This window comes from Lotus japonicus, chromosome 3 (genome assembly GCF_012489685.1).
Source record: "Lotus japonicus ecotype B-129 chromosome 3, LjGifu_v1.2".
NCBI classification, from domain to species: domain Eukaryota; kingdom Viridiplantae; phylum Streptophyta; class Magnoliopsida; order Fabales; family Fabaceae; genus Lotus; species Lotus japonicus.
The window spans coordinates 81,312,728-81,382,944 of record NC_080043.1 but is presented as its reverse complement, the minus strand read 5'-3'; the positions used below and the strand labels follow the sequence as shown (position 1 = coordinate 81,382,944).

General features: G+C 34.4%; 7 protein-coding genes and 2 long non-coding RNA genes across 13 annotated transcripts; 5 read left to right on the top strand and 4 right to left on the bottom strand.

Moving 5' to 3' along the window:
* The first annotated feature begins 2,760 nt into the window (after positions 1-2,760).
* On the top strand, positions 2,761-5,874 carry LOC130746413 (uncharacterized). 2 transcript variants are annotated; one of them, XR_009022120.1, is made up of 6 exons: positions 2,761-3,407; positions 4,192-4,252; positions 4,454-4,519; positions 4,607-4,667; positions 4,889-4,965; positions 5,625-5,874. It is a non-coding gene; the product is annotated as an uncharacterized LOC130746413 (long non-coding RNA). The 2 variants fall into 2 exon arrangements; XR_009022119.1 differs by having other exon boundaries at positions 2,762-3,407; positions 4,889-4,961.
* Positions 5,875-14,140: 8,266 nt separating this feature from the next.
* On the bottom strand, positions 14,141-14,847 carry LOC130742792 (auxin-responsive protein SAUR78). Its single transcript, XM_057594890.1, has one exon. It carries the CDS (start codon positions 14,667-14,669, stop codon positions 14,301-14,303), a length of 369 nt encoding a protein of 122 aa, XP_057450873.1. The 5' UTR covers positions 14,670-14,847; the 3' UTR covers positions 14,141-14,300.
* Positions 14,848-21,589: 6,742 nt separating this feature from the next.
* LOC130742791 (cytochrome P450 704B1) lies at positions 21,590-24,615 on the bottom strand. Its single transcript, XM_057594889.1, has 6 exons — positions 24,307-24,615; positions 23,822-24,037; positions 23,410-23,706; positions 22,859-23,236; positions 21,978-22,178; positions 21,590-21,863 (listed from the first exon to the last, which is right to left on the bottom strand). The coding sequence occupies exons 1-6, from the start codon at positions 24,598-24,600 to the stop codon at positions 21,684-21,686; spliced, it is 1,566 nt and encodes a 521-aa protein (XP_057450872.1). The 5' UTR covers positions 24,601-24,615; the 3' UTR covers positions 21,590-21,683.
* Positions 24,616-26,258: 1,643 nt separating this feature from the next.
* Positions 26,259-27,189, top strand: LOC130746412 (17.4 kDa class III heat shock protein). 2 transcript variants are annotated; one of them, XM_057599029.1, is made up of 3 exons: positions 26,259-26,363; positions 26,446-26,688; positions 26,773-27,189. In XM_057599029.1, the coding sequence occupies exons 2-3, from the start codon at positions 26,479-26,481 to the stop codon at positions 27,028-27,030; spliced, it is 468 nt and encodes a 155-aa protein (XP_057455012.1). In that variant the 5' UTR covers positions 26,259-26,363; positions 26,446-26,478; the 3' UTR covers positions 27,031-27,189. The 2 variants fall into 2 exon arrangements, with proteins under 2 accessions (XP_057455012.1, XP_057455013.1); XM_057599030.1 differs by lacking the exon at positions 26,259-26,363 and having other exon boundaries at positions 26,377-26,688.
* Positions 27,190-27,263: 74 nt separating this feature from the next.
* LOC130746411 (protein SLOW WALKER 2) lies at positions 27,264-34,921 on the bottom strand. The gene is made up of 16 exons (XM_057599028.1): positions 34,213-34,921; positions 33,286-33,361; positions 32,782-32,901; positions 32,290-32,365; positions 31,878-31,946; positions 31,606-31,686; positions 30,729-30,800; positions 30,501-30,593; positions 30,254-30,388; positions 30,028-30,111; positions 29,772-29,915; positions 29,578-29,667; positions 29,421-29,503; positions 28,903-29,274; positions 28,373-28,595; positions 27,264-28,273 (listed from the first exon to the last, which is right to left on the bottom strand). The coding sequence occupies exons 1-16, from the start codon at positions 34,877-34,879 to the stop codon at positions 27,593-27,595; spliced, it is 3,066 nt and encodes a 1,021-aa protein (XP_057455011.1). The 5' UTR covers positions 34,880-34,921; the 3' UTR covers positions 27,264-27,592.
* Positions 34,922-34,949: 28 nt separating this feature from the next.
* On the top strand, positions 34,950-36,336 carry LOC130744833 (uncharacterized). The gene is made up of 2 exons (XM_057596994.1): positions 34,950-34,981; positions 35,106-36,336. The coding sequence occupies exons 1-2, from the start codon at positions 34,950-34,952 to the stop codon at positions 36,334-36,336; spliced, it is 1,263 nt and encodes a 420-aa protein (XP_057452977.1).
* A 2,821-nt stretch (positions 36,337-39,157) lies between these two features.
* LOC130746410 (uncharacterized) lies at positions 39,158-41,950 on the top strand. 2 transcript variants are annotated; one of them, XR_009022117.1, is made up of 5 exons: positions 39,158-39,411; positions 39,505-39,543; positions 39,734-39,774; positions 40,997-41,046; positions 41,585-41,950. It is a non-coding gene; the product is annotated as an uncharacterized LOC130746410 (long non-coding RNA). The 2 variants fall into 2 exon arrangements; XR_009022118.1 differs by having other exon boundaries at positions 39,698-39,774.
* A 2,623-nt stretch (positions 41,951-44,573) lies between these two features.
* On the top strand, positions 44,574-46,486 carry LOC130746409 (40S ribosomal protein SA). Of its 2 annotated transcripts, none has more exons than XM_057599027.1 (5): positions 44,574-44,813; positions 44,895-45,157; positions 45,412-45,609; positions 45,731-45,935; positions 46,196-46,486. In XM_057599027.1, the coding sequence occupies exons 1-5, from the start codon at positions 44,660-44,662 to the stop codon at positions 46,282-46,284; spliced, it is 909 nt and encodes a 302-aa protein (XP_057455010.1). In that variant the 5' UTR covers positions 44,574-44,659; the 3' UTR covers positions 46,285-46,486. The 2 variants fall into 2 exon arrangements, with proteins under 2 accessions (XP_057455010.1, XP_057455009.1); XM_057599026.1 differs by having other exon boundaries at positions 46,190-46,486.
* A 4,751-nt stretch (positions 46,487-51,237) lies between these two features.
* On the bottom strand, positions 51,238-61,082 carry LOC130746408 (phosphoinositide phosphatase SAC2-like). Its single transcript, XM_057599025.1, has 17 exons — positions 60,506-61,082; positions 58,613-58,817; positions 58,335-58,500; positions 57,448-57,670; positions 56,834-56,910; positions 56,304-56,491; positions 56,122-56,219; positions 55,877-56,010; positions 55,659-55,787; positions 54,763-55,129; positions 54,253-54,374; positions 53,994-54,107; positions 53,545-53,718; positions 53,114-53,266; positions 52,733-52,828; positions 52,290-52,371; positions 51,238-51,689 (listed from the first exon to the last, which is right to left on the bottom strand). Exons 1-17 carry the CDS (start codon positions 60,623-60,625, stop codon positions 51,591-51,593), a joined length of 2,547 nt encoding a protein of 848 aa, XP_057455008.1. The 5' UTR covers positions 60,626-61,082; the 3' UTR covers positions 51,238-51,590.
* Between the last annotated feature and the right edge of the window lie 9,135 nt (positions 61,083-70,217).

Here is a 70,217-nt window from a genome sequence, read left to right as displayed (position 1 = left end):
GGCCTCACATTTACCGGTGGGGTATTGGGAAGGAGGTTAATGTGATGATCGTGAAAGCGGGTGGGCGGTAGGCCATGAGGGGTTGAGAAAACCGGGGCATAACTTTGGAGAAGCTCCCAAAGAGCCGGGTCAAAGTCTGGAGGTGGGGTGGATAAATTTTCAAGGGTAAGGAATTGTGGTGAAGGTGTGGATGGTGGTGACGGAAGGAAGGTTATTGTATGGCATTCAGCGATGGCATCGGTGTGAATAAGACGTTGGAAATGGTTAAATGAGGCGTGAGAAGAAGGTGGCAGCGGCTCTCCTTCAAGGGTACAAGTTTTCCCATTAACCACAAATGACATAGAAGGTATGCTGAAATCAGAAATGACTTTTCCCAAAGTTTTTAACCAGTCTAAACCCAGCACAAAATCAGCCCCTTGGAGGTCCATAACATAGAAGGGAATATGAAAGGTGTTACCAGCAAATGTGACCTCTATGTCGGGAATGTATCCAGCACAAGGAATATGAGCTCCGTTACCCACCATCACAGGAAATGTGGGTATAGGGGTCACCTTAAGGTGCAAAAAGGATACCGTGCGTGGAGGAACAAAATTATTGGAGCTGCCGGTGTCTACCAATACTACCACAGGGTGTCCATTAACTATAGCTGTAAATTTCAGAGTTCTAGGAGAAGGCCTACCATGTAAAGCTTGGTCGGAGAGTTGGAAATGCATGGCCTCTTCGTGCACTGGAACTGTCACATCCTCAACCGTGTCAGAAAGGAGAGAAATAGCAGCCTCTTGAGTCTCCTGAACCTCATCAGCCAACATCAATAAAAATAAGCGGGGTTGACACTTGTGACCTATAGTGTATTTTTCATCACAGTTGAAACAAAGTCCCAAGGCTCTACGCTCCTGCATTTGAGCAGAGTTGAGCCTCTTAATGGGCAATGAGGAGGAGGCCACGGGTTTGGGAGCTTGTGAGGAAGAAGCTAGGGGCCTCGGCTGAGATGGAACTATGGCAGTTGAGGGGGAAGTGAAATGCGACTGGTTTGGACGAAAAACCCGCTGCTGAGAACTCCTTGACTCCTTTATTTTTGCTTCGATTTGCTTTGCAATTCCAATGGCTTGAGAAACGGAATAAGGTTTAAGTATGGCTAACTCTCTTTTGATTTCAGGTACCAATCCGGAGATAAAACAGTCCAGCACCGCTTCCGGAGACAAACCCACAACCTGATTTGAAACCTTCTCAAATCGGGTTTGATATTCAGCCACTGTGGAAGTTTGTTGAAGTTTAAAGAGCTCTTGTTGGTGATTCTCATATGCAGAAGGACCGAAACGAATGGCCAAGGCACGTGTGAAAGCTTCCCAAGAAGAAAGTTGGTAGTTGTTATGCATCCAACGGTACCAACTAAGGGCATCTCCTTGCATATAGAAGGAAACCAGCTCCAGACGTTGAGCAGGAGGGGTTTGGTGTAGCTGAAAAAACTGTTCAGCATGAAATAGCCACTCCAAGGGTTTGGAACCGTCAAAGGAGGTAAGCTGCAGTTTAAGGCTCTTGGGTAGGGTTTGGGGGTTTGTTTGTGGGGGGCTGTTAAACCCTAAGGGTGGGGAAACAAAACCTGCTGGAAATGTGTTGTTGGTAGGGGGGAAGCCTGGGAAAATGGAGGAAAATATGCAGATCCAAAAGGGGGTGGTGGTGGATGTATGAAGGTGGCTGTGGGTTGAGGAATGGTGTGTGTGGGTGACGCATAAAAGAGGGATGTTGGGGGATGTGGAGGGGGAGGTGGGGGAGGGGGTGGTGGTTGTGGTTGGTGAATGGAGAGTTGAGAAACCCTTTCAAACAAACCATCCATGGCTGTTTTCATATCAGCTTGCAAGGATGAAGAAATGGCAGCGAGCTTGCCATCAATGGCAGCAAGCACCTCTGGAGAAAGGGGTGAGTCTGTAGGAGGCATGAGCAACAAGATGAAAGCACCAAAATGGTGGTAAGTTCTACTCTCTACTATTCTATTCTACTAAAACCCTAGCAGAGCAATAAAGACAAACTAGAAAAAAGATAAACTTTTCAAATATTTCCTTCTTTTCTGGAATCTTCAATACAGCTCATATATCATTGGTCACTTGAGAATAACTAGCCTTGCACTTGTCATAATCCTACTCTCTCTTAATTCTTATTATTTAGGTACTGTGTAGTTGTTCCACCACTTGGGCCGTGTGATCACTCTCTTGGGCCTGGAGCTCTCAGTTATGGGGAGCCCATCAGAATTGGAGCTATCAGACATATACAGTTTCGAATTTGAAACAAAGGATGCTACTCTTAGAACTCTTACTCTCTCTTTTTTTCTCCAATTCAGATGGAAGAGAGAGATTAGGCATAACATAATGTCAGCGTAAAAATAAGTTCAATTTTGATCCATTAGGCTCCAAGTCAAACAGGATATTTTCAGCACTGACAGAACAAATCAAACAAAGGACTTGGGAAGAAAACGTCCATGTAAAGAAGCTAAACGCATGGTCTACAATGTTTAAATTGCATATGTTAGGATTGGCTCATTATCTTATTAGTTATTTGAATTTGATGTAAGGGGATTGTAATATGGGGTTAGATGGATTCTATCTTATCTTATAGGTTTAGATAAGACTCTATCTTATCTTATAGGTTTAAATAAGACTCACTACAACATTTTGGTCCTAAGGCAACACCTCGCCCTGCTACGGACGGAAATGCGTTGCCGTAGATGACATTTGTACACAGTTTTCATATATGTTCTGTTTGTGCGTAAAAAAATTTCCAGTTCACATTGAGAACGTTTTTTTCACATTTGTTTTATGAAAACACTCCGAATGCCGTTGCTAAAGATCATTACTAAATAAAAATGAAAAACTTCGATCATCTCGTGTTGAAGGCGAACCAAAAGAAATGGGTAGGTTCAACATCATCTCGTGTTCATGGCTGTGTCGTTCCCATCGCCGAAGCCCATCCCCGCCGCGCATCGGTCATCGATCTTCACCGCCGTTTCTGAGCCACCGCGACACCACCAACCCTCGCCGGTGTTGAAGGCGAACCCAAACTCCGACTGGCAACGGTGAGAGCGACTGGAGACGGTGGCCACAAAATCGACGCTGGTCATGACCTAATCGATGCACTCACGCATCAAATCTCGAAGCTCCATTCTTCTTCTCGAAGCTCCATAATCGCTGCCTCTGCGATGATGAAATCGGAAGGATTCGGTTTCAAAGAACTTTGGTTTTCGGAAGAAGAGTGATTGATTCGTTTTGTGTCGACTTAATTTTGATTTTGTTCATTTTCAGGTTGTTCTGTATGGAGATCTCTCTCGCGCCCTTGTGATCCTCCTTCCTCTGCTCTTCATCTATGGCGGTGTCTGCTTCTACCTCCCTGGCTTAGTGCCGCAAGATTTCCAAAAGGTACATTTTCATTTCCATTTCGATTTTCTAGGTTTTCTATTCTTTGAAGTTGATTCTACCAGCTGTTTGATGAAATGCCAAGCATTTATGCAGCATTTAGTTGGGAATGTAAAAACATGTGAGCTTTAAAGATGATGCCACACCTTAGTGACTTCATGTCATTTGCTTGACAACTTGGATTCAAAGAAGATGATAAATTACTTCATTTTTTGTATTCAATTAGCAAGTACAATTCTCCAAACTCAAGAAGATGATGCTTTAGGGGTTGGTTCTGTTATTGGTGCTGGAGACTTTGGTTGTTGGTACAATCAGATAAGATATATATGTAACTGATGCTCATTCTCTTATTAGATGCTAAATATGCTAGGACTCTTATAAGTGAAATTCCAAATAAAAGTTCGTATAAGAAAGAGATAGATCTTAGGTTTGAATTTATCATTGCTTGACTATAGATTATTGAAGAAATGAACATAGTCTTTATGTTATTTGAAGTTTTGAACTAGCATGTTTGTAGGTGTGGGCCTATAAATTGCTAATTGAGAATGACAATAGTGAGAAAGGGAGCAGAAACAGAAGCAGATAAAATAGTAGATGGGTTGTAATGGGAGCAGAAGCAGACAGATATAAATTGGGGTGCCAATTCCAAAAATCAGTGGCTTTTTATTTTAATGCTCTCACTTATTCCTTTTTCCTTTTCCTTGTGAAATTACTTGAAACTTGTACTGCAAAATTGGGCTACTTAAAGAAATAAATATATAACATGTTTTAAACTTGGGGTTTGCAGGATGTGGGAACCACCTGAATCTAATGGGATGCTTTCAAAAACGCTAGCATGAACAAGAACTGTGAGTAGTCTCAGGGAATCTGTTTCCTTGGCTACATTTTCTTTCTATAAAGTTTTTTCCTCCTTCGATCAATAGTTAATAATTTTGCATAATATGTGTTAAATTCTTACCCTCCTTGCCCTGCTTATTTTATTATTTACTTTCATCTTTTCCTGTTATACATTGGTGGTTACTAATGATGCATGCTATTTTCTCTTTCAGGTAAACAGAATCATGGAACTCCCAGAAGATAGTAAGGCAGTAGCCAAGCACACAGATAGTCCCAATGTAAGGATGGGTTTTCTATACTTCATTTTCCCTGTCAAACTAGACTATGCAGAATTTGAGATTTTGAATATTTTATTTTCCCAAAAGCATCAGGCATTTGAATGAAGATGTGCTTCTTTCAGAGGCTGTGCAGGATTTGGTGTCCAAGGTTCGTTTTCATCCCTTTGCTACAATCATATGCATTCTTGAAATTCTTTTCATCACCGTTAATATATGTTAAATAACTATTATACTATTTCATGCATCCTTCGCTCTACTATGCTTTGCTGTGGTGATTAGAGTAATGTGTAGTATTTTGAGTAATTTTATATTTCATCACATGTTCTCAACCAATCATAACCTTGCTTAGTAATTCCACTATTGCTGCAGGACACTGCCAATAGTTCTTCTTAACTCTAAAAGGGCTGGAGTCAAGTTTTCCTTCTTCAAGATTGCTTGTCTGGTAGGTGATGTTCTGCTCCTAAATACTTTTCAGTTTTCGCATATAGTCTATTATTCAATTAACTAATATGTGTACATGACCATTCTATATAATATACTACATGACTCTAGTTTTGGGGTTGGTTATCTGATGTAGCAGATAGCAGAGTTTTTGGGGTTGGTTCATTTGCAATACTATCCAGGATTAAATTCTGTGTTTTCTGATAGGTACATTTAGTATAATTAGGTTGGTAACAGAACACTAGTTCAGGGTCTTTTGGCATTGGGAGGCTTGGAAGATCCTTGAAGTTCTGTTGTTGTGTTTTGTAATCAAGAGGGATTTCACTATTTTCAGCAATGAAGATGCTAGTTCCTACCATATTCTTACTTTGGTTTGCTTAGTGTTGAACAGTTGTCATGCCTGCCTAGTAGAAGCTGAAACATGACAACTAGTTTATTTTCTTATTCTAAGTCTGGTAATTGAATGTAAACTATTCATGTTCCCTTGTACAAAAGAAAGGCCACAATCATGGTGCGCCAAGACGTATTTTCCCAATACTTCGTCACATGAATTAGGATGATTTGGCCATCATTTTTCACTATGCTTCTTTATTGAATGTAATTTTTTTTATTCTTATTACACATGTTTTATGTACTCACAGTGACTGATATTTTTTTTTTGTAGCAAAATGATGATGGCAAGATGATGCTACACTTTGATGGTGGAATTTGTTGGTTTGAATGCTGTTTTAATTTGGCCAAAAATATTGTCGATCATTAGAACAATTTGCATCTTGTAGTTTGGATCTTTAGTTTATTAATTTGGATTCTAATGTATTAATGTTGATGGATTATTACGTGGATTCAAAGATGATAATGATTGACAATATCTTTTTTGTATTCTATTAGCAAGTATAATTGTTATTAACATTTAATGATTTTGGTATTTTCAAAAAAGAAACTGATTAAATACATTAGAAAAATATTTCTTATGAATCTCCTCATATCAATAAAAGACCAATTTCCTTATAAATAAAAACAGAAGACCATTTTTTATTAATTATTAACCAAAAAAAAATTATCTTATAAAATAGAACATTTCCAACCTCACTGTAAAAAACCATTCTCATAGGTACCAAAGAGAATGTTTCTGGTATAGCAAATGCTAATGCTACACTTTAAGATTTGTTCTCAAACACATAAGAGAACGCTTTTCTCTAGTCATGTACCAAAACGCCCGGGAAAGCGTTTCCGTAGGAAAATTAGAAAAGCGTTTCCGTATCACATCAAAGGCTACGTTTTGACCCCATGTGTTGCACTATGTGATGAAAAACGTTCTCTTAGGTTTTAGCAACGCCTCAGACGACCACACTTGCAGAAGCGTTTCGGAAGCCAAAGGCAACGCTTTTTTAGGATTAGGCTACGTTTTTTGGGCGTTGTTGTAGACCCAAAATGTTGTAGTGACTCTATCTTATTTAATGGGTTTAGATAAGGTTCTATCTTATCTTATGGGTTTAGATAAGATGTTTAGATTATCTTATCTTGTAATACTAGAGTTAGTAGTGTCCTATAAATAGATAAGACCTCTAACAATAAAAGTGTGCCATGTGCTAGTGTGCACCAGGTGTGTGCGGAGTGCGCCGCAATTGGGCGGTGTGCAAGTGCGCCGCAATTCAGCGGTGTGCGAGGGTACACAGCAATTGGGCAGTTGAGAGAAACTGCTATTGCAGATGTGTGAGACAATTAGACAGTTGAGAGAAATTGCTATTGCAAACACAATTGATTATTGAGAATCAATAAAGGGAGCTATAGCCACTCTATAGCCGCAGAGGTAGGCTCAATTGGCCGAACTGCGTGAACAAAGTTTCTGTGTGGTTTATTCGTGCTTTCTCGCTCTATCGTACTGTCTGAATCAAGTTGTGCCTTCTTCTTCTTCCCAACAATTGGTATCAGAGCGCTTGGTTCGCGGGACCGAGGCTGGTGTGCCGAAAGTATCCATTGACGGTGTAGTCAGGTGGAGTGTTCCGTTTCTCACGGTGGAGCGAACGGCGGTTCAAAGTTGGATATCTTCCGCTACGGATAAAGGCCATGAGGATTGCAGAAGTCACTGAGAGGAGAAACTGACGGATCTAACAGACACGGGACATGGTGTTGAGCAAGGTGGAGTTCGAGTGCCAGAGTGCAACATACATGTTGACCAAGCCAGTCACCACCAATCCCGAAAATCAAAGTCAATAAACTGAAGCAACAAATCATCACAAGGGAGTTTGGAATTCGCCAAGGTGGAGATTGTTGGGAATTGGCTCATTAGGAAAATCTTGGGCCCAAAGATTTTATTTTGAGGCCAAATGTTCAGTTTATTAGGATTTGATTTAATGGAGAACACAATCCCGGAAATCAGGATTCAGAAGCTGAGCAGTTGATCTTCACGAGGGTTCGAGAATTCGCCAAGGTGGAGATTGTTAGGATTGGCTCATTATCTTATTAGTTATTTGAATTTGATGTAAGGGGATTGTAATATAGGGTTAGATGGATTCTATCTTATCTTATAGGTTTAGATAAGACTCTATCTTATCTTATAGGTTTAAATAAGACTCTATCTTATTTAATGGGTTTAGATAAGATTCTATTATCTTATGGGTTTAGATAAGATGTTTAGATTATCTTATCTTATAATACTAGAGTTAGTAGTGTCCTATAAATAGATAAGACCTCTAACAATAAAAGTGTGTCATGTGCTAGTGTGCACCAGGTGTGTGCGGAGTGCGCCGCAATTGGGCGGTGTGCAAGTGCGCCGCAATTCAGCGGTGTGCGAGCGTACACAGCAATTGGGCAGTTGAGAGAAACTGCTATTGCAGATGTGTGAGACAATTAGACAGTTGAGAGAAATTGCTATTGTAAACACAATTGATTATTGAGAATCAATAAAGGGAGCTATAGCCACTCTATAGCCGCAGAGGTAGGCTCAATTGGCCGAACTGCGTGAACAAAGTTTCTGTGTGGTTTATTCGTACTTTCTCGCTCTATCGTACTGTCTGAATCAAGTTGTGCCTTCTTCTTCTTCCCAACAGCATATACTTTCAATAGTTTCAGAACATTATTTAGTTATTGAAAATAAAAAAAGAATGAATGACAAATACAATTGGCTAAAGAATTTCAGTTCCACATGCATTTCATTTTCATTAAAGAAACTGTTATTGCAAGACGTTTCACAATTGGCTCTTTCGATATCACATTGTATTCTGTCAACACAAATTTAATCACTGCACCGAAATTGTATTACATGTGGATGATATTATTTATTTAGAGTAGAAATCATGAAGGTATTATATGCCACAAGCAACACTTAGCTCAACACTTCCAAATCAAGGACAAAGAATAAGAAAGCTAAATCATCTAATGTTGACTTGATCCTGATACTCTTAAATTAAACACTTGTCCTCTCGGCTCTAAATAAATTATAGGCTATAGTCCATTTATTACCATGAGGAAGAGCCAAAAGGACCAAAACAAAGTCTCACTCTTATAATACATTTTAGAAGCTTTCAGATGCTAGACCATAGGATGAGAGGATATGAATTTATAAAATCCAGCACCCATGTAATGTAAACTTAGGAAAACTTCAGAAATCAATGTTTCTATCAATAACATTTACTCATTTGTATCAATTCCAAATTTGTAATAACAAGAAAGTTAGTGAAAGAAAAAATAATGTAGTAAGAATAACAAAATGATACATATATATGCTTCTATCTAATCTCCCTCTCCAGCTTATATTCCAAATGACAACTTCCCCTGTTTTGCAACTCTTTGCATGCTACTCAAATTCAATAATCACTTGTTGGTATTATCACCTAAACTCAGGATTTAAGAACAAAATTAAACATTACCACCTAATCCTTACATGCTACTACACTCTATTCAACTTCATCACCGGTTCAGCAACATTTCCACAGAAACAAAGGTAAAATACTAAAATCTAGCAGACTAAAATGGTGATAAAAATCCAATTAACACAGGAAACTAAACAATGAGTTACTGAGAAAATAATAATGAAGAAAAAAGTTACGAAAACCCTAACCCCGTTCAAGCTGAGCAATCTCTAAGTAACTGGTCTCTAAACTCAGAAGCAAAATCAGTAGAAACTCAGGCAATCTTCAACAATCATGTTAAAGCAAACAAAAAATATGCACATGGTCCAATTTGATTTATTATTCTAATTACTTTTAAATTTTTTTGGTAAAAAGATTAAAGGACCGAAAAAATCAATTCTGGAGAGTCAAATAAAGTCAATTTCCAAAAGAAAGAAAAAAGTCAAATAAAGTCATATTTAATTAAAATTTTCTTTTGTCAATGTTGTGACAAGAATATTGTTAGTTGTTACAAGTAATATTGAAGTTGTATTGGTCCACTAACGTCCTTATCTTTTTTTATTTTTGAAACAACTAACGTCCTTATCTATCCCTTATAGACAACTAGTAAAGCTCAGGTCTCCCTCAGCAAGCATGATCAATCATTCAACTAGGGGATAACACACTATTACTGTTTTCTAATTATTATTTTTAAATTTATAATAAAATGAAAACAATTTATTTTTTTTTTGTTACCAGAGGAAGTCTAACTTATCTATATTAAAACTGTTTATCTTTATTATTATATATGGACATTATATTATCTCTCGCTTGGCAATTGGCATAAAATTATACTTTCTTTTTGGTATAAAAAAAAAGTTGACAAAAAAAAGAGAGGAAACCGTGGGTGAGGCCCACGGTATATATGGCAAATTAAAAGATGAAATGATCACCCGGCCTGATGTGAAAAAAACAATGAAAAAAAACTATGTGCGATTCCTTCCTCTGTAGCTCTCTCTGTCAATGGACCATGGAAACAAAACAAGACTAGGCTGGCTGCACTGCACTTACACTTGTGAACTGTTAAAGTGCTGTTTCCTGGTGTTTAAAGACAGAAAATGAGCAACTTGACCCCCAAAAATAAGGACAGGAAATAAACAAGAATGTCAAGGATTTCTTCTGTGCCCATTTAAAAGTGAAGGGGTACAATACCTTTTTGCCTTGATTTAGAGTATTTTTTATTGAAATTAGAATAAAGTCCTATTTATTTTAAACAATACCCTGAAGGTATAATACCTTCTATTCTTTTTTTAAATTTCCAAACAGTTTTATACACATTAAAAAAAATTATCCGAGTGGCATCCATATATTTACTATAAATTTAATCAATATATACTTACCAAAAAAATCAATATATATTAGTATAATGTAAATAATTTTACACTATTACTATTTTATGTCTTTTTTAATTTAAATTCAATAATGACATCCTATAATGTGATAAAAATTAATTTGATGTATTATTAAATTTTACTTATAAATAGTTATCAATTAAACTAGTACATTATTGAAGTGAAATTTTGGACTAATTGTGTTTATCACTCTTGAGATTTGTAATTATTACACTGACATTTACTCTTTTATTTTATCAGACACTAATCACTTTTATTTTATTTGGGACATTGCCCTATCTTATGAGGTTTATACTTATTGCAATGACCTCCCCTAAAGCTTATAATTATAAAACACTATCAATTATTCTAAATTGTGCATGAAGGGAAGAGAGGTCCTCATGCATTTTGTGAAAGAGCTTTGCTAAATGTACTGAAACGAAACACACGAACAAGGGGAACTGGTTGCAATTAATGAAATCAAACCCACCATCGATCTGATCAAAGAGAATTAAACAAATGCACTTCGTAAGGATTTTGTTTCGTATTATTTACTATTTCTCTTTGTGAAATAGAGGTGTTATAAAGATCGATCTGATCAACCCTTCTACGATCAGAACCTACTTTCGATCGAACAACATCTTCAATCACGAGCATCCCCAAAGGAACTCAAATATATGATCACGCCCTCTCGCGATTATTACCACACAAGACCTAGTATCAAAGACGTTTGTGTCACCTCATCGCCTCCCATCACGAGTCCTTCTGCCTAGCTGCAGACGTAGGCGTGGAGCTCAAGACTCCAGGTTTGACGATGACGGTAGACGACCTCGAGGCTCTTCCTTCCTTCTTCTTCTCAAAGCTCCTCCCAATCCTAACCACCCTTCCACCATAGTTCCACATATCCTCTTTAATTAACATTGTTGCAGTAAGTAAACCGAATTCCATCAATTAAAAGAGGAAGTTAGCTAGTGTAATAAAAATTAATCTTAAGGGACGTCAATGCATTTGCCCTCAACTTTTTCACTCATGATTACAGTGGAATGACTTGAAACCGAAGATTTGGAGTCTTTAACCAAAACAAGTTTTGAACAGCAAAGCATCTCCATTTTTCTAAGCAAGAGATATGAAAAACAAAGACAACAAATGCTAACGTTCCATTAAACCAGCATCAAGTACCCTTGGCTAGATCCTGTAATTTCGGTATAGATCTTCGTTAATGACACTTAATTAAAAAACACTCATGCTTGCGTGTATGCTCTAATTTTTTCTCGGTTGTTGCTGATCCCATGCCCATGGGCAGATATGATTTAGAATTCTGAAGTACATTTAAACGAGACAAGTCCTCTATCTAAGATAAATCTCATAATCTCATATTCTTGATTTATGGTCAAATATCCTTGACGACAACAAGTAAAGTAAAAAAATCACTTATCTTATGGTTTTGATTGATCCAATTACACGTATCACTAGTGTATCAGATATTGGAGACATTCATTTAATTTACCGATCCCATTAATATAATTTATTTTCTTATTCTGTTTTCCGGATCATTTTCTTAGTGAAAAGTGGTTAAAATCTTTGGTTGTACAAAAAAGAAAGCCTGAATGTTGTATATTTTATTTTAAAGAATTTAAATTTGTTAGCGTAAACACTTTTAGACATTATTCACACTAAAAAACACTTTTAGACATCGCCATATATAATTATATGAGTTCATCACAGATATACCGTAAAACTTCTTTGACCGACAACGAATCATTTTATGTCATATAAGATCAATATAGTTAAATTCTTTCTTAATTAAATTAAATTAAAATTTTATTTTATAATGTAGCAATAATTAATTGATTGTCTACATTAAATCCACAAGGGAAAATGTATAAAGAAAACAGAAAATGTGTCTCAGCGCCTAATTAACCAGCAACCTTTTGTTGAATTGATTTCATGTGAGATAAATGCTACTGCAAATTTGGTGACATAGGACATTGATGCCTATAATATTTAAGATATAGTCATATTCGTGTGAATGTGAGGAAAGGAGGGAGAATTAAAAAAAAAATGCATGAAACAAAAGCTTAATTAATTGCACGCCAATGTCGGCCAGTTTTTAATCCTAAGTGTACATTATAATTAATAGAGTAAAGTACACTCACCCCCTTAAGGTTTGTTAGAATTACACTCCACCCCATTCTTATCTAAAATCTACATCCCACCCCATTTTATATAGAGGCAAATTTAGTGACAAAAAATATTTTTCATTAATAATTAGTTATTATTTAAATTGTTAATCAATAATTTCAAAAAAAAAATCAATATAATCCAATAAATTTAAAAATGAAAACATCACAATCCTCCTCATTCTCTCAATCGCGTTTTTCCTCCGTAAATTCATAATGCAAATTATGCAATAGCACACCTGCCCGATTTACAAACTATATCTCGAACATAGTGAAACATGCTTGTGTTTTCATATTTGGTAATAATTCAATTTTAATCAAAATAATCTCTTTATACCTCCAATTTTCAAAATTGGGTTGTAGGCCAAAAAAGCAACACAAATGGGTGAAGAAAATAGAGAAACAAAATTATGAAAATATGAAGTGGATCTGAGGTTATTAGAGCCCAACGAGGCGGTGGAGCATCGTTTTTAACAAAATCCAACAATATCTAAGACCAACAGAGCGTTCGCTCACAACTTCAAGGGGTGAAATTCACAAGAAGTAGTTGAACAAGTGGCTTTAGGGATGTGCGATTCACGTTCTGGGGTTCAGGTTGCAACAAAACTTTGAGGCATGGAGGTGCCATGGGGTTTCACATTGTGGGACAGTGGAGCCGTGTTAAAGGGAGTAAAGGCTTGGTGGTGGCCGTTTGTGGTGAGAAATATGATTTGGAGATAGATGAGACGTGGACTTAACAGACAGAGTGAATGGTTTTTTTAAATTTAATTCAGTAAAATTATTTTCATAAATTAATGTATGATAGTGTATATGCATTAAATTTATTTAAATTTTTACTAATTAGTAATTAGTTTTTAGTAGTGAGGAATTTGTTTTCGTCACTAAAATTTGCCTTTATAAAAAATGGGGTGGAGTGTAGATTTTTAAAAAGAATGGGGTGGAGTGTCATTCTTGCAAATCTTGAGGGGGTGAGTGTATTTTACTCTAATTAATAAGTACCATACTTACAGTTTTTTTTACTTCCTCAATAATTAATTCTTAAACTATTGATGTTTTTTAAAGGCGTATGAATTAAGAAACTTTTAATTGAGGTAAAATATCATCATAGAGAACTAGATTACTCTTATTTGATGATGATGTTAAGAGAGAATGAGAAATATGATTAATAAACGAAAAATATATGATTAATGAATAGAAAAAAGAGTATAATTACAATTTGTTGAGAGAATTTTAAATAATTTTTCATCTAATTATTAAATAAGGGAATAGTGTATATAAAAAAATTGACAAGACTTTAACTAAACTTCTAAAATATCAATAATTTTAAAATATTAACAGCTTAGCATAGTGGAGGAAATAATTAAAAATCATCTTCATAGTTAAAATAAATAAATTAAGCAACTTGTTTAGCTAATTATCCTCTCTTTCCCCACAAGCAACTTGCACCGACCCGAGTTTGACCTCATTTGTTTTTGTTTTCTTGGTACGAAAACCCAACCTATTAATATGTATTTTTATTTTCATTAAACTCAAAATGGGTACACGTTTAACATGTCAAAATTTTACTTTTTTGATCACATTAAATTTGATGTGTCAACTTCTAATTTCTTCCTTATTTTGAGATATGTGAAATTATGTTTACGTTGACTCTAACGCCCCTAATGCATTACGTGTTTGTAACCCATATTAATTTAAGTTCTTCTTAAGATTGAATTCTTGAGATTAAGATATAACTAAAAATTAAGGAAATGCATACAGTATACACATACACATAGCAAATTCATGCCAACTTCAATGTTCAATTTTAAAAAATAACAATATATAACATTTGATCAATCTGAATTAACTACATTTCCATTGCTTTTGGTTTCTTTAATCTCACCATAAGAGAAAACAATCATAGTCAGTTACGATATCGCTAGCTAGCTAAGCACTTTTGTCAGCATGCACAGTTGTAGAACTCAACCAGCTCATCCATGGACCCCAACTGAGACTCAGCGCTTTCCAGCATCCACAGCAAATGCTCAAACAGAACCACCTCACACGAAACCACTATCTCCTCATCACAAGACCTGTCCACCAGCTCCTGAAACAGAGGGTGGCGGATGACATCGGAGTTCACGAGGTAGCGCCGACGCGACTTGCCAACATAAACAGCATGGAGTTGTTCCTGTTCCTGTTCTTTGGAGGAGGCGGCACCGCCTTCTTTGTTGGAGGAGACGCAGCTGTTGCTGCGGCTGAGCTTGGTTAGTGAGGGCCACCTCTTGATTGCTGACTTCAGTTTTGTGAGCTTTCCCAGTTTAGCCATGTTTGATAGAGGAGAGACTAGAGAGAGAGAGAGAGAGAGAGAGAAGTGAATGGTGTTGTTGTTGGTGATATGAGTTATGAGGAAGATGGGAGGGAAGGTTCGGTTATAAAGGGAGGAGGAGGAGGAGGGTAGTAGTGAAATGATGATGGTGGGGGGAGGGAAGGGTTAAATGGCCCACTGTTTAAGGACACAGCTAAGAATGAGATATTTGGTGGAGAATAGAAAACCAGTTGCCCTTTTGTTTGGCGTTTAGTGAGACAGGGTTTTGGTTTGGGAAGCTTTGAATAAAGACAATTTGCTTAGCTTCTTGTGCTTTTACATGCATGCCCTCTTTTTAAGTACCTCGAGAACCATGAGATCAAACTTCCTTACGGTTATATATGTTTTAGTGGGTGAAAGTTGTCTCAACAAGAGTGAGAAGTCTAGCTCACGTTTTGTGGTAATTATAATTCTATCTAGCATGGAATTATAACATTATTCTGTAAAGAATTAAGTAAAAGACAGATAAAATTTTCAATTCACTTTTAAATGCTAATGTATCACTAATATATGATTGGGTTAAATTGGATCCCTTGGATAAATTAGACAATGACACATGAATAATCGTTACATCCATCACTCTAGATTCCCTATTGATCTGTTTGGTGTCTTTTTTTTCATATTTTACCAATAAAATGATGTCATGCATTGATTAAAAAAAGCATGATTATGGTAGCTATAAGCTTACATTAGTAATTGTTAAATGTTAGAACATAATTTTATGAGTAAGATAGAGAATGAAATACCAAATAGGAAAAGAGGATTTCAATCCCACTTTAAATTGATAAACATTTTAGTTACTTCTAAGTGTTGAAATTGCAAAAGGTGTGATCATATATAACACACACATCATGTTTCACACAAGGAGGGGAAAAACATGATAAAAAGTTAAGTCGGAATGGGTGTGTATAAGAAAAACTAAACCGCCATGCTAATTCCATTGGCTCTCAAAATGTTTTAAGAATCGTGACTAGAATCTTATGAAAGAAGTTGTCACTTTTTTAGCTCTGTCTATATAGATTAAGAAAAACATAAAAACATGGTTGATAGGTGATTAGAACTGCCCCACCGGATTTAGTAAAACATTTCTCTTCTGTCATATATATACAACACAATACTCATACAATAGCATCAATACGTGGCAAGTATACTGCTTGATATGAGCCATGCTACCAACCACCATGCATCTGGTGTAAAGTAGGCTTAAAGTTATACCTTTTTTTATTATAATGGAAATAGGAAATGATTAAGATATTTATGTTTGTATAATAAGAAATACTTCTAGGTTGTTGGACCTGCTTTTTATTTTGTTATATTGATAGTCTTATATTAGAAGTATAATTCAACAACACAAAAGCTTCCCTTGATGTTATGATTAAAAGAAAGATCAATGAACAAAAATAAGTCTAGTTAGGTACAAAATGGCCAAGCTATATATGTTGGTGTTCTTGTTTTTGTTTGTTAATGTCATGGCATCATGATACAAGAACAAATTAAGGTGTTGGGTTGGTATATGCGCGAGCCAGCAAGGCTCTCTCAACTGGTCTTTGGGGTGGCTTTAGCAAATTCATCTGCATTATAAACTACAAAGTGACTGATGGTACCCACATCTTGTCCTGTTTTTATGTATGCTTTACTAGCTTTTTGCGGTACAGAGGTACCATTAGCTAGCTTCTAAATGCCTATGGGGCCATGGAACCTCATCTTGCAAAACACACTAACAACTCTAATTATGGACTTTGTCAATTTCTGTCTAAGAGGAGTGCTAGCAATACTCATTAATTTAGCGTTTTCTTTTCAATACTCACTTTTTAATACAAGTAACTTTTCATTACTATAGTTTAACATTTTCTTTTCAACACTCATTAGTTTATGCATTCCACTAAATTAGAATTGGAAATCATATATTTCTACCAGATCCACATGAATTTCAATCAATTAATGAGAAAGTAATGTAAAGAGAGTGTTAAAGTGAGTGCTCCTACCATATATTTTACTACTTATTACTTCGTAACAAACTTTTTTTTAGCAAATGCGTATATGTATCACCATCATTACAACAGTTTATTTGGTTTAATTGTAGAATTTCTATTATTGTCATTAATTGTCAGTGCTATTTATTTTTCAGATTTATATTAACGTACAGGTAGAATACCTCTTCATAAGCCTATGTATCAAAAAAAAAAAAATTAACAGGTAGAGTTTTAATTAATTGTCAGTTATGATTTTCTTGTATTTAAAGGATCAAAGTATCAATAATGAAAGTGTGAGTTTTTCAGTTCACCCCCACACTACGTAAAGAATTTCTGTTCTATACATACAAATGTGTGTGGTGCATAAAATTTGGTAGTTAGTTTAAAAGCTTAAATCAGTTCACCTAAAAAAGCTAAGATAATCTGTCTGAAACAATATTAAACTGCATGTGTCAGTTAAACAGGGGTTAATGTATATTAACAATTTCTATAAAATCAATGTAACACTTGCATATTAGAGTTTCTGAAAGGGAAATATAAATTTGGACTTATTATGAGTCATGTGTGAGTGGTCCAAGACTAATAAAACAAGAGGCAAAGCAGAAGCAAAATTCATGTATAGCTCGTGGTCCAGTTCTCCCGGTGACTAAGGTGGTGCTTCCACATCGTTCACGCGCGCCTACCCTTTCATTCCACGTTTTTCTTTGGACGGACCCTATCTATTTGGTGTGCCGTTGTACAAGCAACTTGAAAAAAGTATCTTGACACGAGCACCCACCCCACACACAACACAAGTGAGCGAGTTTTTTTGGATAATTAATTGTTTGATACAATATTCGAGTTTTTATGATTAAGTGGTTTGAAGTTCGGTCTTCCGTTATTAATTCTTCTAATAAAAGTTGAATTTCAGCACATGGTAGGTAAACTTATGCATTGTCTACAGTTCAAGGCTCAGATGATTCTTGGATGATGAGACTTGTTATAATACTCGCTCCGGTCCTTTTTATAAGAAACACTTGGACAAAATCACACAAACCAAGGAAACTAATATTTTTTATAAAATTAACTACTATGCTTAATTCCAATGATGTTTTTTTTCCTTTTTACAAGAACAATCATATTAATTACCATAAATGTTGATCATACCTATTGGGTGCTTGCAATTTCCCTCCATATTTTTGTATTGGGAATAAGTCTCTTTGCATTGGTATTGATTATTTGACTTAATTTTATAAGAGTGTTTCTTATAAAAAGGACCAAGAAAAATCTCCAAAGTGTTTCTTATAAAAAAGACCGGAGGGAGTATAATATAAAATTATTTATGTGACATTTACCCGACAGTTTAAGTTTTTGGAATAATTAATTGTTTCTCATTTATGTGATCCTTACTCGACAGTTTAATCTTTACGGATAATTAGTTGTTTGACATGATATCATAGTGTCAATGACTAAGCGGTCTAAAGTTCGATCCAAGTTGTTCCCAATTCTTCTGATAAAAAGTTAAATTTAAGTAGATGATAAGTGTGTTGGTGCATTTCCACGCTTCAAGCTCAAATGACTTTTGCGTGTGAGGGAGCGTGTTCAATATAATATAAAACCATTTATGTGGTCCTTATTCAACAATGTAAACTCGGAAAAATGATAGGGAAAGTATATGAATAAGAGAAATTTTACTTATAGGGATATGTTAATCCATTCAAGAGAAACTAAGAAAAATGTTATGGAGAGTATTAATAGACATCCATTATTTTTTTTATTTCTTTTAGATATATTACTTTGTGTCAGTTTAACCGCCATGAAATGTTGTAAAAGTTAGAAATTGCCATAAAATGGTATATTTAAAGGAATCTGACAAACAATGTTTGTGTATACCCTCGTGTAAAAAAAATGCTTGTAAATGCCCTTTGAAACAGATTATATAGTCATGTTTCCTATCCTAAATCTTGGCGAGTTGCTCTTTTGGGTAGAGATGGCAGGAAAACCCAAACCCGCGGGGCCCAATCCGAACCCGACCTGAAATTTCGGGCGAAACCCGATTTCTTTGGGTTCGGGTTTGGGTTTGGGTTTTATCCAAATTTTAAAACATGTTTGGGTTTGGGTTTGGGTGTGGGATTGATTAAGCCCGCACTCGCACCCAAACCCAAACCCGAAGCCTTATGCATGTAATTATCAGCCCTTATATAGTTACTAAGTAGGGTATTCTTTAAAGTTACTAAGTAGACTTATGTTCATAAACTATATTTTTTCCTTTGTATTGGAATGATGATGAGATTTAATCAGCTTATATTCATGTTGTTCTCTTATGCACATGTTGTTTCCAGATCGATTTTTTGGGTTTTTTGTCGGTTCAGTGCTCACATTGGGTTTTGGGTTTGGGTTTGGGTAACCCGAAACCCAGGGGTTTGGGTTTGGGTTTAACTTTTGCACCCATATTGAATTTGAGTTTGGGTTTGGGTTTGGGTGTTAAGTTTGGGTTTGGGTGTGGGAATGGCCAAACCCGCACCCACGGGGCCCATTGCCAACCCTGCTTTTGGGTATGGGTGGAAATAGGTCAAGTAGTCTCGTAAGGGCATGTGGCTGCCCGTTTAGTAAATTGATCAGGCTTAGGCTTTTTGAAAAATCTGATTATCTAAATAGGTTAGATCTAGCTTTTAGAAAAGCATGTTTGACCTACTAGGCTTACCTATTTGTGTTGAGTATGACTCTTATGTATGCTATATATGTCAAGTGGGCAAGGGGCGAGGCCGCGAAGCGTAATCTGAATCATTAGTATCCCTATATATGCTTGTAACACTGAAACTCTAACTATTGTATTTAGAACGAATCAATAAATTGAACTATAGTTGGTTAGGTTCTCTATAGTCGCAATATAGGCAATATTGGTTGAACTGCGTGACTAAAGTTTTCGTGTGTTTCTCTCTACTCTAATATGTATACGTGTTGTTGTTCCAACAGTTTGAAGTGGAAAAAAAAATTAAGATGCACTGTAGTTGCCAGTTTTTTTTTTTTTACTTTTGTTGCTTGCTCTCTGGAGGTCCTGTGTTCTTTTGGATTTTCCTCCCTTTCTTGAGAAAGGTTTTTTCATACCTATCTGGTAAAATATATATTTTTTTGCATTGAAAACAAATTTGTTATATGATACTATGAATCTATGGTAGTAGATATATTCTTATGTTGTCTTTGTTCAAAAACAGCTAGCCTCCCCCAGGTCCCAGTCCCCACGCCATTCTCCCTCTCTTTCTCAACAGATGCAAATATATGAATGATGGAGCTTCATAAATAAAAATGGTCCCAAATCTTTCGAAATTTGATTATGTGCTTAAAAAAATCATGATTCGTGCCCCAAGACGAGATTAAATTTAGGGGTTGGACCATTGATATATGCATTAAATTTGAAGATCGCATTTGGATTTGCTAATTATACATATATCATGTGCCATGAAATTATATGTGGCGTAAAAAATGACAAAATCATTGTCAGTTCAACCATAATTGAACAGAGCACTTAAACTACTTAATTAAACAGAGCATAAATGCTCTTTGAGAACCATTTAGCAGACATATCAAACACTATAGGGATTTTGTTTTGGCATGTGTAGCAATGGCCTTTGTTTGGACTCGTGCGTTCAACATCAAAACATGCATATTCATGTGTTTTCCTTTATGAAGTTCTTTTTTCTTGGTTAATAACTTATTATGTTTACAAACTAACTATAAGTTTTAGACACTAATAAGCATAGCAGAAAATGAGAAGCATAAGTTGTGTCAATTGTGGCAAATAGACCTTTTATTTGTATGTTGTTTGCTAGAGAACATTAAAAAAAATGTAATCTACTAATCGTATCTTGGTTTGCCGGTTATGAATCATGTGCATGAGATAAATTATATAAAAATCATGTTAGTTCAACTATTATTGACCAGGTTATGTAATAAATAGCTTAGCATACTAAACAGAGCATATATGCTGTTTGAGAATTGATTATGTTCAAAATATCAAACACTTACTGAGATAGTGATTCTCTGGCATGTATCTTTCTCCCTTCTGATTATGTATCCATACAATCGACAACTAGTATGCATTACTCCTTTCTTTATTTGGTTTTCTTGTGGCTAATCTTTGCATGTGTCTTACTTATTTAAAATGCTAATTCTCTCTTTCTTTATTCTTTATTCTAAACAACCCTCAAAGCTACAGTTTTAACATTAAGAACTCCTACAAACAAATCGTAGCACACTTGATAATATTGAGTCCTTAAGCATGTCAAGAGTTTGACATTTTTGTGTGTAGAAAAAAATTATTAGGAGAGGCAAAATCCACTTTGTAGCATAAGTATTTACTGGTTTGCTGGAGAAATAATGTATGTTGGTCTAGCAGAAATAATTATATTAGAGGGTTTAAATTGATTCTTTCCAGCGAATAATTAGATAGTTTTCCCAAACAAATTTTTTGGATAGGTAGTATCGATGAAGTTATTCCGAGTGCTATGAACTTAGAAAAGGTAAGCAAATTGAAGAAAATACTTCAAATCTTTGTGTATTGACCCCAAATCAAATTGTTTGGGATTCCGAGGTGAAGGAAATGATTTTACTTACAAACAGTGGGCAATTACATGTAATTTTAGAGATTAACCAATTTCTTAATGTTGGATTATTCCAATAAAATCACACTTCCTTATGAATTTAATCAATTTATCTTAAACTATGATCTTTTAACTCAACTTTATCCAAGTTTTGTTGAGGGAACGACGTCACTTTTCACTTTGACTTGAGCGAAGTATGTGAAATTTCTTACTTTTTACAAAATGTTGGAATTGGATCCAACAATGGGTTGTCTATGTCTGACAGATATATATTACCTATTATTATTTAACTATTGTCAAATCCACATAACTTTACAAATTACAGATCTTCTACAAATCATTATTTATTCCATCACTTAAATATGTGATCATGATTATGGGAATATCATTATACATATATAACTTGTATTGGTAAAAGCACCTCAGGGGCGTTTCTCTATGGTAAGCTTTAAGCCATGTGCCATTGATAACAAAGTCATCATCCTGTATTTCACAGGATGACCAGGCACCAAGTTGAACTTGTAAAATCTGCACAAAATAGCAAGCACCATCCTCATCTGGAGATATGCAGAGTCCTTCCCAAGACATATCCTTGGCCCAGCCTGAAAATAAATACAAAAGAAAATCAAATTTATAATGTAAGGTGTTTGTTGCATTGCACATGTTGGTTCTAATTTCAAACTCACAATCATAGATTCCAAAACAGATGAACTTGCCTGAAAAGCTGAGAATTTGAATGGAGATTCATTTTGGAGAACACCATCTTTGAACCAACGCTCAGGTATAAATGAAGCTGCATCAGGTCCCCAATTATACTCCATCCTTCCCATAGAATATGGCACATAAGTTACCATGCCTCCTGCTTTTATTTTGGTACCATCTGGTAAAACATCATCCTCTAGAACGCCTTTTGGATCCTACAATCAACCATTGATATTTGTAGAACTAGTTCAGTTTAACTTACTATATAGCAACAACCTTAGAGATCCAACTCTTAGAAGCGCTCTGCTTTGTTTAATGTTTAGGATTTAGCTCATCTATGGTGAGAGGTGTACTTTTGAAAATAAAAATGTGAAATTATAAAGTGTATCTCTTTACTTCAATAGCATGCTTACAACATATTTGAATAAACTTTTTTCTTTCTTTATAGAATCAATTCTAACCGCCCAGAAGCTGCTTACATACGATTCTACTTAGAATTAATTTTGGCTTGATAATCAATTATAAAAGAATTTTCTAACATGCGCTTAGTTTCTAGGTAAAATACTCGAGAATCAATATTGATTACAACCTAAAAGTCCTAGCTTTTGAGTAAATGTGCCTTGAGTGCAAATTGTGAAAACAAACATGCAAGTAGATAAATCTCTTGATTAGTATAAAATTGAGGCTGCCAATGCCTTTTTCTTCATCAAGCTTTTTTCTTTTAGTCTTCTATACAGAAGAATTTCTACTGCCTATTCAGGTCCTAATGCAGAATAAAACTTAAAGTTTGGTTGTCCTATATTGCTTTCTTACTTGAGTTTTGTGGGGTAAAGAGAGATCTAACATTTTGTGAAATTGTGATAAAAAGCACCAAATGAATTTATAAAATGAGTACCTGAGGAACTGCAGGGTACAATCTTAGTGTCTCCGTTATGACAGCATGCAAATAGTGCAATCTCTCTAGTGAATCTTTATTCAATAACCATGAAAACTGCTCTACTCTTTGATTGAATGATTCAGGGTCCCCTTTGTCACATTGAACCAAGGAAAAACTCTCTTCCTTTGCTCGATTCTCCTCAAAAGCTTTGAGCTCCAAGTAAAGTTTGTCAGCAACGTGAGGATGTGTCATCACCATATATGTGGCCCATGATAGAGTTGTTGCAGTTGTGTCACGGCCAGCAATCACAAAATTCAACACAACATCTCTCAGACTTTTGTCTGTTGCATTTCTTCCTCCAAGTTCTATGAATCTTGATAATATATCAGGTTTTATCTGTAACAAAGATAAAAATCATGTGTTAATTAATCTATAAGCTTAGATTTGAGCTCCTTCTACAATTGATTTTAAAGCTAGAATCAATTTAGACGAGAAGCTTATGAGCGCCAGAATTGATTTTGGTAAAGAGAAGCTGATCTAAACATGGTCCAATGTTTCTATGATACTACCTGATTTTGTTGGCCATTCTTAGTAGCATCTTCTATCTCTGCCTTCCTTCTCCGAATCACTGAGTAAGTGAAATCATCGATGACTTTGATGCTTTTGTCAAGTTGTGCTTCTGAGCCTATATTTAGAAATTTCTTGATTTTCCATAGTGGATCGATGAAGCGGAGTGTGACTATGATATTTGCAGTATCAAAGGAATGAGCAAAACTATTGTCTGGTAAATCAGGAGCCAGAGTTCCAATTTCCACTCCAAAACCCACCTTACATATGGAGTCTAAAGTCATTCTCATCAACAACTCCTACAAAATTGACATTTCAAACAACATCAATTGCAGCCTCCACTACTTTATAGGAAACAAATTTTCAATTTTGAAGAAAATATAATCATAATTGAAGAATGTTTGTTTGTAGCACCTGCATGTCTACTATTTGGTTGAGTATAGATGCTTGGTTGAGAATTGCAGAGAGTTTTAAAGCATAGTCCCTGAAAACTTTGGTACTGAAATCCCTCAAATTTCTTGATGCAAACTCTAAGCTTGCAGTCTTCCTTTGTTTCTTCCAAAGCTCACCATCAACATTAAATATCCCATCTCCAAGTAGCACTTCCATATAAGAATGATACACTTCACCCTGCAGTCAGAATCAATCAAAATCTTTTCAATTAGAAAATTTGATTATACATAGTTGAACATTAAACATGATTCAAACATGATTCTCATAAATAGAACTGCCCCATATGGCTTAATAGCATGTGTGGATCAGATTTTCTTTCTTTAGAATCAATTTTGACAACCAGAAGCTACTGACAAAAGCTTCTTCGCCGAATTGATTTTGACTTTAAAATTAATTGTAGAAGAATTTTCAAACATGCACTAAATCAATATATGTAGGTCAATTACCTTAGGATAGTTATTGAAGTTTGTCTTTAGCACATGTTCCACATTAGCAGGATCAGCAATATATGTATAAGTTGTGAACGGCATAGGAACCACAACAGTTTTGGACTTGGAAAAATATTGGACAAGCCAATCATGCATCCTACCATAGTTCATCAATTGCTCAATAGAAGCTCCAAGAAAAGGCCAAGTTTTGGGGCCTTTCTTGTTCCTCTGACTCCATCTGTGTATGAAAAACCATGAAGCAATCAGGCAGATCAGAAGCAATGACCCTCCCATGTTAGTCTCTTCTCCCATTGTTAGGACTTGAAAATTTATCTGCATACAGAAATTTTAATGTGCCATAGAAAATGGATGCTCTTTTTTTTTGGTGCAAGAAAATGAATGCTCTAGTTATTGATTAATGAGTGTTTTTATATTAGTTAAGGGGAGATAAGAGGTGGTTTAAATGTAGGAATTTAACTGGTTTATTTTATGTTTGGGTTTAACTAAGTATTAGCAACTTCGTCACAATCTTTTAGTGCTTATTATGGTTCATGAATTGGTAAGATAAAGAAAAGCTTCATTTGTTCCGTGCCGTTAACCTACATTTCCTGTAAATACTGATTAATGGAATAATGGGAATATTATCAACCAACTTTTTTCATTCAAGCCCAATATTTTTTCCACACCCTTTTGCATCTCTATTTTATTTTGTCTATCCTTTTTTCCAACCATATAATATATATCACATCCCTTACTTTTTCTTTCTTTCTTTCTCTTCTCTTTTTATCTCATCTTTGAAAATGTATTGACTTAATTTGTTTAGTAAATATGTGTAGTCTAGCCTAGACCTTTCAATTAGTAGTTTAATCTATTTCGACCACTGTTTGATATATATCAGAAACTAAAATTTCAATTAAGTTAAATATTAAAATTGCATATATAATTGTTCCTAAATATGTAAGTTGATATGTGACTTGACACAATTATATTGAATGTGAATAACATAAAAATTAAACTAAAAAAAGAACTTTTATTTCATATGATAGCACTAATGTGACACCTGTTTTGTTCAAATATTGGCTTTATATTTTTTTAATGAAAGACATTTTAATTAAGTGAGATTGAAATGTACTACTAATTCACTCTACATCTTGTTTTGTTCTACTTCTAATACCAAGCATAAAATAAAACTTATATATTCTTTTCTATCTTATTTTAACATTTGGACAAAACATTAACTCAACTCATTTTCTCTCTCTTAATTATTATATTCTCACCTAATTAATCTGAGATGAAGATTTTTATTCACCCAAAAATGTGTTAATACACAAACCTTGCACATTAAATGGTTTGTTTCTCCTAACAAGTTTTGGCCAAAATTAAATCAAACTTCTAGCTTTATTTTTATCTAGCCAAATTCAATCATTCGTTCCAGAATTTGAGTAAGGAGATTCTCTAATTCAGTGTAGTGCACGGTGGTGAATGCGGCTGAGAGTATGGTGTTGCAGTGAGAAATCATACGTATTTATAAAAGACACTTTAATGCTCAAGTCAGCAATATATCAGAAAGATAATTCTCAAGAACAGTAAGATAGTGATACGAGTAATTCTAAACTAAACTTATATATATATAGTTGTTGAAGTGAGCAGTGATATGTGTTTACTGTTTGCAACCTTCTATGAATTGATTTTTTTATCCAAAACTTCTATTTTTTTTTTTGTGCAGAAACTTTAACTCAATAAAATCCTCTCATTCTCTTTTTTCTTTCCTTCCAATTCTTTTCCTGTCTCTTCTTAATCCAAACATAAATAACACAAGATGATACAGTGCAATTTTGCATGGTGAATTGCTATCTGAACCTGACACGTATGTAGAAAACAATGACCCTGGAGTATCCGCAATTATCCAGAGATTAACACGTGTAACCAAAATTCTAGTAGATGTTTCCAGAACGTTTGGACAATCACTCGAACTTTCTTCACTCCTCACCATTTTTCTAAACCCCTGTTTAAGTATACCTTTCTCATCACAATTTCCCTTACTAACCCATTTTTAGACGGTGGCACAATAACAGGTAACAACATAATCATTGACACACCATGTTTTGTGAAGTACTATGGTTTTTACATACTGTTTTCTCTTGTTGATGATTTCAGGTTCTGAGTAATTGTTGTGTGAGACTGGTGAAAATGAACGGAACTGGTGACTTGTTCAATGCTGCAGTTAACAATCTGTTGAATTTTCCTGAAACCATGGAAAAGCTAATGTTTCCTTCTAGAGGACATGACAATCAAGAGAACAGAGGAGGAGTTTCTAGTATACCAGTGGATATTTTGGACACTCCCAAAGAGTATGTGTTCTTCATGGATGTTCCTGGTCTATCCAAGTCTGAAATTCAGGTACTTATGAAGAAAGATCATATTCTTGTGTTTTGATTTCATTTTTGTTGTGTCTGGTACATATGAAATGTGCTTGTGTTTCAGGTTACTATTGAAGATGAAAATACTCTTGTGATAAGGAGCAATGGGAAGAGGAAACGTCAAGATAGTGAAGATGAAGGGTGCAAGTATCTTAGGCTGGAGAGGAGAGGGCCTCAGAATTTGCTGAGGAAGTTTCGTTTGCCTGAGAATGCAAATGTGTCAGCTATCACAGCAAAAAGTGAAAATGGGGTTCTCACTGTGGTTGTAGAGAAGCTGCCTCCACCTCAAAAATCCAAAACAGTTGAAGTTGCAATAGCCTGAAGGATGATAGTTTGTATCGGGAGCTAGTTCCCCCTATTTTTTCTTGTTTTTAGTTTGTTTTAGCTACTTGCTTAGGAGTCTAGGGCTTCTAGGTTTGCCTTTTTGGTTTCTTCAGGTCACAATGTAAAAGTGTTTAATCAGTGTTTCTTGTTTTTATGACCTTTTGTTCCTTCTAATGGAGTTTTGAAATGAATTTCTAGCTAGAAAGTACACAAAAACCAAGAACAAGACAATACCAAAACTATATTCCCATTCTCATTATCACCCACAATTAACATTTTGTAGAACTAATCCATAAGAATAAGAATCATTAAGTCTAAAAGGCATAAAAATAAGCACTACTACCCAAAATTGGTCCGTATAAAAGAAAGCACTTGGTAAGAAATAAGAATGATGAGTACATGGTAACAACCATATGCAAAATTGGTACTAACAATACAAATTACATGGCGATTGGCTGAGTTGGGCATCTTGAAGCTGCTGACAGAACGGTTATAGCTCTGTAATGACAGAAAAATAACCATGCATCTTGGGGGATAACCATGCATCTTGGGGAACGCAGCTAACTTGACCAGATTATTTTTTTGTTTTCTTGTTTCTGTTTCTGTTTCTTTTGGGTAGGTGCTTTCTCATTTTGGTCAACATTATCCATTAGATGCTCAAATTCCTCATAACTTGCAAATGGAGACGCAGCACTCTTGCCACCACTTTTACGTTTTCTTTTTCTTTTACTAACTTGATCCTCCTCTTCCTCATCAGAGGCATCATCAACATCCCCAATTTGAATATCATTGTCATCATCACTACCTTCAACTTCATCATCACTCCCTTCATCACCACTTTGAAGAGCATCTATGTCTTCCTCTCCGATATCTGAGAGTATATCCTTATCCATCTCTGCATCACTAACATCACCAATCAAGTCCTCATCGTCCTCATTAGCTACTTGATCGAAATCATCATAATCATATTCACCGAATGGTTCCACAGATTGATCAGCAGAATCCAACAAATCATCAATCTCTTCATTGTCACTCTCGTCCCCACCTTCAACCTCGCCATCATCAACATCATACAGCTCCTCAGCGTCCTCCTCATCAGCTGACTTCTTTTTCTTTTTCTTTGATTTCGTAGATTTCATTTTGTTTGTATAAAATTTGTGGAATACAAGATCCTCTGGTGGCACATCTACTTCAGCAAGTGAAAGAATCTCTGGCCCGATCAAATGGTTGTTCATATCCATCTACAAAAACCAAAACACATGTTAAACCTCATTAATCATGTTGCTGAAGAAGGAAGAATAGAAATAGTTGACAAGTGAAAATATTGAATTTCTTTTTACCTGTTTGGCAGGTTCAATCTGAGAACCACCATGCCATGTGCTTTGTTTTGGTTTCTTCTCCATGAATTTGTCAAGGAAAGCTGTCAATGACAGGTCATTTAATGGATTTCCGTTATACACAATGTTGGCCCCAGAAAGAAGAGTTTTGGCCATGGTAGCAACTGAAGGGTGTGCATGTGAAGCAAGTACCATTAACTCCCACCAACTTACACGGTCTGCATTGCTGTGGGGATGAACAAGAACAAGAAATTATTGATGTTGAAAGAAAAAGACAATGAATATCAATAGAAGAAGTGAAATAGTCATAAAACTAATCTTTTTTAATAACAACTCTTATCAAATACCAACTATGGACCGCTCTAAGTTTCCACTAGAGGCAAACATATATTATATATTATAGACTTAATAACATTGTGATGTCTTAGAAATGATATGTCATGTATATCCAAGCCTCTGATACTTTAAACAAATCATTGCAGAGATTTTTGTTTGAAATAAGGACTAATACGAAAGCAAATTAAACAAATTACCAATAAGAAGGCTCTCTGTGTCGCGGATCATAGCCTCCAGGCAATACAGATTTCTTGGTAGATTCCTGTGATTGATGACCTTCATTGCCAGATATGGACTTTGATTTCTCATGATTCATTTCACTCTCTCCAAGTAAAAAATCTGCATCGTCAGAAGCATCATCCGAATCTTCACCTTCAGAAGATGCTGGAAGATCATCTTCACTTTCTGAATAACCGGTGTCAGGATTAGCATCCACACCATTCTGAACAGGCTCAAGGGCATTGATTTGTTTGTTTGATACAGTATTAGGTTCATTATCAGTTTCTTCTATAACATCCTCAAAGTGTTCAAGTTCCTCATCAATAGACTCATTTTGCAACACCATGTTCCTACATTATAAGTGAATATGATTAGATGGGAAGATGACCTTTTTCTTGTAAAATGCGTATAGATGATTCTATAGTATACTCGTCAATATATACTAAAGTGCACACACATGATAATGCAGGCAACACAGAACAACAACCAGTCTTACCATAGAGGTGGTCTGGCTTTAAGGAGCTCAGAAAGAAGGAAAAGGCACGCACATGCATACTGTGGTGGCTGCTGAAGCGCAATCTGAATGAATAAAAATCAGTTATGTTATCGTATAAAAGAAGTAAAATACAGAGAAAGCACAGTTTAATAAGCACCTGTAATAGACGTTTAGAAAATGCAGCCACACGGTTTATATTAATATCCCTTTTCATTGCTCTCAGAAGAAGGGCAATAAACATTTCTGCCTGAGAACAAGAGATTTAGAAAAACATATATGCAGAAAAGTGAAGAAAAGCATGGACAGAAGCATCTTGGTCCAAAGGTAAAATCTACAGAAGAGTTTTCTTGCCTTTGATGTATTCATGGCAGCTGGAAGCAAAAGTTTGGAGTACAACGCACGGTAAAACCGATCACTGGCTATCTGATTCTTGGCTGAAATTTTATCCAGAAGCATTAGTGCTTGAACTCCTACATTAAAATTCTTTGAATGAACCTGAAAGTTTACAGCGTTTGTTAAGATATCTACGAACCAGAATCATGTAATATAGTAAATAAGCACGCAGCATCCAGCTTTAAAATACTCCATATATCAATTTAGTAATTACCAATTGGAAAAGTATAGGTGTTTGGACATCAACAATCTCATCAGCTTCAATACTTGCAACAAAAGGAAAGGCTCTATTCACTCCCTGCAAAAATATTAAATGTGAAATGGAAAAAGGTTATGCACTTTGAGACAAAGGTTGCTAAAGACCCAGATCATGATTGAATATTGAAAATTACAAATTAAGATCAGTTCATGAAAATTTATAATGATATTATCACACTTACAGTTAGGAGAGCAGATAGAAGCCGTGAGTCCAATTCTGCATGTGATTCTGATAGCTCGTTTGATTTTTTTTCTTTTGGATTTGGCTTACCACTTTTATCAGACTTTCCATTGCTGCTTGCCTTAGTGATCATAACCTGCGATATTCGAATTGTGAATTTTTTTACATTTTTTCCTAATTTCACATCCTCGTCATATTACAGTTTCAGAGGAGCTTAGAGGAGAAAGTATCCTAGGGAAATACAGTACCTTAAACAGAGCAAAATATACATCTATTAGACGTTTTGCCACTTTTGGCCCATCTCCTTTATTTGAGAGTCGAATTTGGCTCAAGAAGTTAACCTGGAAAAGTAAAAAGGCAGTCAATTAGATCCTTTCGTCAAACTGCATCTAAGCGGATTTGGATTGAGCACTGCACATTAAAATTCACATTCAGTAAATTAAGTAAAATATTAAGAATAAAAATTGAGGACATACAGTATGGTACTGTGAACGTGGTCCTAAATGAGGGCGAAAGAGAAAAGAATCCACCTCTTCAATAACCACAGCCTGTAAGGGGAAAAAGGCATATACGGCAACAAGAAGCAGACATCAGTACCCAAAGCACATTAGCAGGTAAAACAGTACCCAAAACAATTAGCAGACAAATATGAGGCTTAATGTCAAGGATGCATAACATTGCCAAATAGTAAGTGTTGAATGAGGAGAAACTAAGAACAACATAGACTGAATCCATGTGTTTAAACTACACAGTGGTGGTTATCATATATAATAATGGGTTTCCTTGTTTACATAAAACTCTGTTACCTAATAATAATTAAGATATCAAACTTATCTATATAAAACAACTAAAACTTATCTATAAAATATCTAACAATTTATATGAGATATCTAACAATATCTAACACTCCCCTCAAGCTGGAGCATATATGCCATATGCACAGCTTGTAACAAATATAATTAACTTGATGAATGGCTGCTGGAGAGAAACAGCAAAACAAACTCAAATTTGGCACATACGGCGAAGCACAAACATCATTAGTTATTATATATAACAATAGGTTTCCTTGTTTACATAAAACTGCATTACCTAATAATAATTAGGATACGATATCAAACTTACATAAAATAACTGACACTTATCTATAAAAAAATCTAACCATATAAGATATCTAACAGTCTCTAACAGTATGGAACCCAAAAAAATAATATAAACCATAAAAGGCGTGCAAAGCTTTTCAGCATATATCTCTTTCCTACTTCCTATAACATTGGTCAACTCCAATTATAGGCTCAACATAAATTATTGATGCTCCCAAAAATTAAAAAAGAATGAAAATAGAGGTTGACAAACCTTCATATTCGGGTGATCAGACAAAAGGTTGGTCAAGTGATAGTCAGCATTAGATGCTGCTTTAGTATCTGGATCCCCAAGCTGAAGTAATTCCAAAACCCAAACCATCAATGAAACAAAATAAAAAGAACAGAAAAATTACCAAAAAAAGTTTTGGTAAATGGTAATAGCTTGTAATAGTCCTAGCAAGCTAACTAATCACCTATTTAACAAGACTAAATGAAGATCAAACATGTCCAATTCAGATGGGGCATGGCTCAGTGTTAACTCACTTTATTAACTAGGGCAGAAAGTAGTTTGCGCTCTTGCTCTGACTTCCTACTCAGTAGCATATATATGGCCTGCAATCAACATATGAAAAGGCACCCGCCCAGTACTTAATAGTCAGTGCACTTGATACATCTGACATGTTACACTAAATCTCGAAACATAATATGCAAGGGGTAAAAAAAGAAACAATTTTCTTCTGAGTCACATGTTAATTATGTACCTGAACTTTCAAGTAATCTCTTATAAGTTAAGAAAAAAGGTTTCAAGTTTATTATGTGAATAATACTAGCAGATATTTTGTTGCTATAGTACAAATTCATTTGTAAGGATGAACACTGAATTTGTAAATAAAGGTATTTGGGTCCGAATTTGGAATAAACAAACTATGAAACAAAGTGTGAAGAGAAAAACAACCTTTAGTGCCTTGCTTTTTAGAGCAGGTAGCATGTCTCGGGATGCTTCTTCAAGTGCAACAACAAACCGCTCATATCTGAGACATCACATGCTATTAAATAAATCACTAGCAGAAGAGCTTGGATGGACAGGAAAATGAACATATGGTCATTGAAAATTGACAATATTATGATTACTCGAGAATGCTATGTAAAGTAATCAAATCGGGAAGTCTTGGACTGTCAGGTAATAAGCCCTTTATCCTATTCGAGTGGCCCATTAGAAATAATTTCGCAGGAGGTTACACTTCTATGTAAGTGCTCATTAGAATCTAATTATTCTTATAATGGTGGAGCAAAGATTAAATGTAAAGGATGCACCCAGTTAAGGAAACAAAAGATGCACTTCATAAAACGCACTAACATTTAGAATGTACTTAAGAAACACTTAACCAAGTCAAATCAGAGAATTTAGATAATGATAGTGCCGTGAACAAAGTGTTATGACAAGTACCTCTGCTTCAAACATTCCTCCCAATACCAAAAAAGTAGAAGGGAGTAACCATCTTTAGTTTCAGTAATGTGATTTAGCGGCCGCTGTATCAAGGTCTTCAATTTACGATCTGGTAATAAGCTGCAAGCAAAACAGGAGAAAAAAAAAGATGTAGTGGATCAGAGCATTGATGATGCGTGTGATTCTGTGCTATACAAATTAGATATTTTCCCAGTGCAGTCCAAGTATTCAGTTATAATACAACTTGCAGGCATGCAAACCATGAAATAGCAACATGATGTAGAATATTAGAATAAACAGAGGCAGAGCAATGTGGGACGTGCAAAGGGGAATAGGGGATACATTTGATAATTTTACACATTGTTCAAGGTTATCATTTTGAGAGATTTCATCTCATTCTTACAGTTTTTTTAAAGCATGTATGATCATATTTTTAATGATAAAAAAGCTTTCCATAATGGGGAGAGGACAAGTGAGAGGGAGAGACAATGGGGAAATGCAGACCTTGCGATAAATAATTCTTGAAGTGCTTCAAAACCTGTCAGTGCATGGCGCTTTCCAACCTTGGATGTCACCATTCCTAGATTAAATGATAAACTCTATCAGAAGCTCAATTCCATAGCACACATATGGGATGACAAAGAGTAATATCTAGCCTAATGTGAAATTAAAGTATACATAGTAAATACAGTTCTAGGCAATCTCATAACAAAGACAAATTACAAACAAACCACGAGATTGATATAATAAATTGCAATAATGAAATAACATTTGGTTGGATGTTCAGTGTAAATGGAACTCCTAGAAAGAAAAAGTTGGAAACTTGAAATACATATCCCATCTGCATCAGGTTTAAGTAACATGCAGGACATCTGGTAATGACATGTTAAATTAACATCAAAGGCTATTACGAATTCAAAATATGGAGAAGCAGATTTCAGAAGGCCTATTTTTCGAAAGAGATATGTGAAAAGGATGATTAGAGGGTAAAAACTTTGGTAGAATTCTGAATTAAGCAAAAAATATACAAGACCGTCAAGACATCACAAGCATCATTCACTTCCACCACTAAAAACTAACGGAAGCAAGTTCTATGCATATGGTGTAAGAGTATCTTTGTGATTTCCAAACTAAAAAGATTGCCCCCCAACCCCGGCATAAAAAAACCTTAGGCAAATAATTAAGTTGAACACATAGGTTAAAATAACAACTAGCAAGAACTTGAAATGTTCATAAAATCTCTCTCTCCACACTCATTGCCGCTAGCTTGTTCTACAAACAGTCTCCTAAAGTTCACAATTTCTATAGAAACCAGAAGGAAGTAAGCCAACATATATGCAAAGATAGCTAAAACTAAGCATAGATAACAAGTTATTACCAAAAGAAAGACAATTAAAAACAAAAACAGCAAAATGTGAGCATCGAATTTACCCAAAAGAGCATCGAGAGCACGCAAGTTTGCAATCGGGTTGTCCCCCACCAATACAGAGAACGCAGATACTTTATCAGCAGCAGTCCCTGACCTCTGTGTAGTAATCAACATCTTAATATCACTACTCTTACCCCTGGTTGCCTCATAATCCTGAGCATACTGTGCCATCAACCTCTGACCAAGCTCCTTCTTCTTCTGCACAAGGCTTTTCCACTCTCCCACATTCCTTATCTCCGCCTTCTTCCCCTCCCCAATCACCTTAGCTTCCAGCTCAACCGCTTCCTCAAACCAAACACCCAAAACACTTGCTTTCATCAAAGGAAGCTTGGGGAGACTCTTAAACTTGTTGAACCCTTTGTCCTTATTGGCATCATCTACTGACACAACAGGGGGGTTTGGTCTTGGTCTCGGTTTGGGTTTGGGTTTGGAATTGGGGTTGGGATGCTCATGGGGTCTGTTGGTATCGTTTTTTGGCTTCTGGGTATTTTGGGGTGTGGCTTTCTCAGTGTTTGGCTTGGTTTTGCGAAAATCAACATCGTTGAAACCTGAATAGGATTGGGAAGTGGACAAGCCAAGCTGAGAAGCGAAAGAGGCGATGTCGGATTTGAGAGTGTCAACGTCCCCTTCTGTAGGTTGGGAGGGTTTGGTGGAATTTGTTTTCGCCATTGTTGGAGGTGAAAGGAAGGAAGTGAGAACGAGTTGTGAGGTTGAAGTAGAAACAAGTAGGGTTTAAGAAATGGGCCTGGTTCAGTTAGGACTGATTCACTTGTAGCCCAACAAGAATAGAATAACTAGGTGGAAAATAAATAAAATGATACTGTCCAAAAAAGAAAAAGGTTATAAATTTGTTGCTAGATAAATGGCTCCCAGATGGTTCCCCTTTGGTTTATAGACAGGAAACTGTGGAAGACCTTAGGCTGGAGAAAGTGGCGGATTTGATAGATAATGGGCGCTGGAATGTTGAGTTGATCCAAGAGGCTTTTAGTCCTCTCACTGCCCATAAAATTTTGGCAATTCCACTTGCAAACCAAGGTAATGTGGATTCTATATATTGGTTTGATTCCACTAATGGCATTTATGTGTGTAAGTCAGGATACAATTTCATCAGGTCCTTGGTGGCTAGAGAGGAGGCTTCAACATCCTCGGGTCCTCTACTCCAGGCGAAGCTTTGGCGTAGGTTATGGGCTAGCCCAGCCTTGCCACGGTGCAAGGAAGTAGCTTGGAGGGCTGTACGAAATTTTCTTCCAATGAGAGGAGAACTTGTGAAGAGGGGGATGCAGCTTGATCCATGCTGTCCTTTTTGCGAGACCGAAGTCGAGACATGTGGTCACTTGTTCTTGAAATGCCCTGCGGTAGAGAGGGTGTGGTTTGCGTCGGATTTGGCGATTAGAACTGAAAGTTTCAGCTCGGTTCATGCTTTGATGGTGGCGGTTTTAGAGGAGGATGATGTAGATTTTATAGCAGCAGTGCAACAGCTTATGTACGTGACTTGGGAGGCTCGGAACTCCATGGTGTTCAATGGGAGGAAACTGGATGTGGGAGATGTGCTGCGGAGGTCATCCATGTTGAAGCCTTGGGATGATGGTATTCATATTCCTCAATCACTGACAGCTTCACGCCCTGCAAATTGGAAGAGGCCAGAGGAAGGAATTGTCAAAATAAATTTTGATGCTTCAGTTAAGAACGAGATTGGTGGTCTAGGAATGGTGGCTCGGGGTACTCATGGTGCGATTCTAGGAGCTGCAGCTTTGTATCCGGTTAGTGTGATCTCCCCTTTGCTTGGCGAGGCTTGCGGTTTCCGATGGGCACTGAAGTTGGCGACGGAGTTTGGATTCCGATCAGTTTGCTTTGAAACTGACTACTTACAGTTATTTGAATGGTGGAAGAAGGGCTCTATTGGTTTGTCTTATTTAGATACTATTGTTCGCGAATGTCGTCTTTTTACTTCTGCTTTTAGTTATTTTCAGTTTACTTTTGTGAGACGTTCAGGTAATTTAGTTGCCGATTTTCTGGCTAGGAATGCCTCTAATTTCCCCAACTCCGTTTGGGTGGAAGAGGTACCTCATGATGTAGATCACTTGGTGATCAACGATGCTTTGGCTTCATCGCCTGCGTTGATTTAATTTAATTCCAGGTCAATTTCAAAAAAAAAAAAAAAAAATACCAGTGTTTGCAGAGCTGGTGTTTAAGCCGGTTCGGTTCTCCCATAGAACCGCCCTATGATGAAACCGGTTGAAAACCGGTGGTTCGCCGATCTGGGCCGATTCTCTTTTCCGGTTTCTGAAATTAATTTTGGTCTGTGCTAGCTATGTGCACCCGGATATGGGGAAAAAAATGAAGGAAACAACCATGGAACCCAAACAATCTCCATTGCAGTAGCAGGATGCATGAGCCGGTGATGCCAAACGCTGCCAGAGTGGAGGCTGCACCATACATGTGCAAGAGAGGATATAGTAATTGTAGGGTTTTCTTGTTAATGGGCTGGGGCCTTTCATTCTTTTTCTAAATCTTTTTTTTTTACGGGCTTGTTTACTCATACTGTTTTTTCCGTAAAAACAGTATCATATATCATGGTAGCGTTTGGTAGACAGGTGGAAAGGGAACGAAACATGACACATGGGTTCCATTCTGTGTTTGTCGTGTTTTTAAGATGGAACGGAACGGGACAAAAGGCTCCAGGAACGGGACACTTTGGTTCCCTGGAAAAGGGTAGAACGGAAGGAAACGGAACGGAACACTTTCTTAAAACTTTTGCAAGTTCAAAAATACCCCTAATTTATATTTGAAATTTTATGCATCTAAACAGTTTAAAATCACTTATAAAACTGAAAGCACTTATTATATTTGTAGACAAAGTTAAATAAAAATCAACTTTTTCAAAAAAAATCACTTAAAATAAAATCAATTATATTTTTCAAAAGTAAAATCACTTTTTGTAAACAATGATAAACGAGTCAATTAGAGTGCGTTTGATTCAACTTATTTTGGAAAAATCAATTTTTAATCAAAAAATCACTTTTAAAATCAAAAAATCATTTTTTTAATCAAATTTCACTTTTTGTGTTTGTTTCAGCTGAAGCTAAAAACAGATTATTTGAAACAGTTACTTTAGCTTATCATGAAAACCTATGATGATAGATGAGAGGAGATAAAAAAGTGATTTTAATTAGAGTAATCAAACACGAATCAACTTAATTAAAATAAAATCAATTATTTTTTCAAAAGTAAAATCAGTTTTTGTAAGAAATGATAAACGAGCCAATTAGAATGCGTTTAATTCAACTTATTTTGGAAAAATCACTTTTTGTGTTTGTTTCAGCTGAAGCTGAAAACAAATTATTTGAAACAGTTATTTGAAACAAATTATTTGAAACAGTGATTTTAATTAGAGTAGTTGAACACGAATCAACTTATGCTTTTCTCAAAATCTCTTAAAAAAATTATAATAAAAAATCAATATTTTTAATCTAAATAAACGCACTTAAAATAGCTTAAATAGATAATTAGGTTTCTGCTTTTTTCAATAACATACTGAAATAACTTAAACAATATATAAGTGATTATTTTAAAGAAATAAGTGATTATTTCATGAAGTAAGCAATAACAAACGGTTTCTATGCAAAATGTTCAATTGAGTTCAATTTGTTTTCCTAAATTAAAAATTAAACATGGAGGGTTATATATGTAATTAAAATCATGGTTCTGTTCTATTGACTTGGAGTTACCAAACACAACACATAGAACATTATTGTCCTGTTCCATCCTGTTCTGTCCCGTTCCGTTCTGTTCTGTCATGTTCCGTTCCGTCACCAAACGCTACCCATGTGTCACTATCTTTTTTATTTATACATTTGAAAATAAACTCTAAAAAATCAACCAACTTGTTAACGGAAAAAACTCAAAATTAATTGAATAATGTTTTATTAAAAAAATATGTGTAGCAAGTTGAATTAAGAACTTAATGTTATAAAAAAAAAGTCTATAGAAATATTATAATTATTAGAAATAAACATTTATTTAAATATATTTAATTATTATATCATAGTAATATATATTTTTAAGTATTATTTATTTATTACCGATTTGACCCGAGTTCGACCTCGGTTGGACCTTTGAACCTTGAACCGGTCCGGTTCTGCAAACATTGATGTATACCCACGTTTTCCAGTTTTTTACAAGCATTTACAGTCGTGAGGTGTTAGTTGTTGCTTCTCTTGGTCAGCTTGGAAGTTTGGTTTAAGCCGACCTTTCTTTGCATCGGCTGGTTCTTAAGTAGTGATTGTTTTCCCTATTTGGAAGGGGTGAAACTGTGACTCTTTCAAGCATGGGTGGACGTTCTAAAACCTTGCAAAATATCTCAATCGTGTGTTGAGGCCCTTGTACTTTTACTCGTATCTTGTCCGAGTTCAAATCTCAATCGCTTCTTTGTGAAAGATGGGTTCTTTGCGTTGCCTCTACTGGTTGTTCCTGAAGGCTAACCTTGTCATGTTGGCTGGTGATAGGGATGGCAATAGGTCTCGGACCCATTAGGTACCCGCTCAAAATACCCACAATGGATAGTGTAAAAACCCGTTAGATGGGTATGGGATTGGGTATGGGTAATTACCCGCAAAAATTAGTGGGTACGGGTGCGGGTATGGGTAGTACAGTACCCAACCCTCCCCATACCCGCACACACTTTATTAATTATTTTTATTATATATACACACTTTGAAATCTATCTATCTATCTATAAACTATATAAAGAGAGAGTTTTTGCAGCCTTAGGGGCAAAGCAGTAATTCAACAATTAATTTTAAAAACTATGAAAGTTGGGCATAGTTATTTTAGTAAAAATACAATTTATTTCACTTAGATTGTATCTCAGCCATTGATTCCATTGCAAAGATTCAATCTTAGTCGTGTATTCCTTTCCAACCTCTCGCATTTCAGCCGTTACTGCATCACCATTTCAAGCGACTTTTTTTGTTGAGAGAAATTTAGTTTCACTTACTCACACTACATCACCATTGCAGCCGTTACTGATTTTTTTTCGTCTTCGTCTTCCATCCGTTTTAGTTCTTCAACCTCTTTTAAAGGTGTCGCGCGTTTTTCCCTTCACAGCTTCCATTCGGGTTGCAGCGAAATTTCGAGACTGAGGCAGATGCGTTAAGTTGAAGACTTGAAGCTCCCTTGCTCTCTCCTTGATTTGCTCACAGGTACCAACACCCTAGAGGAGATGAAGCATCGTTTTCCCTTTCTGTGTCATTTTTTCTGCTTCTTTTGCTCACTGAGTTTTCATTTACTTGCAGAAACGATTTTCTTCATATGGATTGGCTAATTTCTCATAGGTATTTTTTATTTTAAAACTTTTGTTTTCTTTCAGTTTGGTTCTATTCCAATTTTGGGAAAATTATTATGTGGGTTCATCATTTGGTTAAGGGATGTGTATAATTTTGTATTGCACAGTTTTCTTAAATTGAAGGGTAGAGTGTTCTTTTGCAGATTGAGGAAAATGACTATGGGTTCATGATATTGCAGGTGAGACAAGTGTTTTGAAGAGGGTTCATATGTTATCCCAGGTGAGAGAAGAAAGCTATTACCCTTTTCCTTTTATAATGCATGTCAAAGGAAGATCATCGTATTTTTCCTTTCTAAACTCTCTTCCTATATATCTTTTCTATCTATTTCACTTTCTTCAATTTGTTTCAGAACTTTTTTAGCTAATTAAACCTACTCGGTTTTATTTAAGAAGAAAGTCAATGTCAATTCCCAGGATTTTCATGGGGTTCTTGGAGTTTGATGTGTTCTCCATAACATTTATAAGATCGATAGAGGAAATGGATTTCTGCACTAATGTTACCGGTTCATATGGTTGTATTTCTAGGTGCAAGAAATAGAAATTGGGGTTCTCCACTTGTAGTTGTTATTTTCTTTTGTCCATTCACCTTTTCTCCCCCTTCCCCTTCTTCCAGGTAATACTTTACTTAGTATAAACCTCTTTGATATACATACTTAAAGGATTGAAATATTTTATATAGTTTAACTAGAAATCACGGCACTGATTAAATACGGAATTAATTCACGTATAGCCAATATAGCAACATGGCTTGCATTTCACATAAGCCAGTATAGCAATTACAGAGTTATATTAATTCACATATTGAATTCATGGTACTGACTATATTCAAAATTTACTATATATAGTTTAAAATCAGAACATTGGGAGAAGAGTTTACCTATATGCTTTACCGTTTCAATTCTATTATGGGTAATCTATTGTTTTATGAGGATTTGCTACTCATGACAGTTACAAAGAATGATAGACTAATGAGGACAATCCACAATCTGCTCCGTTCAAATATACATTGTTGCTAAAAGCTTTTTATAGGATAGGCTAGGCATTGAATATCAACAACACTAATCCTTCTATTTCAATAAAAACAACCCCTAAGTGAGAAACTTTGGAAACTAACATCATAGTGGATATGGCAACGGGGAGAAAGAGGGGCATACGGCAATTCATGCATTACTGGTATGAATTTGTCCAATAAGTTTAGAGCATTATTCCGAGCCACCAGAAAGCTAAATGTGCATATGCACCTGGGACTCAAAAGAATGTTTCAGGTGAAGTCATTTGGTGGAACAATGTTTGCATGTCATGTTATTACAAGTTAGAAATGATTGCAAAAACATCATAGTAAAGTTGGCATCTCATTATTGGATTACTTTTACTTGGATATCTAAAGTACTTTGATATGAATTGCTTGACTAATTGTGTTTGTGGTTGTTTTCCTCTTATAGGTGTGAAACAACATAGATTGATTTCTGATTTCTTGTGCTTGGCTGAACAGGTAATGTGTCTCCCCATTTTGCAATGTCATCCCATAGCAAGTTATTTTGTAATTTAATTTTTTGTTCTTTTAGTGAACCGGGGTCCCAAGCTCAAATGTAATGTCTAAGCTTAAGGACAGTGGATAGTGTATGAGTGAAGTGTAGAGTGAAGAAGATATCTTTTTCCTAGCTCAAATTATCATCTTATAGGCCTCCTTCTTGCCCCTTCGACTTCTGGAGGTTTCTCCTCCCCATTGCCTTATAAATGTGATGGTAGTGGCTCTTATGATTTTGGGGGTTATTGACGACCATTTATTGGTAGAGTTTGAGCCAAGCATGAATTTCCATGTGTGTGCAATTTGCAGTGTCTCTTTCAATCCGAGATTCAATTTCTTAAATGTTAATGGGGTATAGTTTGAGTAGTACTGCAGAGAACAATGCAGAATATTCTGAGGCAAATGTTGGTACCTCTGAGGACACAAAACCTTTAGTTGTTTAGGAAAATATAGAATTTCTTCTCCTTACTTCTTTTTTTCTGATTTGTTTTTTGTGGTGCAGATATGAATGATGTAATAGATGGAGAGTTGCTGGGTGGATCATATCATCCATATGCATAGGGGCGTTTTCCTCACATATGCAGCTTCATATAGCTTTTCTCAATCTGTCTGCACATGCCCACATTGTTTCGAATCCTATGCTTTCTTTTACTTCAATTGTTGGTTCCGAATCTGTTTTTCCTTTTGTTCAATTGAACAAGTTTTTAACTTTTTTCAAACTATTTTTTTTATTGTTTCTTACTTTCAATTTTCGTTTTTTTTTAAGTTTTTTGTCTGTTATTTGCTTTTTAAGCTAGAAACTAAGTGAATTTTTATGGTCTGCTATTTTCTTACTTCAAGTTATTTGATATTATATTATATCTCGCTATTTTATCTGTTTCTAATGATTACTATAACACCTCTCCCATTTTCCCTCATTTCGCTTTGACATTAATTGGACCCCATTCACTATGGGTGGAACTAGCAGAAGACCATGGTGACGCTTAATATATCTTTTGAGTTTAGCGTAACCATATCTTCTACCCATATTTCATACTCATCCAAAGGTGATAACTTATTCAAAGATAATGTGGAGCCTTAGTTTATAACCGATATCCAACACTATTTGCCTGATGATTTATAATTGACCCGATTTCTTCTTTATTTATGAGATCCATTTTGAAAATAAAATTCATTCAAATATTCAGACCGTAAAAGAGACATTACTCTACTTAAAATTCATATGTGTTTTGGTTGATTCCAAATATCCTCACCGGGACACAATACTGATTGAGCTAGGAAGATTAATATCATGGTGGTGTTGGGGCAAAAAATATGTTTAAAACTTTGAGGGATTATCAGATCATCACATTGAGGTAAATAGTAAACACAAGTGAGTTACCACATTTTTCACCAAAAACCTAAGACATTAGGTGTATGAATTATCTTACTTATAAAAAGCTCAAAGTTGTCATTTTCCTTCTTTGTTAAATTTACTCACACTTGATAGTGTCTTATATAATTATTTGAATAAACATAATAAAACTAACACAATTTTCTTAAAAAAACTTCCCGCAATAAACAAAAAAAGAAGATTCCCCGTGCATCGCACGGGTCCAAAGTACTAGTATATATATCAACAAACTAAATTAGAGTTGTAAGTTTCTAAGTTACTCTTTTAAAAATGAATGGTTTTACTTATTAAATATTTGGATAGTCTTTTGTATTTTTAATTAATGCTCTTTATTTTATAATAGTAGTTATATATTATTTTCTTTTGGATAATGAAAATTATATTTTCGTTAACTAAATTGAGGGTAATGGGCACGGGTACGGGCATATAGGTACCCAGAGAGTACGGGGACGGGCATTAAAATTGCTACCCACGCGGGTATGAGGACGGGTACGAGTATCTTTTGAAAACACGGGTCCGGGGATGGGTACTATAGTACCCTACCCAAACCCTACCAATTGTCATCCCTAGCGGGTGAAACACTTCAGCTAACATACTAGTCGTTACATGTTTTTTAAGTGTCAATAGAGAACTAAGGTTCACATAGCAAATTATGTCTAAAAGGTATTGTCTATACTTTGGCAAGATGCAATTGTTATCAAGTTGTTGGCTAACAATATTGATTTTCGTATGATGAAAGACTGATTATGAAGATTTTGGATGTTGGCGGTTGTTTTTATCTCATTGACATCGAATATGGTGAATATCGATGTCTAAAAGGACTGTTTGAAGGTAATGGAGGAAATACCATGGCTCATCTTTGACCGTTACCTTATTGATTGGTCTTGGACACCATACTTCCTCTTGTTGGTGGATCAGGTTGATAAGACCCTTATTTTTGTTTGAGTCTTGGGGTTTAGTTTGTTTTATTATGATGAAAGTATTTGTTTGGGCATGTCAACGACGACTGATCCTCCAATAAAGGTGGATGCTAACATTAAGGGTATGAGGAGATAGTGTTTTGTGCAGGTTCGTGTTGAAATAGATTTGAGTCAGCCTGTGGTGGGTAAAGTATAGTCAAAGAGCCATGGTTCAACTCACTGTGGTCAATTTTTTATATGATGGTGAAAGTATTTGTTTGTCCATGGCAACGACGATTGGTACTCCAATTAAACTGGGTGTTGTGTTATCACTAGGGGCGTTTCATGCAGGTTTGTGTTGAAATAAACGCGAGTCAGTCAATGGTGGGTAAGGTAAGGCTGAAGGACTTCTAATACAATGTGGAGTGTGAGAGAATTCATCGCCTCATCGTATTTGCACTATTTGTGACAATTATGGACATATTTCACGAGGTTGTCCTGTTTGAAGATTAAGGATAAGGCAGGAAAATTGCTCATCATGGAGCTCAAGAGCATGCATGTTGTTCTTATGTGAATGAGACTATGAAGTTTTCTTCATCTTTATTGGTGGCGTGTGGCCTAACTCAATTTAATCAGGGTGGTTGAGGCGCGTGATCACAATAGTGGGTTAACCTGTAGAAGAACATCGACTCTCAAGTGAGTGAGCCCTAGGAGAGAATATAAGAGTTTTAGAAGAATTAATAGTTTAGTAAATGAGTTAAGTGTTAAATAAATGAATGATCACACCTGTATTTATAGGTTCAAGATCTGTTTATAATATGAAGCCTTATGAGCACAAGGTTGGCTCTACATTGCTTGCGTGTTCATTACTTATTGGGTTGTTGTGAGACTGATCGACCTTAGTCGCGACGAGTTATTTTCTCCGTCATGGACAAATCCTTTTATACATTTTTTTTCGTCAAGATTTTTTTGATAACAAGGTCAAGAATTTTTGTTTTTTTGGACGAAGAAGAATTCTTTCATACATTTTTTTTTTGTCAGTGAATTCTTTCATACAAATAGACATATAAATACGTGTGGGCTTGTAAATACAACCCACAAAGCCTGTGAATGGTCTTAGCAGAGTGAAAACAAAAAGCCCAGAAAGACAGGGACAAGAATGTCATTTAGCAAGTGAATTAGGGTTTCTGCTATATTAGAAATGAACTGAGGGCGCAGCTTCTCCCTAAATCCCTAACCTGCCACACTCCCCTTCACTCTCTCGGTGCGATCCATTAGGGTAAACATGGCGACCACCACCAACGCCGCCCCAGCGCCGCCGCGCCAGCTCTCACAGAAGGAATCCGACATCCAGTTGATGTTGGCAGCCGACGTCCATCTCGGCACCAAGAACTGCGATTTCCAGATGGAGCGCTACATCTTCAAGCGCCGCAACGATGGTAACCCCCCCCCCCCTCCTCAATTTCTCTACATTTTGGTTTCAAAATGGATTTATGTTAATGGGTTTTGCTGATTCTCAGGTATTTACATTATAAATCTTGGGAAGACATGGGAGAAGCTTCATCTCGCTGCTAGGGTCATCGTTGCCATTGAGAATCCCCAGGACATCATTGTTCAGTCTGCTAGGCCTTATGGGCAGAGAGCAGTTCTCAAATTCGCTCAGTACACTGGTGCTCACGCCATTGCTGGAAGGCATACCCCCGGTACCTTCACCAATCAGCTTCAGACTTCCTTCAGCGAGCCTCGCCTTCTCATTCTCACCGATCCAAGAACAGATCACCAGGTTATTGCATTACCCTTTTCTCAATTTTTCATTCTAGCATTATCCTATGAATTAAGGATACATAATTTATTTAAATAAAAAATTGCATTTTAATTGTCATACATTAATTGAGTGTGATTAGAATTTAGGATTTGATAGGTTACTTTATAGATTCTAGCTCTACCTTTATGGGTTGTTAACATAATGTTAGATTATGTGTTCAATTTTAGGCCTGCTTTGCCTTCATTGTTTTTTTGGTATTGGTTTGTGTGCAGCCCATTAAGGAAGCTGCTCTTGGAAACATTCCAACAATTGCTTTCTGTGATACTGATTCCCCAATGGGACATGTTGACATTGGAATTCCTGCTAACAACAAGGGGAAACACAGCATAGGTTGTCTCTTTTGGCTTTTGGCTAGGATGGTGTTGCAGATGCGTGGTACTATTCGCCCTGGTCTTAAGTGGGATGTCATGGTAAAAGTTTTTCCCTTGCTTTTATTTATGTGTTTTCTGTCTTTAGATTCGGTGATGTGAAGTTGACGCATGGGTTGGCTGGTTTTCTTAAGTTGTAAGTCTCTGATATTGTTTGATGCAGGTGGATTTGTTCTTCTATAGAGAACCTGAGGAGGCCAAGACGCAAGAGGAGGATGAAGCTCCTGTACCCGACTATGCCCTTCCAGAGTACAATGCCGGTGCTATTGCTGCTGATGGCCAGTGGCCAGCCGCAATTGATCAACCGTGGGCCGAAAGCGCTGCACCTATTGCCGCAGCTCCTGGTTGGGCAGCAGCTCCCGAAGCTGGTATGTGATTTTTTTCAACAAATCTGGAATACTTAACTATAATTTTGGTGCAGTATATAAGCTATCATTTTGATTTTGCTGTTATTTCTGATTTGTTGAGAACTGTCGTTGGCATTTGCTAAATTGGTTTCCTACTTTCTGCTTGCATCCTCTTGAACAGTGGATAAAGTTATTGCAGGATGTGTGCTTTTATTTTAGTTAATTTTGTTCCAAATTATGTATCATCTTTTATTTATCCAAAGTTCATCTTGAAGTTGCAGGAGCCGGAGACTGGGGTGAAGCTGTTGCTCCTCCACCACCACAACAAATTCCTACTCCAGTTGATGTGCCAGCAACCGGCTGGGATTAAACTAGTGTTTTTTTGATAGTATGATGTTGTTCAATCTGCAATTTATTTTTCCCTTTTTACGTATCCTCTAAGTAGAATCTGGATCAGTTTTGTTGGTAGCAAAGGAACTTTTTCTTTATTTCTAGTTTGAGAATACTGTTAACGAGGTGTCATAATTTGCTCAAAATTTAGTTTTATTGTTTATGCCGTCATAATTCGTGAAGGTGTTGCAGTGATTGTTTCTATACTGCTTATAATTTGATGTTACATTTGTTATACTTAAAACGACTCGTGGTAGTCGGGAAGTCTCTCAATGGCGATCTATGAGGGACTGCTTATAATTTGATGTTACATACATATGACTAACAAATGCCAATTTGTTGAAGTTTATTAAAAGACTGATGAAACGTGTTCCTCGTCCGTAAGTGTTTATCTAAATAACATTTAATTAACTTTGATTCAGAGTAACACCGTTTATTCAGTTTTTTTCCCAACTTTGCTTGCCCTTTGTCATTATACATTTCTCGAATAATATTGTTTATAGTTATGTTTTTCAGCACTAATTTTTCTGATCCTCTTATACATGCTAGTTGTGAGCAAAAGTGTTCTTACTTCAGTTTGCACAGAAATGGCTAAGTTGTGTTGCACTAAATGGCATTAAAAATAACTAACAAGAGATTAAGGGTTTATTTGATTGTAGTTTTCAAAACTTTCCTGTTTTCAAGATTGGAAATTAAAAAAAAAAACCAAAACTGTTCAGTTTTCAATTGTTATGATTGTCAAGTTTTTTAAAAGCGGTTGTAAAGATGTACTCCGTTTCCTATATTATAAGTCACATTTTTTGAAAAAAATTTGTTATAAAATATAAGTCACTTTCTAATATCTAGGAAGCATTAAATAATTTTTTCCAAGTTCACCCTCATATTTAATATGAAAGAGATGATAAACTTTAGAAGTACTCCCTCCGGTCCTATTTATAAGCATGAAAGAGAAGAAAAATCTTGGTCCTTTTTATAAGAACCAAATGAAACTTTGAGCTATATTAATTAATTTTTTTCAATGATGCCCTTATTAATTCTAACTTGTAAAATGTGTCTCATTAATTATTCTCTCTCTTTCCCACTTTCCAACACTAATAACAAAGGGTAATTTTGGAAGTTTATTTTGATTTAAGACAAATTTAATGCATTTTATCTAGTTTAACTACATTTCTTAAACTATGTGAATTTTTTTTTTGTTGCTTATAAATAGGACCGGATGAGTATTAACTTGGAGAGAGAAAATCATAGGAAAGTAAATAAGAGTAATATAGAAAAGTAAATCGTTTTTTTTACAAATTTATTACTAGTAACTAATTTTCTTAATCTAAGAGAATTAGTTATTTGTGACTTATATATAGGAACGAAGGGAGTAAATTGCAAGTTAAACTGGATTTCATTCTGGTCTTGGATCCACCCCTGTTCTGAACGTTTTTTTCTCCTTTAACATGTCTTCACATCACTCAAAGTCATCTCTTGCGTCGCCCACCATCCACCATTGTCAACGCTTGCAATTTTGCCAGCTCCATTAGTTTGCTACTTAGCTTTGCTCTGTACTTGCACACACTTACTCTCACCGTTTGTCGTATTCTATCTCAGAATCATTGCTTGTTGGATTTCTTCAAATCGCAATTGATCATCACCGCCCGTCGCAAAGTGTTTATCCAAATAACATTCAACTAACATTGATTCATAGTTGCACTGTTTCCTCAGATTTTATTTTGGGATACACGTGAAAACCGTCCCTGAACTTTGAGCGAGATCTGATTTCCATCTTGGCATTCCCTTGGTCGTTGTATTTTTCTCAAATAATATCATGTACAGTTAAGTTTTTTCAGCACATATTTTTCTAAGCCTCTTATATATGCAAGATGTAAGCATAAGTGTTCTCACCTCAGTTTGCAAAGAAATGGTTAAGTTGTCATTACTTGGTCTTGTGAGATTTTTTTTTTGTATAAGCCTTGGTCTTGTGAGATCATTCATAGTTTGTCATTAAATGTGATAGAAAACAATTAACAAGATATTGAGGGCTGGATTGATTGAAAAATAAAACAATGTTGTCATTACCTATTTTTATTTTTGATAAAAGTTAATATTTTCAGTTTTTTCAAATTAAAATGTGAGTTTTCTATTTCTCTTTTGTTTTCAAGTTATAGTTTCTTGATGTTGAAAATTATATCATTCAAACAGTTTTTCTTCTTCTTTTCTTTTGTAAAACAGTTTTAAAATACTGAAAACTAAACTATAATAGAATAAATCCCGAGGCATGCAAGTTTCCTAAAATAGTTCAATCTAGTATGTACAAAATTTGTCCTATTTTGATTTTGAGATAAATTGAATAATAATAAGATATAATATAAATAATAAGAAATGAAAGGAATTAATTTATAGTATAAAAATTAAATTTGTATGGAATAATTGTGATATATATTCAATTTTTTAAAAGTAATATATTGTTTTGTAATACTACAAATTGTATGTGTACTTTGTGCCCACACGCTTATCTCATACGTCACTAGCATTTGATAAATAAAAAATGAAATTATGAAATATTATTAAAATTAGTATTTTTACATTTATAAATTATAAAAATACAAATATTGAAATAACTTTAATTTCCAATATCTAACTTTTTCCATTGTTTGGCTTTAAACTTTATGATCCTATTTAACCAAGGTTTGTACTATCAATTGGAGGACTCGATAGAAAAACTCTAGAGGGATTTTCCAGAATCTTCATATTGCCAGTTTCCCTAAAAGCAAATATTTTTTCCTAAGGAGTAAATGGAAAATAGTCATATGAAACCAAGCATGATTCTTGTCTTTAACCTAAAAGGGGACGAGTAGCTGAGATTTTCCAGAAAATATATTTATAAAGAAAACCTTCAGACATTTATTAAATGAATTTAAGATAAGAGTTATTTGGAGCGGGAAAACTCGATTGCAAAACACATGAAAGACATTGAATATGTTGGTCGAAGGACACAAGACAAATAAGATGTTGGTTAAGTTTCAGGACACATGTCGGGATGTGGTCATGTTACCATTGGAGTAATTCAGTTTGTAGGCTTAAGCTATAAATAGCAAACGTTGATCCTGTTGTAAAAAAAGGTTGCTTAGCTAAAACAATCTCACAAACTTAAACATTCAACATGGGTGATAAACAAGCAAATGAGACAAGTAGAGTATGTGATTGCCATTTTATTTCAATGCAACTTCTATGTTGTAATTTACCATTTTCCTTTACTTCCGTGTAATATTACTTTTATTTCTAAATTCTATTCAAATCCTTCAAGTTCTTCAAACTTATGCGAAAATTCCTACCATTTGTATAGTTCGAATATATTTTCCCAAAAAATCCAAAAAGAATTTAAATTCAATAGTAGATTGCTTGTGTTTTTTTTATAAGTCAAAGAATTGTATTTAACCTTACTAGAAGGGGTGCTAACCCGAAATACAAGAAAGGAAGAAAAAAAAAGAAAAAAAAGAAGAAAAGACTAGAAGATCAAAGACAGGCAAATAACATGGTCAATGACCCCCCACTAAAACACAACCAATAAATGAGGCCAAGACCAAAGAACCACCAAACATGACCAAGCCCTATAAGATTCAAACTCCCCGTCCAAAATTACCGAATTGATAAACAAGGAACTGGATTTGTCTTCTATTCAAACAAAGTTCTGAAAACCTCCCGTCTTTGCCTTAATCCAATGCTAGGAGCGCATCTGAATTAAATCCACAATAGGATCCTTATACAGTTCCCCATCATTAAATATGATAGCATTCATTAGCATCCATAAAGCCCAAACAACAACCATCATCTACACCCTCAGTTCCCCCAACCTCTGAGATTTCCCGTGAAGTGAGGGGAATTGATTGAAATGCACTATCACTACCTCATCTGCCATTGATGCCTGAAGCAGCCCCGCTAGGGTCATCAAAACATAGATTGCTCGTGTATTTATTTGTCGAAAAAACACTCCTACAAGCTCCGACTTCATAACTAAAAAACAACTTATTTAATTGCATTTTTAGTTTTTTATATTTAAAAACTATTTTTAGAATTTGTATTTAAAAACTGGTTTTTAAAATAAAAGAAGGGAAAAAAACTGTTTAAAAAACGGTAATTTAATAACTAATAACAAACATTTCTAAGGTGTTATGAAATTTTAATTTTAAAAGCTGAAAAAAAAACTATTTTCAAAAATAATTTTTGAAATTGTGTTACGAACAAGTTTTTAAAATTCTCAACTCAAACTTCAGCTAAATAATCACCAATTTTACTCAAATTATGACACTAGCGAATGAAGCAGCCAACAAAGATTAAAGAAACAAACAAAAAAATTCATTGGGTCAGTTTAGTTTATTTGAGAATTATGTGTAAAAAATAAGTTCAAATAATGAATGTTAATTGGATAAAATGAGGTGAAAGCACTTTTTGATAAAATTACTAAAATAAATATAATATAAATATATTATTTCAAAATGGATAAACTGTAAATATATATTTTCTTATTGGAAAAATATCTATAACATTTTTTTCAAAACACATTTTTATAAAAATATTTTTCAAAATTTGAAAACCCATCATCTTTACTTGACACCAAAATACTCTAACTAGATAGGACACATTTAACAAACTTATATGTGATGTACACAGAAAAACACGCTTATTAAGATGTGTTTTCGATATTTGAAAACACATATTTGTTTGAATCAACAGCCGTAACGCGTTTTTTTATGAACACTGTAACGCGTTTTTTTTGTATTTTTGTATACGCGTTAACCCCAAACCATTGTCAACCTTAGCAAATAAAGATTTTTCTTTTCTAGATTAATTAATTAAATCAACTGAGTTAATTTAAAATTCATTTAAAAAGAACGAGAATATTGTCTAAGCTAGACGGCAGAGAAGAGTCAACAATAGAAAAACCCAGGTAACAAAAAAAAATGTTTTAAAGTACTGATAATTGAACGGTCAAAGTCAAATGAGTTGTAATCTGAGCGCCAGCTATGAATTTTCTTAATTTTCTAAATGAAAATTATATACATGAATGATAGTTTTAGTATTGTTTTAATAATGTTGTACCTACTTGGGGAGGCACAAAGGTTAAATTAACTATTTGACATCTATCATCATTACCTCCCAAATGATGTCATTGTAGTAACTCTTGAACAAAAATCAGCTGCTGCTACTGCGGCTGCCACTTTTATTCCTGTACAGCAAGTCAGGAAGAACCCACATCCTTCGGAATGGGTGGTATGGGTAAAGAAGAGATATTCACTAGCCTCAAACAAAGAGTAACTCTCCATGAGTTACCCAACGTTCAAAGCTTTCAGGGTACTTGACATCTTTGTTGTTCAGTTCTGTTCCACTTTGCTGCTTCCCCTGAAAGAAAAGGGATTTAGTTTTAATTAATCAACTGTCATTAGAAGTATTTTACCATGGTATTGATAACAACTACATGAAAGGTACAGTTCCATAGGTTGTTTAATTATAACATTAAACGTAATGTTAAAATATGGAAAATTAAGGGAAGTTATTAGATTAATGAATTATAAGAAAGTGGGTGGGCGAGTTTTTTATTCGACAACAGCACAAACAGTGTCTATAGTATCAGTGCCTATAGTACTGTACCTAAGTTTTATCCTTTTGGATGAAAAGGTGAAACAGTTCTAAATAGACATAGGATGTAGATCAAATTACACTATGGAAAACCATTATGCATCTACTATTGGATTCTGAAGTACTTAATGCTGAAGCCTGCAGAACACAGAACAACCAAATATAGATCCCCGGAAAATTTTCAATATCTTGCCAATAAATTTGCATTATTAAGTAGATTTTCCAGAAATAAATAGGCCTGCCCTAAAAAAGAAATCCAGAAATAGTCCAATGTAGCTTAATCGGAATGTTCAAGAAGCTATTTGCTATATTTCTTCAATCAAAGCAAACTATGATATTCTAAAACTAACAACATATACTGACCTTCACGCTAGATAAAGATCCACTTGCAGATGCCTCAGTAACTAGTTCACTCTCAATATTATCTGAGGAGATGCTGGCTGACCTGTAACATCACCAATATTGGCATCAGTCACCAGCTTGAAAATTGCAAGCCAATTTCCAACTCATAACATTAAGCTACTTAAGTTACTCAACAATGACATGCAGATATATAACACAACTTATAAACCTTGGCCAAATAGTTATACTGAGAAAGAAAAAAAGCCTCTTAGCCCCTTCCACATTCACTTAAATGCTCCAAAAGTGAAAATCACACTCCTAATTTTACATGAGGATTCACTTCAGCAGAGAACACATTAACACAGACTAACATTTTACTACAATTTTGACAAACTTTCAAGGCAGAAAAAATCTTTTAACTAATATGCTAACAGAAGGAGTTCAGTGAAGGTTTCCAGATATACCTAGGCGTGCTTGCTAAGCTCTGGTTAAATTGCTTTCCCTCTATCTTTATTATCTCTTCCAAAGTCAAACTATTTCTTCCCGTATTTGCATGAGATCTGAGTATTGCATAAACAAAAAAGCTAACAGAATTTTAGTTCTCAGTCCTCATCAATTTTTTAATTCATGGATCTTCCAACTTAATTGAAAATTTGAAATGTGCTTGTGCTATGATAAAAGCATTCTTCTCATTCTCTAACCCAAAACTCAATATATGCCTCTCTACCTATGATCAATATTTGAGGAAAGCATGAAGAAAGTCTGTACTTTTAAAACATGAACTTTGAGAGAAGAGACAAAATGATGGCACGGCATAAGATTATGAATCAAAATTTTATAACTACCTTTCTAGTAATTCCTCTTCGCAAGAATTTCCAGAAGATGAAAGCCAGTCCACATCAAGGAAATTGGAGCAGTCACATGCATCTCCATGTTCATCATTACAAATGTGATCAATTTCACCATCTTGGTTCATGGCCATTCCTCCATATATTTGCCTGTACGATATTGGTAACACACGATCATCAAAAGATTTGGATGGCATGAATAAAATCATATCAGGTCAAACTATGGATCACACTAGTACACTATGCAACACCAATGAATTTCATTACTACAGTGCCATACCAGTTCTCCTCTATATTCCCTTCACATTACTTTGCTTAATTTCAGAATGAAGTTTCTTTTAGAAATTGAAAAAGTTGTATTCCCCTACTCCCAGTATATACAAGTAGGTACCAGAGTTTGCAACATGCAAGATGCGAATGAATCATACCTGCAATGAGAAATAGAACTTCCACCAGTAAAGGTGTCTGAATTAGACTCCAAAAGACCGCACTTATCAGGGTTTTCAGATGAGTTCTGATAATCTGCAACATTCAGGTTCCTAATTGTAGTGTCACTTTCATCGAGAAAGTTTCCATCTGAAAGCGATCTTTTAATAGTTGGTCTGCAAAATAAGGGATTAGCCTTGTCAAACTTCAGATGATGTAAGACATGTTTTAGAGAGTATGATTCAATGAATAAAATCCACAAGTTACAGATAATATTTATTTGCTTTCATCCTCAAACAAGGAGGATGAATGTGAGATTCAATCAATAATATTATCCTTACATGGATCTTAAGTCAATAGAGTAGAATCTAGAGTTGAGAATAGAGTGAGTAAAAAGACAAGGAATGCTTTCAGTACCAAAAATTTGTTCAACTGAATAATTCAAATATACCTGACATTGTCCTCAGATAAATATGAGCTATGACTCCCAGCAGAGTAATGCTGATCTGAGTCTAGCTCCCACAGTGCCGGTTTTCCCTGCTGTGGCTGAAAATGCCCCAAGAACCTGGGAAAAAAATAATCAAACACAACAATAAACTAATACATTCCACCTTAAACAAATAACTTGTGTCGGTTTAAATCATACATTCATATTACCGTGGGAAGAATTTATGCATATATAATAACAAAAAAAGGTTTATTTGACTTACATATTAATTGCTTTTTGTTTATCACCATCCAAATATGTGTTGTTGTAATAACGCTGGAGGGTTCGAATAAGTTCCTGGGATTGTGCTGCTGCCTTCCACTGACCTCTTCTTTCAGAAAATATCTGAATATGAATGAGTAGTAATCAGATAAAACTTCTATGGAAGAAAAATAGGAAAAGTAAAGAGGCAAATTTAGATTTCCACTCCAACATTCAAGGAAAACTATGATCATCTATTTAAAGTAAGTTAATCAAGAAAACACTTGGATATCGGATATCTACACTCATAGAAACAGCATAAAACATGTGTAACAAAAATAGGTGTCCAAGGCTCCCAGCTTGTATTATTGGCATGTGAATTAATGTGTACGATAAATGAAAAATCTTCATCGACTAGGAAACTGCCGTATGCAAAAAAAAAAAAAGCAAAAATAACTGCATCCATATAATTAGCCAAAACCTTAAAACAATCTATGCAATTAGTTCAAACTACAAAGGGTAAAAAGATTACCTTATTGTGTGCTGCAGAGCCACCATATTGAAAGGCTAATTTGTCGCCCATGGACTCATATACTGTCATTAGCTCCCTTGCCAGAGGATTATCGAGATCAATATAAGGAGATTCGACAAATCCTAGAGCTTGTAGCTGACGTCCAAGAGCAGCTAGTCCATAAGCATATTGTGCAACATTGGTACGATCTAAACAATCTATGCAATTAGTCCTCAAGACCCCTGCTTGAAGCATCTGGGGTTTGACGCTGTAATCTTTGTTCTCACTGCCACTATAGTGATAATTGCCAGTTTCTGTCTGCTCATCAATATTATCCTTGTCAGTCCTAGCTTGTTCTGTGACAGAGTGATCAATGACTTTGTTATTCCTGCATTACATTAAAAAAAAAAGCTGATGAATAAATGTTAGATGAAAAAAAAAAACCATTAATGAGTCTTTACTCAATAGCTCAAGCTTTTGGAAGAGTAATTCGTAACATGGTATCAAAACCTCCATGCCCCAGTGGTTAAGAGCTCAATATAATCACAGTATGGTGCGACTGTGCATTGCTTGTGCTTCAAGCGCAAAATGCTCTTGCGTGATGGAGCATGTTAAGATTTTTATTTAAAAAATAGTGAATATTCACCTAACAACATAAGTTTCTGGTACACTTAGTATGTGGAAATAAAATCATTAGCAAGTACTTCAAGGCAAAAGCAATGGTTACCATTATAATGAACAAGCAGATAACATTGCTGGTATACCTTAATACAATGTAAATAATGTAATAAACTATCTAAACATACAAAAATTAATCAATAGACAATCGCATCAGCAATTGTAAAATAATCAACATTTCAACTTGCCTAATTAGTACAACAGCAAAGAGGGCCGAAATGTGCTATTATGGTACTTACTCAGAGTAAGAATATTGGAATAATCCATCCTGCTTCAAACTCGGTGTCACTGGACAGTAGAAGATGCCAGTTAGCTTCAATGCATATGCAGCCACTTTTCCCAGTTGTCCCAACACATTGGTAGATTTGCTGTTAAAGGCGATTGGTCTAATAAATGTCAGAAAAACATCCAAGAAAAAAAAAGTGGTGTTTGGACCAAAAAGAGAAGAACAACTTACTTTCTTGAGTGCCGATGCAGATCCCAATGAAGGAACCTCAAGCGATTTTCCCCCTTCAAACTTTTATTAATAGACCTCACAGCATTAGCAAACTCAGCTCGCAGAATAGTTTCTCGAGGCTTCTTCTCACGCGTCTTAAACAGAGAAGATAAAAGAATATCAAAGGTAGAAAAACTTTTAGTTTACACATGAGACAAAGAAATCAAGCATCCCCAGTGGTTTGCTTACATGTCAGTAAAACTCACCTTAATCAAGTTCAATATAATAATTGGACTTCCATATCTCTTGACAAGGTTTTCAAAATGAAGTCTTGTGGCTTCAAAACTAGAGTCCTTCCTTGATACTGGAGAAAAAGAACCAAGATGAGCAATAAGCATAAATTACAGAATAAGTAAGAAACAAAAGGAAAGTAGTTTGCATATCATACATATAATGTCAGGTTTTATATTCAATGGAGAGGCTTCCTGAGACCAGAACAGAGGGATTGAACCCCGGATCTGTACCACAGAGCTTATTTGCATTGGGGATCCATCATGAGCATCTGCAAAGACTATCTGCTCTGTCTCAACATCATTAGCTACTCTACCCTTTTCATTGACACCCCGTTTCAAATATCTGCACAGCATGATCAAGAAACCAGTAACGTGTCTTAGAAACATTAAATAAACAATGAGAAGAAATTCATAAGGAAAAGGGGAATATGTCATGGTCAGAAATCATTCTGTTTATGGACTGAAGTGTTTGGAGAGAAAAAGCAGTAGAGAATGGCAGCCGTGAGCCATACCTCAACTAGAAGCTCAAAATATTAACATAAAATGCTATGTATACGCGCAAACATACATAGATGCACGCAAACATACATAGATGCAAAATATGGAGGAATACAAGTACAAAAATGTTAAATAGAATGTAATTTTAATTTTGACAAAATCAGTAAAACCTCAACAAAGTACAAACCTGGTCCCAGCATAATGCCTTGAGCGCCTAGCAATGAGGATGAAGTCGAACTCGATGCCAGATATAGAAAGCTTGACCTACGCACCATACCATCAAATGAATATTTTTCAACAAGAAAACACCAAAACTTATCAGAAAACGCATAATACTAAGAATTTTTTCTGACACAAGTCAAGGGAAGGCTTGAAGCTAGCAAAGCAGGAACCATTGAAGGTTATTAACCCGCCGTAAGATGTTAGAAAACGTCCTATATTAAGTTATTCAAAGTTCAAACCTTCTGTGTGTGTGGTCTGGAAGCATGGAGTTCCAAATACAAGACAACTGAAACACTAATAAATTATGGTTTAATGACCGCAACATTAACTCTATTAAATAAAATGCCAGCCATAGAAAAATAAGAAGTTACATCTATTATGATTATTGACCGAGTACAAATTAATAAATACAAGAAATAGAAAATTTAATTTCAAGAAGTGTCAGGCTAACCTCATTTAGACATAGAAAGCAAAAATACGAAACAATCAAAGGCTAAGATTACTTTAGCCAAATCAGTTAACTCACTTCATAAATCTCTCAAAAACATATGTATCAACCAATAAAGAGTTTGTATGTACCTGTTTAAAAAAGCCATATACTAAGGGAACTATCCATGAAGTATTCTGGATATTATTCCTGATTCCACGAGTTAAGAACTCGTTCCAAACAAACAATGTTTCATGAAGTGATTGTCCAATATTATGACCAGCTAAGTTCTTTTGAAGACTAAGCATGATATTGTATGAGTAGCTGTAAAAGAAGTCCTTTGTAAGATCCACACTGCATAGAAGCTTCTTGTATCTATGTCACAACAGAAGAAAGAGCAAAGCCCATTAATAAGATGATTTAGAATAAATGGAGGAATATAAGGAAAACAAATGAACACAAGTAAAATTTATGAAGCCATTAACTCTAAGCAAAAGCAATTAAAAATGAAAAGAAATTGATCTCTCATTTGAACCCTGTACCTCGTCTCAAAAAGATACATTTACATCATAAAAGCAATGAAGATTGCCCCTGTACATTTACAGGAAATGAACTAACAATAAATGTAAAACATGAAAACAACAAGAAGGTACCCGCTTTATATATTACATGACTCCAAGACTTAGAAGAAGCAATATTGGTTCTGTATCAATAGAGACAATTAGAGTGTACCACAGAAAGATGAGAGAGGGTTGAGCCTGATGAAGCCCACAATGTGTATACACACAGAAGAGAGAATCAACATATAAAGTAGGAAAAAAAAACTCTAAAATGTATAGTATCCAACACAATTAAAATATGATGCTCTAACAGAATGTGTACACTATATATTATAATGAACTTAAACAAAAAATCGTAATCTATAACATTATTATTGTCCAAGTACAATGGACAGGGTATAGTTCTCAATGCTACTCTCATATGTCTCTTTAAATGTACTACAGACACATTACAATTACATGCAAAATTGACTAAAGACCTGTTCTCATTCTTAGAATGTGCCATTTTGGATAGCACAGTTGCATGTGGAATGGGAACCATTTCGCTTTTCGAGATAGCATATATTGTATGCCCACATATTTTGCCAATCTTCCTTCGTTTTGTTATGAGCAGCATGTAGTATGGCTCAAGAAATTTGATAAACCCTACATAAAAGAAATACCATAAGATGATGGAATTATTCTGATGAATAATGTGGGAAACAACAACAGTGATAATAATGGCAACTTCTCTATTATATAGAACTTAGAAAAATACCAATGATTCCATAGCAATTTGTTACAAATTTAAGCCCCCCTGTTGGCTTGTTTCCTTCATGTATCCGCCTCAGAAGGTCACAACACTCAACTTCTGAGTACACAGTTGAATCTTCAGTGATGTTTAATTCAGATGGCTCCAATCTGTTAATCTTCAAGACCCTCCAAAATGTTCTGCTTTTGTCTCTTCCAATCATATAGAAGTTCTGAACATAGAAAATGGTAAGACCACAGTAATAGGGCTTTATAGCTATATTATGAGTGCAGACAGAAGAAAAGAAAATTGTTCTCAACAGGAAAAGCACTTCTCGGCAATTAATGCCATTCATAAAGAAATAAAACAAACAATTCTAATCTGAAAATCATTTGAAAGTAATGCCAAACTTCAGATATGCAACTAGTAACCCTGAGAAATTACAATCTAGGAGTCATGAGGTCAAAAAAGAAGAAAAGAAAGAATCACACAAAAATCTAAAAGCTACATATTATCAATGGAAAGAATATTATGTTATATACTATGTTATTTATGTTCCTTTTATGTGTAACTTGCAAAAGTAGCTGGTGAGCTTCACACGCATTACTCATTACTCATAGCTCATACCTATTAAGGTAACACAAGAGACAAATAAAGTTCATTGAAAATGAGATGGCCAACACAAACAAAGGAAAGTGAGAGAGACAAATGGAGAGGACACCATTGTAAAAGATTCAAATAGAGTGAAATTTAAGGTTGTGACTTGATTGCATATTTCTCTTAAGGTTTAATTCAACCATTTCAGGGATCAAGCTTCCCTGCAGTCGGATTTTCATGAATTCACTGTGGTCCTGGTTGGTTCTGTAACCATCCGATCAAAATTGGACGGCTCAAATTTAAAAGTCTGATCTCAAGTGGACAACCACCTCTTAAATCTGAGTCGTCTGATCTTAATCCCAGTTGTCACTGCAGCGGGTTTAGGAAAATTCAACTGCACGAAAACCAGATCCACCATTTCAGTTGCTTTTTTGACCTTGGCCCCATTTTAATTGAGATTTCCAGTTGCATTCACATGGCTACTGAATCATGCCAAAAAGAGGGAAATAAGACAAGGACAAGCAAGGAGTGGCCATCCTTCTGATTCTGATAACAAATGTCAGCAAGATAAGACCAGATGCATGAATTTGTTGAAAAAAAAAATACTTTTGAAAAATATTAGCATAAAGTTGAATGCCTCCAACAACAGATAAGACAGGAAGCTTTACAGTGAAGCCCAATGAATTTAGTGCCAATAAACTCAAAGCGAACAACAAGGCTTAGATCATAAATGTTTGATCCTCCAGTACACAAAATTAAGCCTAACAGATATGGGGAAAAAGAATAAAAAACCTATTTGCTTTGAAAAAATCATTTGACAATGTTATTTACATGCATCATGAATAACACAGATGACAATAGCAAATGGATTATAAGAATTCAAACCAAGCTGGAACAGTAAGCCCACCTTCATGATGGAAAGGGAAGCATCCAATCCCAATTGAAAAAATACCAAGAGAAAAAAAAAAGTAATCTTTACACACCCAGAAGAAGAAAATTGAACCCAATCAAAACAGTATCTGAAAGTAACAAGCAAAGAAGCAGAAACAGTAAGAGTAATGCATGAGAATCCAGATACAGCCCACCTTCATGATTGGAAGGGAAGCATCTAATCTAATCCCCAATTGAAAAACCACCCAGAGAAGAAGAAAAAAAAGTCATCCTTACACACCCAGAAGAAGAAAATTGAACCCAAACAAAACAGCATCTCAAAGCAATAAGCAAGCAGAAGCATAGACACAAGAAAACTCAAATCCAGATGTAAGAGTAATGCAACAACCAACAACAGCATCAATGGTGAGTAAAGAAGAAGATTATATTTACCGAGCGAGTCTCATAGAGCCTGAACTTCTGCATGTAGCAGGACTTGGGGTCAGCTCCTCCATCTGCAGCAGCAACAACAGCACCACTGGTCTGCAGCAGCTTTTCCTTTGCTATCTCCATGACAATTCAGATCCCCGAGCCTCAGAAAAGCTCGGGCTATTCCAACAAGATCAGCAGCAGAAAATTCAAAAACAGAACAGCAACAAAAGAGCCTCTGTTTTGGTAACAGAAGCTCCTCTGAATACAAAAACAACACAGACCCAAAAAGTCAAAAAACAAAAAGCTTAAAACTTTACATCAACGGACCACATATAATTCTGTTTCCATACACAACACCACCCAAAACCCCAAAAAAAGCATGAAAAAACCCAACAGGGTGAAATCTAAAACACAACCTTAAAGGAAGGAAAAAAGCAGCTTTTTAAGAAATCAAAGAAGTGATTGGTTTTGGGGAATGAGGATTCAGAAGCAGCTTTTGGGTCTCAGATATGAATAAGAGATTGTCAGGAAGAAGAAGAGAGACAGCTCCGGCCACTGCATCCACAAAAATAAACAAATAAAGAAAAATTGAAAATTGAAAAAATTTATATAGTGAGAAGAAATAATGAAAGTAAACAATTTTGAAAAAATAGATAGAAAATTTCAGTTTTTTTCTTTACGTGTTGTGGTCACTTCCTCTCTCTTTCTCTACCTGGTAGCAGTTTTTTTTTGTCAGAGTCTACTGTTTCTTTTCAAAGTCTGTACTTTCCAGCACAAGATTACCTTGTTTGAATTTGTTTTTACTTGATGATAACATTGGAATCTGAATTAATTGATGTAATTAAGATTTTTTTACAGTCATTTAATATTTTTATTTGTGCATTATGATTTTCATTAATGATGTATAATATCACATACAACTTATTTATGATGTAAACTAATAGTGTTTTTGTGAATATGATATGATTAATAACTAATTTGAATCTACAATCAAAACCTTCCTGACAGAGATAGTAACATTCAATCAATTTTAAAGAGAATCCAAACTAAAAGTTAATTATAATTACAAAAAAAGAAATTTTAAGAATTCGAATGTTAACCACTGATTTAATAATTATTGTGCTTTATTATCATCATTAATAATATATAATATCACATACAACTTATTTATGATATAGTTAGTTTTTTTTTTGTGCAAGATGATTACTCAATATTTACCTTTCAGAGATAACATTCAAACAATAATAATCCGTGTTTCAAATATATATATATATATATATATATATAACCCGAAATAAATTTTAATTAATTAAAATTGAAAAAATTAAGAATTTGAACGTTAACTACTATAGGTTTTTCTACAGTCGTTTAATATTTTAATTGTGCTTATTTATGATATATATATAAAACATTAAATAAAAATTATTTATGATATAATTAATATTTTTTTTGGTGCAAGATGATATAATTAATAATTAATTTGAAACTAAAATCAAAGCCTCCTAATAGAGATATAACATTCCATCAATTTTAAAGAGAACCCAAATTCCTATTAAAAAAACAAAAATTACAAAAAAATAAAATTACAAAGCAAATCATAACCACTATATATTGATTTCTCTGCCGTCATTTAATATTTTAATAGCGCTTTATTATCTTCTTTAATTAATTAATGATGGTCGTATTGCATTCACCACCTCTTGTAGGGTTTGTTATTATTGAATTGACATCTAGTCTATTTTGTAAAGTATATTGACATTTCCTCATTCATTTTTTTCCCAAGTTATCCCCACAGCCGGCAGCCATTAGACTAATCATTCGAGACTCTGAGATCACGTCAAATGGGCATTTCCTCATTCAATTAGAGAAAAAGATGGATGCCGGATATTATAATAATAAATCTTAGGGGATGTTAGGCGAGGTTAGTGCAATATTCTCAAAATGTAAGAGTGGTTGGTGTTTTGTTAAATAATGGAGAGGAGGTCGGTGTAACAATAATAAGATGTCTATTCAATTTCCCCTTCATGATATACATCTTCCGGTCACTATTATAAGTAAAAAATAAGTTTTTAAATTCATTTAATAAATGATGTATTTAGTCTATAATAATGACTAGATACATCATTTATTCAATGAATCTAAAATATATTTTTTTTCTTATAATAGTGACCGGGGGTATGTAATACTACAATTTGTGTATGATTCATTTTTGTTTCTGCAAGATGATATAATTACTAGTTTCAAAAAAATGATATAATAATTACTAATATTCAATTTGAAACTAAAATCAAAATCCTCCTGGCAGAGATACTACATTCATCAATTTTAAAGATCAACCCAAATTAAAAATTAATTATAATAAAAATAGTAATTAAGAATTCAGGCATTGAAATCATAACCACTATTGATTTCTCTAACGTCATTTTATATTTTAATTATGTCTTATCATCTTCTTTTATGATATATAATACTCCCTCCGTTCCTTAATATAAGTCACATTTTTTGAAAAAAATTTGTTTGTAAATATAAGTCACTTTCTAATATCTAGGAAGCATTAAATAATTTTTTCCAAATTCACCCTCATATTTAATATGAAAGAGATTATGAACTTTTTTGAATATTAACTTGGAGAGAGAAAATCATAGGAAAGTAAATAAGGGTAGTATAGGAAAGCTAATCATTTCCTTTATAAATTTATTGTTACTAACTACTTTTCTTAATTTAAGAGAATTAGTTATTTTTGACTTATAAATAGAAACAGAGGGAGTATCAGATTTACTAAGTTATGAATTTTTTTTCAAGTTCATATAATTAATATTTAATTTGAAACTGACATGAAAATCTTCCTGACAGAGCTAATTCAATCAAATTTAAAGAGAACCCAAATCAAAAGTTAATTATAAGGTGGCTTCTAGGATGAAGGATTTTAATGGATCTTTCTCACACGAAAGATCATAATTACCTGCTATAGCAGGTCATCCTAACCAGTTAGAGAATGTTTAGTTTTATTTTGTAATTTTGTTTTTGAAAGGAGTTTTATTTTGTAATTAATTTGCAACTATTTGGATTAAATAGAAAATTTCATCAAATTGTTTTTTGAAACTTCTTATACTTAGTTATTTTTTAATTTTAAAGAGAATTTAAAATCATTTAATCATGTGTAACAAAAAAAAAATCATTTAATCATGAGAAAATCTCCAAGTTTTGTGAGAAAATTTAGATGATTTTTTCGAAATAGAAAAAATGAATTTACCATTTCAATTAAGAAATTTTCATTTAAATATTTCTTGAAATATTAATTTGGGAAAAATGGTGGGGGATGAGTAGCTCACATGGTTGAGCTAAGGGTAATTGCAGGGAAAGAGTCAGGGTTCAAACCCTAAGGAGGGATAATTTGTACTAATTTACTAACAACTAACATTTACCTATAAAAAAACATATTTTCAATATTTTTATTTTGTAAGTTAATAAAAGGTGTTTAATTGAATCATTATAAATAAAACTTTTGAAATATTATTTTATGAAAATATTAAATTGATTTAATCACCACCGCCGCTACTCTCCAACTCTACCACTGCTGCACCACCCCCGACCACTACCACCTTCACAATCATTGTCATTGTTTCACCACCATCACTGCCGCCCTTCACCACCACCACCTACACCATAAACACCACCATTGCATTTGTGTTTTAGTGCTTTCAATCATTTTCATTTTCGTGAATTTTCTTTTTGTTATCTATTTTGATCATATTTTTAAGGAATTTTTTTTGTGTGAACGAGAAGAAAGATTTTTTTTAAATATCAATTTTTTTCCAGCTTTTTCCTATTTTTAAATGAAAAAAAGCAAACCAAGGTCATTAATATAATTATAATAAATGAGAAGATATCTCATGAGAAACATATTTTTATAAAATAAGTAGGAATAAATCATGACTGTTATATCTAATATAACTAGTGATTTTAACCCGTGCGTTGCACGGCGAAATTTTCTCTTGTGTTTGAGACATGGATTAATAAATAGGTTTATACAAATTTGACATGCTAAAAACTCGATTTTGCTGAGATTTTAACTTGATGGAATTAAAATGTGACAAATATGAGTATTCCATAAAACAACACCACAACCAAAATGGGTTGGCACAATTTAGATGAAAATTGATTATAAAATCATAAATTCCCTAGATTAAGGAATTTGATGTGTATATAAAATCATGTCTCTTGCCACTTTGTTTATTATTTTACCCGTGCGTTGCACGTTGAAATTTTCTCTTGTGTTTGGGACATGGACTAATAAATAGGTTTATACAAATTTGATATGCTAAAAACTCGATTTTACTGAGATTTTAACTTGATGGAATTAAAATATGACAAATATGAGTATTCAATAAAACCACACCACAACCAACATGGGTTGACACAACTGACTTTAGGTTCTAGATTTAGCTCTCACCTCCCAAAGATCGAGGGTTCTAATCCTCCTAGGGTCAGTAAAATCCTAATTGGTAGGCAACCCTCCTCGGGGAGATTCCCCGACGCTCCTTCTAGGAGTGGGCCTCTACTGGCCTCTCCAGCAAGCCACTAGCGCCCTGCCCTGTATTTTCTCTCCGTTCTATCATTTTTGTAAAAAAAAAAAAACAATACCACGCCATAATATATGAAATACCACGGACACAAAATATAATTTTTTTTACATAAATTTACTCCTGAAATTATCAAAATAAGTATGAAAAATGTTATTAAATCATATGAAATTTTATTTTCTTATTAAATTTAACATTAAAGCATTTTTGTGCTAAAATGTTCTTCCTCATGGGAGTTTTCTGCCCTGTAATTTGAAAAAAATTAAAATAATAATAGACTTTATTTTAATGCAAAACACTTTTAATATGAAACTACATTGTAAAATAAAGCAATATTATTAAAATTTATTTTTCTATTAATTTTTACATGTAAGTATTATCATGTAAAATGCTCTTCCCCATTAGAACTTATAACATTGTAATTTAAACATAAAAAAAATATAATATGTATTAACTCTTTACCCTGCATGGATAATTTTCTCTTGTGTTTTAGACATGTACCTATACCTTACTTTAGCAAATTCACTGTCAATCAATTTGGGTCATTTTTACTTGTTCAATGCACATAATTTTTTCATACGATTGATAAAGAAAACAATGCACTTAAGAAATAAGAAAATACTTGTATTCACATACACATATAACATTAGTAAATAATTATGAAAAATGAGTGAAATTATATTAAAGTTATTTATAAATTTGAAAATAATATTGTATGAAGTCTATTCCCGTATGAGTTTTTTATCGTGTATTTTGAACGTAAATAAAAAAATATTATATAACATATTTCTATTATTAAAATTTCATACTTAAATATATATTTGCTCTTAATATTATTTATAGAATCATTAAAAAAAACTAAAATTATATTAAAGCTTCTTTTTCTTACACTAAAGTATTTTTTATTTAAAATATTGCCTCTATGAGCTTTACACCCCGTAACCTAAACATAAATAAAAATATGTTATATATTCATATTTTTAATGCTCTTACGACATTATGTGATTGGTATGCGATGCATGGAGAACTTTTCCTTACAATTGAGGAGAAAAAAAATAAATCATTTAAAAGAAAAAATTACTAATAAGATTTTTGAATATGGACACACTCCTAAAATTTGAAAATACTTATAAAACACATAAATTATTAAAATATATTTTCAATCAAATGAAAAATAAACTTTCATTTGTTGGGGAAGGGACACTTCAGCCAAATCCTTGTGGAAAATGCACCTGTTCAGTTTATTCTTCTAACCTCCTCTCATTTGAATATTTTTATAGATAGATAGATATATAATCAAAAAATTATAACATTAATTTAAACACTGTAAAAAAGAGATACTACAACAATTCATTAATTCATCATTCAACATTTATCATGTCCCTAACATGGGGGTAAATAATTCATTCACATCTTTTTTATACCTTGAAACACACAAAAGGAAAAGAGTCCCTAACATGGAGGTGAATGCCTTCTGTCAAGGCTCCCACCGTTAAATCTGCATTCAGTGAAAATATTTAAAGCCAATTACTGAAATTTATTGTTTTACACTATTAATTAACTTCATCAATTTTACAAAATCTTCCTTGTAGCTCATTAAACCCCAAAAATCTTCTTCTACAATGGTGTCAGTCTGTCAGCACCAAACTCTTTCGTCCAAGCCAAGCACTCTCATAATCCTCAATGTATTTTCTCTTCACCACTTCAATGACTTCTCTATTTCAACTCCAGTTCCTTGCCTAATTTGTAGCTTAAACACCCTCAGTTCAATTCAAGTGATGGTTATATTCATCCAGGACAATTTCACAAAAACAATTTCACCATGAAAGGAACAACATAAGAAAAACTATGAAGGTGGTGTGCTTGTATTTGCAAATAAAGAAATAAATAATCTTAGTGTTTTCTCTTAAAATAGGAAAATCCTAAAAGATAGAAAATTTGAGAAGTTTTTCAGATATCCGTAGAAGAAAAAAAACTTAGACAAAGCATATCCGAAAGTGAAATACCCATAATCAGATATATCAATTGAACGTCTCAACTATACCAATTCAATTTTCTAAATAAAAAGCATATATGAGCATAGCCAAACCTTTGTATCCCCAACTTTGTCTCTAAAGTTTGTGCGGGAAAAGAGATAAATAGAAACAGATAAACTTCAGTGACACACTAACACTAAATCTACAGAAACAAACAAACTCTAGCGGACATTTAGATCCAGTTGCTAGAGTTCCTGCAACAAAATCAGCTGAAATTTTTGCACCTAGGACTCTCAATACTTTTAGTATGCAGAGCAAGAGTAATAGGACTAAACAGAAACCAAAATCAAATTAAGCTTTCAAAATGCTTTCCTGAAACTAAATGTGAACTAACAAATTCATATATGCATTCCTCTTATTCAAATTATGAAGGCTTCACATGCTTCTGACATGTGTCAACAAATATATTCCATGTTGAACACCAACTCTCATTGCTATAAACTAAAGCCATAGAAAATATTAAAATGTGAGCACCAATGTTCTTTTGGTGAAACTACTACAGTTGAAATTAGTCATCAAATAGAACAGATAGAAATTTATTCAACTAATTTCACATACCAGAAAATTTGTGGGCTATGCCTAGTAGAGATGGAGAAATTTATTCAACTAATTTCATATTTCAGAAGACAATTTCTCCCGCAGCTAGTGTCTTAGTAAAGATGGAGAAAGCGTGAAATACGCGTCCTTCACTTAGCATGAATCTGATATACGCGTCCTTCATTTAGCAAATATTGAAATCAATAAATCAGAGTGAAACATGATTCTTACAACCCTGGAAATTAAAAAGTAAAAAAGATAAGAGATTTGCCAACCATAAAAAATTGATATTAAAACAGGGTGAGTAATTAAAAAAATGCTATACCTTGTCATCCATAAGAATCATATCCATCGAAAAGGGAAGCTTTGAACCATATAAGCTCGAACTTAGCCATAAACGATTCACCTTTGCAACAATAGTCAAGTTCTCTTTGGAGGCATCGATTTTGGCAAGATTGTCGATTCTAGCAGCAATGAGAACAAAGGTTAATTTCAAAGATATCAAGTGTTGTAAAATAGATGGAATGATGGAGGAGAGAGACAGCTTAAGGGAGTATATATAGTTGAGTTGAAATTAGGGTTAACGATGACTAAAGGTGAAAAGAATATTCCATTGACTTTTCATTTGTCCTTCACTTAGCATGAATCTGATATACGCGTCCTTCATTTAGCAAATATTGAAATCAATAAATCAGAGTGAAACATGATTCTTACAACCCTGGAAATTAAAAAGTAAAAAAGATAAGAGATTTGCCAACCATAAAAAATTGATATTAAAACAGGGTGAGTAATTAAAAAAATGCTATACCTTGTCATCCATAAGAATCATATCCATCGAAAAGGGAAGCTTTGAACCATATAAGCTCGAACTTAGCCATAAACGATTCACCTTTGCAACAATAGTCAAGTTCTCTTTGGAGGCATCGATTTTGGCAAGATTGTCGATTCTAGCAGCAATGAGAACAAAGGTTAATTTCAAAGATATCAAGTGTTGTAAAATAGATGGAATGATGGAGGAGAGAGACAGCTTAAGGGAGTATATATAGTTGAGTTGAAATTAGGGTTAACGATGACTAAAGGTGAAAAGAATATTCCATTGACTTTTCATTTAAAATATATTTTTTTCATTCCAATGTCTTTATTTGAATATGATGACTAAATTTGAATTTTTTTTCATTCGAACATGCTCAAATTCGATAGCATTAAATGCAATCAATGCTAATTAAAACAATATTAAAAGAATATTTTGATTCAAATTTGAACATTCCCAAAAAAAAATTCACTCAAATTTGAATTTTCATTTTGGAGAATTAAAACAATTTTAATCAAATAAATAAAATCAAATCCTCATAATTAATATCGACATTAAATTTTGTAACATCCGAAAATAAAACTTGTCTGAATTTGAATCCGAATTCAATTTCATGGTTTTTAATTTTAATGAATGAAAAGTCAAGCATTAAATGTAATCAATTCTAATTTTTTTTTATTCAAATTTGGATTTTTATTTTAGAGAAGTAAAATAGTTTTAATCAAAGAAATCAAATCAAATCCTCATAATTAATATCGGTATTGAATTTTGTAACATTCAAAAATAAAACTTGTATGAATTTGAATCTCGAATTCAATTTCACGGTTTTTATTTTTAATGTAATCAATTCTAATTTATATTTTAAATGAAAAAAAAATAGCATTAAAAAAAAATCAAGCAAAATCAAGGTTGTCAATGATGGGCCTCACTACTTAAATCAAATAAAATAGGCTTGTAATAAATTGCTTAGAATAAAGGAGGGATTGACACTTGTCAAGTAAAGAGGGAGGTTGGGTGAGAGTTATTCTTGGAGTGCCAAATCAGCTAAGTGGGGCTCACAACCTTCCTCTTTTCTAAAGTATATAGATTATGAACGATTATAATCATGATCATTCATGATTAAATCTAACAATTATAATCTATTATTACATTCTCATATAAAATCGTCTTTCTCATAACATACATCACATAATAACTTACTCCAAATTTCTTAGTACTGTTCAATTTAAAAGAGATGAAGTTCTTTATTTGTGCCAAATTTTTGCTAAGGTATACCATTTTCGCATGTGGCAATTATTTAAATCATCCACTATGACTATCATTGTACATAAACAAAGCGTTTACTTCAATAATGGCAGAGAATATTAAATTGGAGAGAAAAGAAATATATTCATCTTATTGAGTTGATTCCACGCAGAGAGGGAATATCCTAATGTGCCCTTTGGATGGCTTCGAATACCCAGCCACCAATCATTTACGCATATTCTCTATTCCTTCTTTACCACGTTTTTGCTCAACTTCTCACTCTCCCTTTCCCCTGTCCCATCCTCATTTTCTTGTTCACATATAACCTCTTTCTTTTTATTGGTAAAGAAAATCCATCATCTATCAATAATATAATTATTAATTAGTTATCTACAGTTTAATCGCATCACACAAAAATACTATGATAACAAGTATTAAGTTTCACTAAGTCTGTGTTTAACAATTTATTGAGGACTCCTACATTTAATACCCTAAAGTTCTGGGTGAAAAATGTTGTATTT

Bases quoted from the DNA above. Each gene is read 5' to 3' on its own strand.
- LOC130746411 (XM_057599028.1), bottom strand. From the start codon at position 34,879: ATGGCGAAAACAAATTCCACCAAACCCTCCCAACCTACAGAAGGGGAC. The intron at 31,687-31,877 runs GTGAGTTAACAC...GAATTACTTCAG, and splicing joins TTTCTGCCCTAGTTAATAAA to CTTGGGGATCCAGATACTAA. The intron at 29,504-29,577 runs GTGCTTATTAAA...TTATTCATTCAG, and splicing joins TTTCTAAACGTCTATTACAG to ATTGCGCTTCAGCAGCCACC.
- LOC130742792 (XM_057594890.1), bottom strand. From the start codon at position 14,669: ATGGCTAAACTGGGAAAGCTCACAAAACTGAAGTCAGCAATCAAGAGG.
- LOC130746412 (XM_057599029.1), top strand. From the start codon at position 26,479: ATGAACGGAACTGGTGACTTGTTCAATGCTGCAGTTAACAATCTGTTG. The intron at 26,689-26,772 runs GTACTTATGAAG...CTTGTGTTTCAG, and splicing joins TATCCAAGTCTGAAATTCAG to GTTACTATTGAAGATGAAAA.
- LOC130746408 (XM_057599025.1), bottom strand. From the start codon at position 60,625: ATGGAGATAGCAAAGGAAAAGCTGCTGCAGACCAGTGGTGCTGTTGTT. The intron at 53,719-53,993 runs GTATATTTGAAT...CTTATTTTGCAG, and splicing joins TTATCTGAGGACAATGTCAG to ACCAACTATTAAAAGATCGC. The intron at 53,267-53,544 runs GTATGATTCATT...AATATCGTACAG, and splicing joins AGTTCTATTTCTCATTGCAG to GCAAATATATGGAGGAATGG.
- LOC130742791 (XM_057594889.1), bottom strand. From the start codon at position 24,600: ATGGGAGAAGAGACTAACATGGGAGGGTCATTGCTTCTGATCTGCCTG. The intron at 24,038-24,306 runs GTAATTGACCTA...TTCTGACTGCAG, and splicing joins ACTTCAATAACTATCCTAAG to GGTGAAGTGTATCATTCTTA. The intron at 23,707-23,821 runs GTGCTACAAACA...TCAATTTTGTAG, and splicing joins ACCAAATAGTAGACATGCAG to GAGTTGTTGATGAGAATGAC.
- LOC130746409 (XM_057599026.1), top strand. From the start codon at position 44,660: ATGGCGACCACCACCAACGCCGCCCCAGCGCCGCCGCGCCAGCTCTCA. The intron at 45,158-45,411 runs GTTATTGCATTA...GTTTGTGTGCAG, and splicing joins ATCCAAGAACAGATCACCAG to CCCATTAAGGAAGCTGCTCT. The intron at 45,610-45,730 runs GTAAAAGTTTTT...TGTTTGATGCAG, and splicing joins GTCTTAAGTGGGATGTCATG to GTGGATTTGTTCTTCTATAG.
- LOC130744833 (XM_057596994.1), top strand. From the start codon at position 34,950: ATGGGCCTGGTTCAGTTAGGACTGATTCACTT. The intron at 34,982-35,105 runs GTAGCCCAACAA...TTTGGTTTATAG, and splicing joins CAGTTAGGACTGATTCACTT to ACAGGAAACTGTGGAAGACC.